This window comes from Ursus arctos, unplaced genomic scaffold, assembly GCF_023065955.2.
Source record: "Ursus arctos isolate Adak ecotype North America unplaced genomic scaffold, UrsArc2.0 scaffold_20, whole genome shotgun sequence".
NCBI classification, from domain to species: domain Eukaryota; kingdom Metazoa; phylum Chordata; class Mammalia; order Carnivora; family Ursidae; genus Ursus; species Ursus arctos.
This window is the reverse complement of record NW_026622875.1, coordinates 3,264,385-3,336,473: the sequence shown is the minus strand read 5'-3', so window position 1 is coordinate 3,336,473 and position 72,089 is coordinate 3,264,385. Positions and strand designations below refer to the sequence as shown.

The 72,089-nt window shown below is 34.7% G+C and overlaps 1 long non-coding RNA gene and 1 pseudogene across 1 annotated transcript; both read left to right on the top strand.

Moving 5' to 3' along the window:
* Positions 1-9,107: 9,107 nt before the first annotated feature.
* On the top strand, positions 9,108-9,720 carry LOC113253634 (60S ribosomal protein L11-like; annotated as a pseudogene).
* A 41,099-nt stretch (positions 9,721-50,819) lies between these two features.
* LOC130544421 (uncharacterized) lies at positions 50,820-57,337 on the top strand. Its single transcript, XR_008960693.1, has 3 exons — positions 50,820-51,109; positions 51,772-51,870; positions 57,201-57,337. It is a non-coding gene; the product is annotated as an uncharacterized LOC130544421 (long non-coding RNA).
* The last annotated feature ends 14,752 nt before the right edge of the window (positions 57,338-72,089 follow it).

The following is a 72,089-nucleotide window of genomic DNA, read 5'->3' as shown; positions in this document are numbered from 1 at the left end:
ACATATTAGGTTAATCCTCACAACAATCATAATGGAATACACTTATACTTTCCATTTTACAGATTAAGAAACTAAGGCACACTGAGGTCAATTAACATGTTCAAGGCCACACAGTTAGTAAGCACTGAAGGCAGGATGTGAACATAAATTGTCTGGCTCCATAGCCTGCACACCTATCCTGACTGCTTTACCATACTGCTCAAAGTCAGTACCAGAGAACTGTTCTAGAAATATTTCATATGTAGTTACCGGTCAATTTGACTATACAGCAAACCTCATGTTTTGAGTTTTCTTGAGCAATTGTGCTTCAGCCTTCTCAACATAGCCATAGATCCATTAACAAAAGTCTTATGGAGTAAGGGAGGTGTTCATTCAGGTATCATGAGGACACAAGAGTTGGGGTTATAATACCCATCTCAGAGTAGGACCTTTTATATTTTTCTCTAAATGGCCTTTTGTTCTATATTTCTTTCTTTAATTCTCATTCCTACCACACATACACATACACACACACACAAAGTCACTGCTGCATTTTCCTTTGTGTCATGTAGAGAAATATAAAAGTTTCTCTCCATATCTATTAATTCTGCCCCACCCTGCAGTATCTGGAGAGGCTGGATGACAGGTTAAAAAGAATGCTCCTTATATATAATATTAGAGCAGAGAATTAAAAATCGTTAAGATTTTTCCCCTTCATTTCACCCTTTAATACCAAACATCTCTACTTACCTGAACTACCCAATTGCCCAATCTTTGCATCTGTTTACTCCCCCACATGCTCATTTATTCAAACACACTATGAATTGCTTAGTAGTCATTCTTGATCATGCTTTCCATACTGTGTATGCAAACTTGGAAATAGAACGATGCTAGAACAATGATTTTCTTTGACTTTTTGTCTTCTATTCTTTCCACATTGTGGTAATGAGAAGGAAAGCTGACGTGATTTCTGATCCCAGTCAAGTTAACTTAAGCAAGTCTTCCTTATACTCAGATGATTGTCAAGTTCAAATTCAGAAGTCCTTTCAGGCTTGAAGCACTTACCACCATCTGACATACAACTCATTGTGTTTGTTTGTCTATTATCTTTTCCCCATGATGAAATGTAACCCCTGTAAATGTAGTTTTATTCACTACCACATCCCCAGCAATAATATAATGTTTGGGGGCACCTGGGTGGCTCAGTCGGTTAAGTATCTACTCTTGATTTTCGCTCAAAGTCATGATCTCAGGGTCATGATATCGAGCCCTGCTTGGCTCTGTGCTTAGCACAGAGTCTGCTTGAGATACTCTCTTCCTCTCCTCTGCCCCTCCCCTTGTTTGTGTGTGGTCTCTCTCTTTTTCTCTCTCAAATAAAATCAATAAAATCTTCAAAAAAATAAAAATAATGTCTGGCACATAATAAGAGATTAAGGAATATTTGCTGGATGACTGTTGAGTTGATTTATTGCCCCACCCTTAGGGTCCATTGTCTATCTTTGTACACCACCTTACCCTAGGCATATGATGATCATTTCACTTCTCATACTGAATGCTATATTCTTTTTTTAAGATTTATTTATTTTAGAGAGCTAGAGATACAGAGCATGAGAGAGGGGAAGGACAGAGGGAGAGGGAAGAGAATCTCAAGCAGAGTCCTTGCTGAGCATGGAGCCTGACACAGGGCCTGCTCCCATGACCCCAAGATCATGACCTGAGCCAAAATCAAGAGTCCAAGGCTCAACCACCTGAGCCACCCAGGCACCGCTGAAGGCTGTATTCTGTTTATTAGAATGGCTTCCCTGCTAGACTGAGTGTCTTGAGGATAAGCAGTGTACCTTTTTCTCTTTTATAGCCCCAGTGTAGGGATATGTAGTGTACAGGACTACTGACTATAAATTTTTGAATGTTAACATGGATAAATATTTTTCATGATTTTGATATGCAACTTTAAAGAATTATCGTAGTGGAAGTTAAAAGTACAAAAGTACATAACATGTTCCATCATATATTTAGACTTTGGAAACTCTAAAAATCACTTTTATTTTGATAATTTTGTGTCTTAATACCTACTTTACAAATGATGCATAAAAGATCATGGTAGATATCTACCACAACCAAAACCTCTTTTAAATTTGTATATGTATTTTATTTTATTTAAGATTTTATTTATTATTTATTTATTTATTTATTTATTTATAGCATGAGTTGGGGGAGGGGCAGAGGGAGAGAGACTCTCAAGCAGACTCCCTGCTGAGCATGGAGACCAACACAAGGCTCCATCTCATGACTCTGATACCAGGACCTGAGCCAAAATCAAGAGTTGCACACTTACCTGGCTGAGCCACCCAGGTGTTCCCGTATATGTATTTTAAAATTTAAAAACAAAGAAGAGAAAAAATTTGATGCTGTCATTTATGGGCAGTATGTATATATTTTTATGGATTTTTTGTTTCTTATAAAAACATATTTCTTGTCTCCAGGAAAATACCTTAAGCTAGTGGATTTAAAATTGAATTCTAGATGTAGTTGTCTTATAAATCTGTAAGAGAGTCCTCACACCTTTACACTAAATGGCATGTAAAAACAACATAAGAAATCTTTCAATTATGATTGACAAGCAAAATTTATATATAACCCCCTGCAGCTGAAGAGAAGCAAGTTCTTTAGTTAGTTTTCTGTATCACAAACTTATGTATTCTCAGCTTGTCTTATCATAAAAATGAAGGGATTTTAACATAATGCCTGAATATTTTTAGCCCCAAGTGATTTGCTTTACAACTTCTTTTTAATAGGAGCATATTCATTTCAAAGTAGTATTCACATTTTTAAAGTACGTTCCTTAATGAAAGAGGAGGCTTATATTATTTTAATTTTGCATTTTCTTTTTTTTAAGATTTTATTTATTTATTTGACACAGAGAGAGAGAGCACAAGCAGAAAGAGGAGCAAGAAAAGGGAGAGGGAAAAGCAGGCTCCCTACTGAGCAGAGAGCCCCGTGCAGGGCTAGGTCCCAGGACCCTAAGCTGAAGGCAGAAGCTTAACCTACTGAGCACCCAGGTGCCCCTGATTTTACATCTTCTAAAGAAAATCAGAGGTTTCTGCTCAGAAATTCAATTAAAATATATATATTTGTGTGTGTGTGTGTGTGTGTGTGTGTCTGATGAGAACCTTTAAAACTTACTCTCTTTAGCATCTTCCAACTATACGATACAGTATGGTTCACTATAGTCACCATGTTGTACATTACATTCCCAGAGCTTATTGATCTTATAACTAGAAGCTTGTATCCTTTGATCAAAAAATAAAATAAAAATAAAATAACTATGATGGATGTGTTAGCTAACCTTATTGTGGTAATCATTTTCCATACATATATACATATATAAAATCACTACATTGTACACCTTAAGCTTACATAATGTTATATGTCCATTATATTTCAATAAAGCAGGAAAAGAAATATATATATATATATATATATATACACACTTTTGAAAATTTAAATAAAAAGCTCAATGTTTACTTATTTTACAAATGACATTTTTCTCCTTGCTCTTCCTCAAACATACCAACACATTTCTTCCTCAGGTCGTTTACCCCTTCTCTTTTTCCCCTTTGTCTGAAATATTCCAAGCCATTTCCTTATCATTATTCAACAAATGTTAGATTTTTAACATCCTAGAAAAGAGTTCTTCCAAAAGCTCTATTGGTAAAAATTGTCGTTCCTAAAAGATCGTGAGGCAGAAATGTGTGAAAGCACAGATACCTCTCTCAGTTGAGACACTAAAACAATCAATTGAAACAACAGAAGGTGCATTGTCCAAATGCTTTAGTTAAGATGAGTGTGATGGTTTATTCACCACAAGCAACCAGAAACAACTCTAATTTATAGCAGAAAAATCAATTTTGCACCATGTCAACTTGCAATATGCCTTTCTAATTTGGTCTTGTTAAAAAGAAACAAAATACTATAATGTGAAAACAATAAAGCAAAGAGAAAATTAGAGATAATTCAATTGCATGCTTAAAAATAATTTAAAGGAATAATCAACTTTACTAAAATTGATAAATTTTTAGTACTGTTAAATACCTTATTTCTTTGAAAAGCATTTAAACAAAATAGAGTGCTGGAGGCTAGAAGCTAAAATGTTGGCAGGTTTGGTGAGGCATCTCTCCTTGGCTGGCAGATGCTTCCCTTCCTGCTTTGTCTTTCCCCTAAGGGCATATATCTATATCTGTGTCCTAACCCCTGCTTCTTATAAGGACACCAGTCAGATAAGAAAGAGGTCCACCATGAAAAACCTGATTTTTTAACTGTATTACTTCTTTAAATATCTTATTTCCAAACACATTTCCATTCTGAGGTACTGGGAGTTAGGACTTCGACACATAAATGCTGGTGGACAACACGTTCAGCCTACAACATGAACTTCAAATGCAGATATTATACCAGAAAAAGGACTGACCATCCTTTGGTAAATGTTTTTAGCACAGGACATAAATTCACCCAAATCCCTCTTTCTCCTTCTTCCATGGTAATATAATTCTTGAATTTTAGCTTGGTGTATGACCTTCAGCATAGCCTACATTTTCTACCTGAAAACCTGTATTTGATAGCCATAACTAGACATAGACATGTGGCTGTATTTTCACCATTAAGATTTAAATTTTTGCGCAAATCCTGGAAGCATCCTTAATTTCTTCTGTTGCTTTCCTTCCTATTGGCTATAGAACTGATTACATAACTAGTGTTAGCATCTATTTTAGATGATGGGGTGATGTGGAGACTAGAATTCATGCATACATGGAAGTACTGTGGATTCAGCTTGCCTTGAAATGACCATCTCCGGTCTTCTTTCTTAATTATTTACATCTTTTCCACCTTTGTGATATATATAATTGACATATATCATTGTGTAAGTTTAAGGTATACAATGTGATGACTTGACATATGTACATATTGTGAGATGATTACCATTATAAGGTTAGTTAATATATCCATCAGCTGACATAGTTATTTTTTTGTGTATATGTTAAGAACTTTTAACTTAGCAATTTTAAACTTAACAATTTTAAATATACTATACACTATTGTTAACTATAGTGACCATACAGTACATTACAACCTCATAATTTATTTATTTTATAACAAGTTTATATCCTTTGACCACATTCACCCATTTTCCCCCGCTTTACCCTGTACACCTTGCAATTACCAATCTACTCTCTGTTTCCCTAATTTCAGTTTTTTTTATATTCCATATGTAAGTGAAATCATACAGTATTTGTCTTTCTCTCTCTGACTTATTTCACTTATCATAATGCCTTAAGTTTCCACCCATGTTATCATGAATGGCAGAATTTCCTTCTTTTTATGGTCGAATATTCCATTCTTCACACACGTGTGTATTTCAGGCTAGCATTTTATCAGATAAAAACAGAAGGCAGGGTGCCTAGACATCCCTTCTTTTGTCTCATAAGGGTGACTCTCTCTTCCTTAATAAAAACCCAGGAGTCTATAACACTGAAATAATATGGGGAACGTTAGATCAGAAAGCTCCAGGCCTCTTCTAAGTCTTATTACAAAAAGACTTCTTCTAAGTCTTATTACAAAAAAAAAAAATCTTCTCAGGATAAAATCTGGGAAGGGGAATTATACCTGGCTCTTCCCCTAAGTGGGAGGATTTCTCTCCTTCAGCAAATCAATTAAAAGATAGGCATTCCCTTCCACTGGTCCAGGTAGGGGGAATTTCAGCATGTGGGCCTAAAAAAAAAATCCTCTTTTTTTTTTTTTAGGATTTTATTTATTTATCTGAGAGAGAGTATGCACAAGCAGGGGGAGCAGCAGAGGGAGAGGAAGAAACCGATTCTTCACTGAGCAAGGCACCCAATGTGGTGTTTGAACCCAGGACCCTGGGATCATGGCCTGAGCCAAAGGCAGACGTTTAACCGACTGAGCCCCAGGAGTTCCTAAGTAGATTTTTTTCAAGATAATAAGAGTAGGCAAGGTTGTGGAGAAATTGGACCCCATTACACTGTTGGTGGGAATATAAAATGACACAGAAGCTGTAGAAAACAGTATGAAGATTGTACAAAAAATTAAAAATAGAACTATCATCTGATCCAGCAATCTCACTCTGGGAGCTTGTGGCCAGGGTCTCTGCTTGGACACAGCTGCAAGCAGGAACTTGGTCCTCCAAGATCTGGGCACTGATCGCTATAAGCTCCACTACCTTCTCCATTGCTATCTGATCCCCAGTGGGCTAGTCCCAGATTTCCCTGGTGATCACCATGAGACAAGACCCAAGTGGGGCTCCCAAGAAGCATACCACAGTGCTGGGGGCATACATATCCACTTTAGGCTCTCTTTTCCCACTGGAAACACCATAGACCTGGTCAGGGTAATGGGGACTTTCAGTGCAGTACTGTGCCAACCTGGGGAGGGGTGATATGGTCCAAGTATATCTGTTCTGCTCCTCTTAATCTTCTAATGTGGTTCTTCTCAGTCTTTGTGGTGCAGGAGGATGTTTCATTCCCATCCCTGGGTTCTGGGATTTTCAAAATGGCATCTTGTCTATGAATAGTTGCTAGTTTGTCTGCTTGTGAGAGAGACTGAGGTTGGAAACTATCTTTGTTGCCATCTTGATTACATTACCTCTATCTCCAGTCTTTCTGAGAATAAGGGAAAACTGAAGTCCTATTAAGTTATTATATGGCTAATTATATGGCTTTTACTATTATCTCTAAACATATTCTTTTTTTTTTTTTAAGATTTTATTTATTTATTTGACAGAGATAGAGACAGCCAGCGAGAGAGGGAACACAAGCAGGGGGAGTGGGAGAGGAAGAAACAGGCTCATAGCCGAGGAGCCTGATGTGGGGCTCGATCCCGTAACGCCAGGATCACGCCCTGAGCCGAAGGCAGACGCTTTAACCGCTGTGCCACCCAGGCGCCCCCACTAAACATATTCTTAACTAATGTTTAATTCAATTCATTAAGTTAGAGTAAAATGTTTATGAATCTAAAAAAGTATTAAGTATGTGTAAGAGAAAATATGAGTGAATGTGGAAAACAAAATAATCACATATAGAAGATTAAAGTAATCAAAGCTGTTCCTAGAAAATGATTCAATGTAGAGCAAATTCCTGGCAAAATATATAATATATATTACATACATCATATACACATATGATATAAATAAATAATATTAGAGTTGAAGCAGGAGACATAGGAAAAATATTAGGTAAGAAATATAAAATACAAATAAACTGAACAATTACCCAGAAAAGTATCAGTCACCCCTGGACATTGGTAAGTCAGGCTATCCTTTCAGCCTCCACTGACATCACCTCAATGGGGAAGAGGAAGGTTCTTCATTACTATGAGTGAAAGTGAAGTCTAGACTCTTCACTCAGCCTTCCTTGTGTGTGGGGGTTTTTCTCAATGTTTTTGCTGGAGTAGGTGTTAATTGTAAACATTTTTCTGTATTTCTAGGCTGCTGCTTATATGATTCTTCAGTAGGAGAGAACAAACTTTTCTTGAAACTTTTTTTTTGGTGCCAGTTGGAACTTCTAGAGCAGTCAGAAATGCATAGGAGGCAAAAAGAAAACACAACAGACTCACCACTGTGCTGTTGCTCACATTTCAGTGTTTCTAGTCGATCTGCCTTCCTCTTCTTGCCCTTAACATCTCTTCTTATTTGTTTTGTATATAACATCTAGGGTTTTTAGCTTTACTTGGTTGGAAAGAGAAATAAATGCATCTACTCCATATTTTCCAGAACCAGAAGAGATATTAGATTTTTGATTTCCTGGCATGTTGTGATGTTACTGTCTAAAAAGTCATTTCTTGGTTGATTCTTCATTCAATGATTTATTAAAATAACTCATAGCAAGGGAAGCTGGGTGACAGTAAAGAAAAATAAGAAATAAAGTTCCCGATGTCTTTTTGGAGTAATTTTATTGGTCACCAACTTTACTTTAGGCTACAAGATTCTTAGCCAGCACAGCACAACTATTTATCTAATTCCTTGTTGCTTATAGTATTGTCAGGTGTCTTTATCAAAACGTTCCCTCCTCAGAGGCTTAATGGATGAGGTCTGATTTTGTTCTAAGCCTTTTTTAAAATGTCCAATGAGAAAGTTAGGGATCTGGCCATTGGGCCATTTACCAATCTAGTTTTAGCCTGCAGCTTAAATCCATTTAGTTGTGGCTTAAGGCTGATCATAAAAAGTGAAAAGAAAGGGAATGTCACATCTGCTTCAAAATCTACTCCTGAATGCTGTGTGGTGGTGTTAACTTATCCAAAAGTCTCCAGTGGATTTGTTTTTCCTTACCTGCAGGACTGAATTAGAGTTCAGTCTATTTCCATAGAAAGTGACTCTGGGTAAAGCCTTCAAAAGATGTTGTCCAACATCCAGATTTTTCAAATCTGCCTGGTGTTCTATACAATTTTTAGTCTTATAAATCACCCTCAGAATCTTCCCACTCTATCTTGGTACACCTTTTTTAAAAAAAGATCTGAGATTGCTATTAGGATATGAACCAATCATTATAGATTTGGAAGTGTTGAATTATATATTTGCAGAATTTTAAAAATTCTTGGATAATAGTTCTTAGCAGAGAATGAGGCCAGGGCTTAAAAATCAACCATGAGGGTCTTGACTGTTTCAAAGAGAGATTAATTTTAAGCTATTAAGCTGTAGATGTTTCTGGTCTGAGAAAATGAAAAGAAAATGGGTTATAAAGAGGGTTATGGAATGTTAGCCACTAATAAAGACCACCGTGTTCAAGTTGTGATTTGGGTAGTGTAGGGGGATATAAAACTTTGTACATTTATAATTTTATAATATATATTTCTTTGAAACCATCTGGAATCTGAGTTTCTTTAAGAACTTTCACATAAAAATGAAGATCATCGGATGTTTGGGATTCTACACTCCTTCTCCTTCCTTATAGGTAGTTCTCAAATGAATATTTTGTTCACATTAAAAGATTCCTGAAGGACCACTTAATTCTCAATTATCTTTGATGATATGATACCATTTTTAAAGATAAGTACAAGAATTGGAGCCATAATTTGAATACACTTAACAAGAAGTAATCTGGCTTTTCTTGTTCTCCATCATGGCACAATATCAAGGTGAAAAGGAGAGTACCATGTGGGAACTTCCCATCCACAAGCTCTGCCTCAGCCTCTTTGGGGTGAGGGAGAGTGGAAACAGACGGACTCTGGCAGCCAAGGCACTGGGACAGCTCATAGGCCAGACCCTTGTGTTCTCCAAAGCCAGGCACAGCATCAGATCCTTTGGCATCAACAGAAATGAAAACTTTGCCATCCACTGCACATTCCATGTCAAGGCAGAGGAAATCCTGGAGAAAGTTCTAAAGGTGACTATGTTTGAGTTAACAGAAACAACTTCTCCAATAGGAGAATCTTTTATTTAGAGATCAGGAACTCATTGATCTGCAGATCAAATATGACCCAAGCATTGGTATCTACAGCCTGGGATTTCTATGTGGTTCTGTGTAAGCCAGGTTTCATCCTCAGAGACAAAAAGCACAGGACAGACTGCTTTGTGGCCAAACTCAAAAACAGAATCAGCAAGGATTGCTGCATTGGTTTCTGTGGAAGCATGATGGGAATATGCTTCCTGGAAAAGAAATTCCTGTTTCTACCCCAAAGACCAATAAACATTTCAGTGAAATGGGGTTTTGTTTGTTTGTTTGCTTGTTTTAAAGCAGCAATCTGACACAAAGTGTATTCAACTTAGAAGATAGGCCTATGAAGGTCTAGAGTTTTTCATCTACTATGTTGTTGGTGTGCCTTATTTCTCAGGCCTCTAACTGAATATGGCTGGCTTCCTCTGTTGCAGACTCGACAAATTTTCAATTCCTGGCAAACAGAATTTTTATAGAGGAGGTCACTTCCAGACCAGACTTTCAGGGACAAAACAAGATGAGACTGGGGAAATTTCTCACAATAGAAAATTTGTCTGTAAAGAACAATGTTCTGTTGAAAGCCAAATTCATGTTTTTACATCCAGCTTGGGAGAGGGCCATATGGGTCTCAGGTACATCCTCTTCTCTATGACATTCCTCTTAACGACTCACGCCAAAATGTGGCAAGAACGGATAGTCATGTTTATTACTAATTAGGCTGATTTCTGCCCATAACAAAAGTTTTTATACTGACCAGGTAATCGAGGATTCCTAAAAGTTCTGCCTATTCCTAGGAAAATATTTGCAAGCTTGATGAAAGGAATTGGGAATCTGACACAATACGCTTATCTCACATAACCTCACTATCTTATCTTATCCCACTATCGCCACTTGGGGGTACTTCTGAAAGGAGACTAAAGGGCTCTCCAAGGAATACAGCTTCCAAGTTGGGAATTTTGAAGTATAAAAGTGAGGGTGTCTTGATGGGATCTCAATGTGACTTCCAGGATTGTTAACTGTTTGGTTCCTACAGAATCACAACACATCATTGATCACCCAACTGAGTAAGTTTATTCAATTTATTTTATTAAGAGAAGACACCAATCTTGACAATCTTAATAATTCTTAGAAAAAATTGGTTGGTCATGGAAGGTATTAACACATCTTTGAGTCTGTTCTCAAGTGGTTTGAGGTTTCAAGGTGAGAAACTGGTTGGAATCCGGTCAAGTCAGCAATATAATAGTGTAAAATTGATGGACACTATGAAGTGAGGATAATGAAGCAAATCTTGACAAGTAAATTATTATTTCCTAGGTGAGTTGTTTGCTTAGCTTAGCTTTCTATTCTTCTAATAGGAGGGAGTTTATCCAGTTACACAAATTGGTTTGCTGACAATAAAGTGATTTATTCATTTATAGTCTTTGCTTTCTGGGCAAGAATTTGCTGAAATAATTAGTTGTCGTGCTGACATAGATGATCTGTGTTCTTAATCCTGATAATCAAGTCGTATGGAGGTCAGTGATCTTAATCCACATCATTAAATACAGTCCATGAAAATAAATATCGACATTTGTTTATGTTAAATTATCTTTTATAAGAAAGATAAAGAAAAGATAAGGAAAAAAACCCAAAAGTAATTTGAAAGATAATCCTAGCCATGAAAAGTTATTTGCAACAAATAAAACAAACAAATAATTACTATCAGGTATATATAAATAACTTTCACAAATCAGCAAAAGGAATATATATATATATATAATGTATATATATATTAAAAGAAATCTTATTGGTTACTAATATATCAGAATTTATTCAACTGCTATATTACTGTGGGAAAGACAAACTAAAACAAGCACTAGTCAAAAACTATAAAATTTTCTTAAATTAAAATTTTTTAAAACTTTCATAAAGTGTGAAAACTGTGGATAAAAATATGGAGAAGCACTATCTCTCATACCCAGTAGAAGAATTATATGCTGTCCCAACGCTTTGGAGAGCCTAAGACCACTACATGATAAAACTGAACACTACTTTCAAGCAGATATACTGAAATCACTCTTGAGTTTATGCATAAGGATAAGCATTCAAGATTAATCAGTGAGGAATTCTTTCTAATAATGAAAATTTCATTAAACTACACGACCATTAATAAGGCAATGGAAAAATAAAATATGGAGTATTCCCAAATGTGAATATCACATGGCACTCATAAATCATGAACTTGATCCCTGCTGGATCTCTGGATGACTGCTGTGTGAGAAATTCTTTCCTCTTGCTGAGGCATGTAAAGTAAGCTTCCAGTTGGGGAATTTGAGTCATGCTTTTTATAGCAAGTTGTAGTGTGTGCAAGCTCTCCCTTCAGGGCTTCCCAGCTTCACTTTAAATTAGGTTTCCTTATTCATTTTTACAAGACCAATGGACTAGAATCAAGAGTCCAGAAATAAACCCAAGCATATATGATCAATTAATATTTGACAAGGGAGCCAAGAATACTCAATGGAGAAAAGATGGTTTCTTCAATAAATGGTGTTGGGATAATTAAATATTCACATGTAAAAGACTGAAACTAGACCCATAAATTACACCACTCACAAAAATTATTGAGAATTAAAGACTTAAATATAAGATCTGAAACCACAAAAATCCTAGAAGTAAAAGTGGAAGTGAAACACTTTGATGTGGTTCTTGATAATGATTTTTTGGATATGACACCCAAAGCACAAGCAACAAAATCAAAATAAGCAAGTGGTACTACATCAAACTAAGAAGCTTCTGCACAGTAGAAAAAACCATCAACACAGTTGAAAGGCAGCTTACAGAATAAGAAAAAATATATATTACAAACCTGTATCTGATAAGGGATTAATATCCAAAATACATAAAAACTCATACAACTCAATAGTAAAAAGTAATAATAATAATAATAATTAATAATAATAATAAACTAACAGCCCAATTGAAAAATGGGCAAAGGACCTGAATAGACATTTTGTCACAGAAGATATACAAAAGGCCAACAGGTACATGAGAAGATGCTCAACATCAGTAGTTATTAAGGAAATGCAAATTAAAACCACATTGAGATATAATTTTTAAGATTTTATTTATTTATTTGACAGAGAGAGAAAGAGAACAAGCAGGGTGAGCAGCAGGCAGAGGGAGAGGGAGAAGCAGACTCCCCACTGAGCAGGGAGCCTGATGTGGGGCTCGATCCCAGGACCCTGGGATCATGACCTAGCCGAAGGCAAATGCTTAATGGACTGAGCCATCCAGGCACCCCCAAACCACATTGAGATATTACCCCAAGCCTGTTAGAGTGCCCATCACCAAAAAGATAAGAGATAACAAATACTGGCATGGTTATGAAGAAAAGGGATCTCTTTTGCACTATTGGTGGGATTGTAAATTGGTACAGCCACTATGGAAAACTATATGAAGGATCCTCAAAGAATTAGACATAGAACTACCATAAGATCCAGCAATTCCACTTCTGAGAATTTATCCAAAAAATAAAATAAAAACACTAACTTGAAAAGGTACTTGCACCTCCATGTTCATAGCGGCATTATTTATCATACCCAAGACACAGTAACAAGCAAGTGTCCATTGATGGATGAATGGGTAAAAGACTTATGGTATATACATATATATGCAAGGGAATATTATTCAACAATAAAAAGGAAGGAAATACTGCCATTTTGTGACAACATTGATGGACCCTAAAGGCATTATACTAAATAAAATAAGTCAGACAGAGAAAGACAAAACTAAATGATTTCACCTAATATGAGGAATCTAACAACAAAACCAAGCCAACCAAACAAAAATAAATTCATAGCAAAAGAGAACAGATTTGTAGTTACCAGAGGCAGAGGGTACCAGGAGGGAGAACTGGCAGAAGGTAAGCAAAAGATAAAGACTTCCAGTTACAAGACAAATAAGTACCAAGGATGTAACGTACAACATGCTGTCCATGCCTAATGCTGCTGTACGATGTACGGGAAAGTCGCTAGTAGAGCAAACCCTAATAGTTCTCATCACAAGACTTTTTTCCCTTTCTCTTTTTTTGAATTTTTTTGTATGTATATGAGAAGATGGATGTTAACTGAACATACTATAGTAAACATTTCACAATATATAAAAATCAAACCATCCTACTGTATGCCTTAAACTAACAATGATGTATGTCAATTGTTTCTCCATAAAACTGGAAAAAATAAGTAAATATGGTGATTTAAGAATTTTTCTTTAAAATACCCATTAAGAAGAGAATCTATTCTGAACTTGCGTAAACAAAATGACATGGAAGCCCAAATGAAGATCTTTATAGGATATGTCATGTCAAAATGCTGTGCATGGGCTTACAAATGCATTGAGTCCAGAGTAAAGTAATTACTGAAGTAATTACTGAAGACACACTGTGGTCATTTTTGCACAAAACTACTTATATTAAATTATCACAGGTTAAAGAAACCATTTGGTTACTATTTTTAACTTGCACTTGCAGCTTTAATTTTTATCATAGAATTTATTTTATTTTTTAAACCAGGACCTTCAGAGAAGAGTGTTCAGTAATTAGCTCATGGTAGTTTCAGAGGCTGGATTGATTCCCAGGTCTTAGTCTTCTCTCCTGTGGGAAATTTTGATCATAAAATTCAACGGCTGACCTTGGTTCTGATTTTATAAGGAATATTATATTCAGCTCGACCTTCACAATCTAGATTGAAAGAAGATGAAAGGATTAGCTGAAGTTGAACACTATGCTTACAGTCCAAAAAGAAAGAAAAAAAGTTTAACTTTCAGAGTCATAAATTATACATGAAAAGATATATGCTAATAGTATAATCTTAAGTCACCAGAATTCCTACATTATCTGAAAGTGTAGGTGTTTGGTTAGCTGAATGATAATAATGGCTTTAAAAAGATAGTGACTAGCCTAGATAGAAAAAATAGTTTCTTAATTTTATAATTTCATATTATATAAAATATTTGCAAATGAATTAATTCTCTATATAAATGATAGCTGTAATTTCCAGCATTTAAAATCCCATTAAACCTTTTTTTGTTCAAATGTGCAAGTACTATAAACACTGTATTGTCTTTATAAGAAATTTTATAATTGCTGCAAAAGTATTTGTATGCATCTATGTATTTTTTAAAAAATCATTCTAAGAAAAGTTTAAAACTACTTCTATTTTTAAAATATCCTTGGTATCACTTGACCAGTTTCTAACTCATTAAAAAAAGTTACTTTATTTAGATTAAAAGATTGTCAAACTGTCTCTCATTCACAGTTATGAAACACTTAAAATTCAGATTTCTAAAATATGTCATAATTGGAATTTTATAAGAAGTATGAATCAGAAAACTAAAAGTGTGGTATAGTATACCAGGCAGTATTTGTGAACATCTTTCCAATTTACCAGGAAAAAGATACTTGTTACATTCTGAAGGAACAGACTTTTTGTCATCTTTGGGCTTCAAGTCCAAGGCTGCTGTTGTCTTTCCTGTCCCTTTCACCACTGACCAGTGGTTTCATATTTTATTGTATTCATTGTCAAAATCGCTTCCTTTGAGAAGGGATATAGTGATACTGTCTGGGTCTCACATCTCATCTCTGCTGTAGTTGTAGCTATGTCCAGAATCATGGCTCTGTGACGCCAACAGCTGATGCCGAAACATGAAAAATCTGTTTTACTTGATTAATTGTTACCAAATGCATTTTCTTTCCATTTAAAACACATTCTTCACTTTCAAAATGTGTTGGGGTTTGTGACTAGACACAGTTCGATCATGGGAATGGAGTAGCGTGACCAGAGGATGCCAGAGCTTCGAGAGTTACACATCCATTCTCTAACGTCTGGGTGTAGATGAAGCCAGAAGCATGGAAACCCAGTGTCTGGAGTCCAAGTAAACAATGTCAAGGTCAATTTTGCCATGCATGACACATTGATTTATTTGATGACATGCTCTCCAGCTTTTCAAGATGTTCGTCATTGTGACAGGATAATTTAGTGAAATACGCGGTGTTCTGTTTACTGGTTACTAGGTTTTTTTCCGTACTCATTCCGAGAAGATAAAGAGGCACGTGTTGATTTGCCTCAGGGCCTATGGAAGTTCACACCTGAATGAAGAAATTGAAGAAAATTTCAACCTTCAACCCCCGTTTAGATTTCTCTTATTGAAAGCATATGACTATTCATAAAATCAATAAATATTTAATAAGTGCTTGCTAAGCTCTCAACTTGATTTAGAGCAGTGAAAAGAACACCAGACAAATAAGTTACCAGATAAATGAAAAATAAAAATTTAGGTTGTAAGTTTAAAAAATTAAGAGAAAGCGTTCACATGTAATATACATCTCTGATTTCATATTAAAATGTTTGTGACAGTGAATGTAGTAATTATTAGTATGTATTGTTTCTACTGTGTGTCATGCCCGGGTTATATGGTTTCTACATATCATCTATACAATGTTCCTAACCAGGCTGTGATCATTTTAATTTTATAGCTGAGACTGAAGTGTAACTTTGAGAAGTTATTTGAAAATAAATATTGGAATCAAATTTCGATTCAAGATCTGTCTGAACAGATTAAAGAAACAGTTAAAACTAATCGTTGAACTAGATAAACATAAATATAATCCAATACAGCAAGGGGGAAAATCAATGTTCATTCAAAATACAGAACTCCCTCTAATGTTAATGAGCTTCCAGCATGTGTAAAGAAAACGCAGGATACTTTCAGAACGGTGAGATAAGGGAGATGAAAACGTTAAGTCACAGGTGCAGAAGTGGCTTTAGGTGACGTCAGTTTTTAGAGATTTTTCTCAAGACTGGGAATGTCCATGTGAGAACAGAGCTATAACTCACGTTTTTGCAATGTCCCAAGGACATAGAGAGAAGCAGGTTTTGTATAATTAAGGAGTCTAGAGCATAGATATTTTACAAAGTTTCTGTTTTACCTAAATACCCAAGTTTGACCCAAAAGAAGAGGAGCCACCTGACATTCAGGAGGCCTGGAACATTTGGAAAATGGGTCTACCAGAGACATCTGGTATAGACCCATGACACAGGGGTTTTCCATATATGTACATGACAGCATGAGACTCCCGAAAATATCACCTCCCGCTGATAGTTGCAGGGAACGTCCCCCTAACGGTGGACATTGACTTTTTCACCAGCTTATAGAATGATTTAAAATTTTATTTAAATATATTTTAAGGAAAATACCCAAAAGGTAGTGTTTCCTTGTTCTGCCAAAGTGGAAATATGTGTAGGAGGAAGGGATGACACTCTGATGGGATGTCTTTGGCTGCAAATTTGTAACGTAGCAGTAAGTACTCAAAACATAAAAGTATTCAGCAATAGTGACTGAATATCTAATCACTTTAAAACAAACTTTTTTAATGCACACTATATCCAAGAGAATCTCAGATTAATTTCCTAACGTTTTATCAGAGCTGCAGAAAATTTGATTATATTAAATACATAAAACTATGGAGGACACTGGACCTGGGAGTTTTAAACACAAGAATATTAATTCTACATAGAACGTGTGTGCTTTGGTTAATATTGACCACAACAATCCTCTTTAAGCTGCACCATATTAAAAGATTTTCTTCTGCTTTTTCCAGTTGCCTAAGGTGGTGAAGGGGAAAAAAAGCGCCTTTCTGAGTAAAGAAAGCCATGGCAACTTCAGAGGCACCAGAAAACAGTGCATAGAAGACTAGTCACAGAGGTTAGAGTTGGAGGCATTTATAACCCCTCAGAAGCCAATTGCTTGGTTGAATAGATCTTAGTACCTTAACAAATGGTTAAGACTCAAAGGTTTGATGCAATGAAACTGATTTTGATGGGGAGCTCTGACCCATAGTAAGGTGAACATCTCAGAGTCAGCAGTTTGAAGTTTAGGGAAGTTTATACACCTCTTTTTCTCCTTACTTTAGGGAAAATAGACACTTTCTGGTAACCCACATCCATCAAGAGAGCCCATTCTTAAGAAAGGGAGAAATGTAGTTGGCAGTAGTGTCAGGGAGACACATTTTGTTTAAGAAATGGAGACAGGCTTACTCTTGAGGGTCAAGCTCAGTCAGACATGTTTCTCTTTATGCCCCAGACAGCAAGAACTCAGGAGCCAGGAGGAAAATTCTGTAATACTTCCTGCTGATCCAGGGGAGCAGGCCAAACTCTGTATACCATCATGCTCTCTGCTCCTTAATTCTGAACTAGGCAAGATCCTTGTACTTTATGTAAAATTCTGGCTGAGAAAAAGAACCCCAAAAGTGACTGCCACTGAATCTCTACCAGCTGTTAAGATGGAATATCAGAACGGACTATATTTCACTTAGAAAAGTAAAATTAATATAATATTACTCCCTCCCATGGTAGGTGGCAAAATTCACATTAGTTGCACCACTTAAATTGATTTGTATACTGATTATGTGTTTGAGTTATTTCATAACCATTTAGTATATATATGGCAATGAGAGATTTGTGTTGATAATAACAATGTTAATTTATAAATGTTTATAAATGTCCTATAAAAATAACTTCCAAAATGAAGACAATGCATTTGAGAATAATAATGGGAATAAGAAAATATTAACAATGCAAATTATTTCTAACATCACTTATTATTTTCACACTAAGAATTTATGCTGAATGAATTTTTGATAAATTGAATACTTTCATACATAACTACTGGCTGCTTATTTGGCTACTGGCCAATATTTCAAGAGCCTTAAAAATATTTGGTTCAGTAGATTAATTTTGAATAATCATGGAGAAAATCGCTGGAAATTCATGAAAATTATTTCTAATGGCAAATTTAGGGAAAATAGCTAAATATCCATAATAGAATTATTAAGTGAATTTTTATTACCTCCTTGTTAGAATATTACAGAGCCAGTAAAGACATTTATGAATAATTTTTCATGGCATAAGAAATTTTTCATTATATATTAAATTAACAAGTATATAAATAATATATTTTATTTTTCTAATCATAAAAAACAACAAATTAAAAAAAATAAAATGTTTCAAATAATTTGCTTTAAATAATTTAAATATGAATTATTTTCATCACCTGCTACATGTTCTCTTCTTCTGCAATATTTTTTTAGTAAACATGTATTTCTTTTGTATTTGAAAGTGTATTTATTTAAAAATACGACAATTAGTCATTTCAGGGCACATTTGAAGCAATTTGTTTGGAGCAGGATTTTGCAAGTAATTCAAGAATGGAAGGGAGCTTGAAGACCTTCTGATTTAATACTAACAAACACAAAATTGGTAATTTTTGTCATAATATATACACACTCTATATCAGGATTTAGGGCTATTTCTTAATATTGTAAAATGTTACTTTAGCCAATGAAACAGACAGTATTGAATCCTTTATGTAGCTATACCTCTACTGAGTTTCTCTAGGAGCTAAACATGAGAGGGACAATAACAAACAAGAAATCAAATACCCATTTATTGGTAATTAGTTGAGGGTGACCTCCAAACAGAGGCTCAATATTGGTCAGAGTAAATTTTGGTCCCAAAACCCTCCCAGTGGTCCCTGCTGACCAAGAGTCCCTATCTAGCCACATGAATACATCAAAGCACTGTTATACACACAAGAGAAAGCTTTAAAAGGAGGCTTGCTTATTACTGTACATGAAAGTACAGCAGGGGGGAGAGGGAGCTACATTTAAGTGACTACATAGAATTTTAAAATAGCCTTAGTCAATGTCATCCTAAGAAAATAACATTCTGATAGGACAGAATATTCAGGAATTAGTCTTTTCTTCATGTGCAGGAAAACAAACAAACAAACAAACAAACAAAAAAATGGTAACAAACCCAGTAGTAGTAGTAGTATATTTTTAGGTAGTTAGTGTGTATTTGGAATTTTTCTAGGAATTCCCAGTAATGTATTTTGAATACATTACATAATACATAATAGGTGATGTCTTAACACTCCGCAAATGTGGATTTTGGTCCATAACTCACAATAATTCTTAGAAAATGTTCACATTGAACCAAATAGCAATACAGCAAGAGATTATAAGCGTATCAGTGTGACTCCATCATTATTTCAAAACACTATCAACAGTCATGTTTTAATAAAATATAGAAAGTTTTTAAAATACCATATATTTGATATTAAAAAGTCTCTTATTAGGGGGATCTCTTTACCTCATTGATCTTCTCACAGAGAAAAGAAGCATAAATTAGGCATAAATGAGTGACATGCTTAGAGATCCCAAAATTGTGAATGGAGGAGATGATACTTTTTGAACTTTTAATTCATGAATAGGTAATTCCAGTTAATTTTCGTAGTACATCTGGGCTTCAGAGGATGCTCTTTCATTTATTCATTCATCCACTATTGATGGAGTGAATACTGTTTGCCAACACTGTTTTAAGGGTGTGGATACAGTGTCCCAACAGGACAGACAGACTCTCTGCCCATATAAATATTATGTTTGAGGATACATTTACCCATTCTACCAAAAATATGTGCCATGAGATAAAAAGGTCAGGGGAAAATTCAGATAGGATCATCAGAGTTATCCTCTCTGAGAAGGTAACGTGTAAATTTTGGATAAGCAATAATGACAGAGAATTCTGCTTAGTTATTTTCATAGATTGTCCTATTTATCATGAGAACAAATTAGGCTTTATTTTTCCTGTTTACAGAGAAGTAAGTTCAGTTTACTCTCTCAGGTAACACAATTCAACGTAGCATAGGAAAAATACATACACGTAGGAGAAGAAATTGGAGCAGAAAGTTGAAATGGTGTTAAAACAAGCAGACAAATTAAGATATTTTGTTGGGAGAAATAGGATTTCGTAATGGAGTTTTCTGACTTTAACAATTGGGTGGCTGATAATACTATATTTTACATTGAAAAAGAGAAAGAAAAAGATTTGGAAGGAATGAAAGCTTTGGTTGACATGTTATTTTAAAATTCTTTCAAAACAATCCAGTGGAAATGTCTAAAAGAAGCTGGATAAAGATTGCTACAACTCAGAGGAAAGTAACAAAGTAAAAATATAATCTTGTGAAGCATCAGCGTAAGCGGTATTACTTAGGGAGGATGAGAGAAACACTGTACATGGGAACAGCATCCTCAGTGTTCTGAAACAGGTCAACCTTGATCTCTTATTAATAGTGATGGATTTTTAGCCACTGTGGGCTATCTTTCTCTGGGACTGCAGAATCCTGCATCACACTTCTCTTGCAGGATTTTTTCAGTGTCCTGTCATTCTTCTATCCATCATGTTATTTCCTTTATAGTTTGTTTGTTTGTTTGTTTGCTTGCTTGTTTTGTGGGGGAGGCAGGGGTTGCAATAAATTGAACAGAAATCCCAGGTACTAGAATATCTGCTAATTAGGCCCCACCATGATTTTTATATATATCTGGTTGCATTTGCAAAGAATTTGAACTTGATGGAAAGGTATATGTAACCAGAATTCATAATCTGTTCTTCTGTATTGATCACCATAGTGGTTAATTAGGAAGTGGATACTCCACATATCACCCCCTGCTCAGAGCCTGACAGTGATACTATCCTGGCAGAAACCGAAGAGTCAATGACAACCTGATAAATTTTCCCCTAGAAACTTTCCCCTAGAAAGTATCAGATCATGTCCCCTCCAAGACATCTAGGACTAGCTATGCAACCATTTCAAGGAAGAGTGTGCCTTTGGAATACTTAATCAGAATCACTTACCATTATAACCAGGATGCATAGTTGCACCCCCGAGCCAGAGGCATTTTCCTAGCTACTTCATCCCTACTTTTGTTCCCTAAAAATTCAGTTACAAGTTTAGAGTGAATCGTTGCATTTCCAAACCTACCTTTCAAGGATGTGTTATTACGTACCTCTGCTCTGCATTAGCACTATATTGAGGGAACTGTGGCATGCAGATATAGTCTCTAACTCCCTTTTGATAATTCCTCTGTGGAACCCAGGACTATGCTATAAATTGCATGTTGGGCAGAACGTTCTTAGTAGAACTAGAAAACCTGCTCATTAAAATGTAAAAATGACCCTGTATCATATATTCTAGAACGACTGATTATAGATGAAGAAAGCCCATATTTAATTTTTGTAATAACAAATTCACAGTAAAACGTAGCGCAACTTGTCATTGCATTGTGATAAAATCAAAATCCTAAGATGATTTCTCAAGTCTCTGGCTTTTTAAATGAATATTACCCTTCTTTGTGGACTTTATCATTCTCTAGAATTGCTCTTGCATGAAGAATGTTTTTCAGTCTCTTTAGCTGCTGCAAAAAGCCTATCCTAGAGTACAGGGTATCTATTTCAGCAGGATTCTCAATAAAAGAAGAATGACATCCACATGGATCCGGAGCTCAGCCTGTTCCATCAGGCTGATAATACCCTCCTAGCTTCTCAGTCTGAAATATGTCCTCCTGCTGGTCCCCATTATTATCACCTTCAGTGATGCCTTTTCAAGCTCGTTGTCATACAGCGTGCAGTATCTCAGGGCTGTCAGAAGCATGATTATCGTCTCTGTCAATGAGTACACAAGCATCTGACCCCAGAACCTCTCAAAGCTCACTCCCTGCTAGGGATTTTGAGAGGAAAACAAGAGTGCAAATATTTTTCACTCTCTTAAACTATATTCTTCTCTCTCTCTCTCTCTCAATATATTTAGAGATAAAAAGATACATATTAATGTATACATATATACCTAATATATGGAATGATGCAATTCAAATAAAAGATAAAATTTTTCTCTTATCATTAAGATGATTGGGAATAACATTCTGAAAAATATGCATATTTCCTTGACTTTTATTCTTTTTTATTATTTTATAGATGGCATACAATTTACAAAAAAGGAATAAAATAAAATAAAGTTTACCTTCAGAGGCAGACACAATCCATATCTTGTTTACTTTTTAAAGATTTTCAGTAAGCCATAGAAGGAGAGGAATCGCTGGTATTTTCTGAAATAGTAAAATATTACATCTTTAGAAGGTGTAAAATTATTATGTCTTTATAGCAACACTTGTGTAACAGAGAGGACAAATGGTGATTGTGTGTAATTAAATTTATAGACATAGGTGTAATAGAAAACTGAAAAAATAGACGACTTACTGACATTTCCAGTGATGACAAAAACATATTTTTTATGAGTCTTTTGAGTACCCAACTCAAAGAAACACCGTTTTGGACCATAGAATAGAATATGAACTGAAAATGATAATACAATTTTGAGGGGGGGAAAAGCATGTGAAATTTAAAACCTAGAGATTATAATTGATTATATGAGAACATTATTTTTATAATATTAAAACATGAAGTGCCTACATACAGTTATTGATTTCTAATAAGGTAATATTTAAATACCATTACCAGGTGAAGAAATATTAAATAAATATGATTAGTGTCTATGAGAAAATCTTTGAAAGAGTGGGAAACATTTGAAAATGGCAGGGGAATAAACACCTCTATTAGAAATCTCTATTTGTTAAAAATATTTTATTTTTTGTATTATTTTATATTTAACTTTTTGTATTATTTTGTATGTATATAGATATAAATGTATAGATATATATTATATATGTGTTGCAAAGCTTAGAATCATGACTATGTGGTAGACTATTTCTTATTTCTACTCTCTAGGAGACACATTTCCTCCTCTCTATTCAGGAAGTAGTGGACTTCCTATTCTTCATAATCAAGGTATAATTCAATAGTTTCAGTAAATAATGTAGTACATTGCTCTATAAAAAGAGTTATAATATAGAAATCTATTATTTTTAAAAATGTGTTGTATTCATTATATGAATTTAGTTTCATAACATGTACTAAAAATACAAATTTGTATAGTATTATATTAGCAGGGATACCAATATCAAGAATGAAAGTAACTCACTTATAAGGGCAAATTTTGATATTGACTAAGAACCATCTGTCTTTTATTACACTTAATGCACTTTCTTAATTTTTCTGAGAAAACAGGAGGCATGTAGACATGTTAAGTCTTTGATTATATGTAAAGACTTTATAGCAAAACTTTAAAATAAATCATGTATAGTTTTCTTTAAATTTTTTTTTTCAAGAGTGGCACCAAGGTGGCTCAGTCGGTTAAGCAGCAGCCTTTGGCTCAGGTCATGATCCGGGGTCTTGGCATCAAGCCCCACGTGGGGGCTCCCTGCTCTGTGGGGAGCCTGCTTGTCCCTCTCCCTCTGCCTGCCCCTGCTTCCCCTGCTTGTGCTCTCTCTCTCTCTCTGACAAATAAATAAATAAACAAATAAACAAATAAATAAATAAATAAATAAATCTTTTTAAAAAATTTTTTTCAAAAAATGAACTTTGTCTAGAGTAATTAAGCAAATGTCACAAGTGTGCCAGCTGGCAAATTCCCAGCATATAAGATACAACCATATATAACACACAAATTAAGGTTAAAAATGTATCCATGCTTTTAGATGAATTCTCAAATTTAGTTGTTTAGCAAAGACCTATTACAAAAGTTAAAAATGAAGTGATAGTGTAAGAAAAAATTGTACAGATAAATTCTGCAATAATGAGTTTTCCCCCACATACAATATGCATACATATATGCATATAAAATTTATATGATTTAATGTGATTACTGTTTGTCAACACAGACCCCAAACCTCACAGAGTACTGGTACATGCTACCTGTCTTCGTCTGTCAGTATGCCCTGGGGCTGTCTCTTTCCCCTAAGGCAACCATCCATACAGGCTTGTTTTTTTGCTGTTTGTGTTTTTGCTTTTTGCTGTGCATGTTTGGGGGTGATGTGCAGATAAAGATGTGCCAAACAAAGAAAAATGACTTGTTTTTCCTTTTTTAATAACTTTGTTGGAAACATTTTTCCACATTATATCCCCAAGCTTCTAAGAATATGAAATAAAAGAAGAAAAACTTTAAGACACACATATTTCATAAGTTTATGTCGGGCTGTATAAATTACATAAAGTAAAATTAAACACTCTGTAAAACTATCAGAAGGAAGATACAAGTAAGTAACTGACTTCGTAGTAACAAGTTTAAAAGTTGGTTACCTGAGAATAGAAAATGGTAGCCATAGGAAAATGACATATTAAGAGACATAACAAAAGTGTAGAATACCCCTGAAAAGAAGCCTAGGTAAATTTCCTAAACTGCACAAGCAGAATAAGGGTATACCCATTCCTTAACGGATGCTTCCTGGAAGAGATATATAACATTTCCACTTAAATCATGAATTTAATCATGTGAGAGACTCAGTTGCAAGAGGGGCTGGGAAAGTTGTCTTTATTTAGGTAGTCATAAATGTGCCTAGCTAAAACATAGAGGCTCTATTAGTAAGTAAAAAGGAGAGAATTGGTAATGGTGAAAATCTCCAAAACATTTTTCTAAGTTATGATTTTTTATAAAACCATTTTATAAATGATTGTAAGCATTTATTGTTGCAAGCATTCTTTGCATTTGCCTATTTCATCCAGTAGAAATTTATTTTTTAAATTGTGTGAATTTCTTTGACATGACTAATTACTTGTTAGTATTATTTATTGAATATATCATATATTCCTTCACTAAATGAAATGTCACTCGTACTATATGTAAAATTCCTATATATAGTGATCTATTAGAATCTTTTTATAGACACAGTATTTCTGTTTCTTAAATGCTATTTGCCTATTGTTTTCTATATAAATATAAAAGTTTTATTAAAATGGACTCATTTTATGTTTGAACTTTTATTATATAAATTTATATAGACTGAATTTAATTTTTTTGGTCTACAGTTCTATGAGTTTTAAAATATGCATAGATTTGGGGCGCCTGGGTGGCACAGCGGTTAAGCATCTGCCTTCGGCTCAGGGCGTGATCCCGGCGTTATGGGATCGAGCCCCACATCAGGCTCCTCCGCTGTGAGCCTGCTTCTTCCTCTCCCACTCCCCCTGCTTGTGTTCCCTCTCTCGCTGGCTGTCTCTATCTCTGTCGAATAAATAAATAAAATCTTTAAAAAAAAAATATGCATAGATTTATGTAACCATAACAACTAGGATTCACTACCCAAAAAACTCTATACAGAGGCACAACCTATCTCTATTCAAACACTTGGCAACCACTGATTTGTTTTCTAACATTTCAGTTTTATTTTTGAGCATATTATATAAACAGAATCTCCAAGCAGGTAACTTGATATATATATATATATATATATATATATATATATATATATATATATAGCCTTTGACATATATACATTATTATTATTACTATCATTATTATTATTATTATTATCAGCATCATTATAATTACTGAGTAGTTGTACTAGTCAGGGTTCTTCAGAGAAACAGAATAGGAAAATCGTATCAAATCATATTATAATCCCTCAACGGATTAAATCATGCCCACTCGTATTGGGGAAAGCAATATATGCTTTACTTAGTCTGCCAATTCAAATGCTAATCTCTCATCTGGAAACACTCTTACAGATGTACCCAGAAATAGTCTTTAGCCAAATATCTGAGTACCTCATAATACAGTCAAATTGACACATAAAATTAACCATCTCAGCAATATTCCTTTGGATAATATACTACAATTTGCTTATCCACTCACAGAATAATCCAACATTTGGGTTGTTTCAAGCTTGGAGTGATTAGGAATAGAGCTCTTATGAATATGTTCCTATAGATTTTTTAAATGAATATAAGTTTTCATTTCTCTAGGGTGTAACTTAGGAATTGGAAATCTAAGTCTTATGGTAAATGTATGTTTAATTTATTTGCTACCACCAAAATGTTTTCCAGACTGTAACATTTTGCATTCAGACAGCAATATTTGAGAATTCCAGATGCTTTGCATCTTTATAAAGACCTGTGTATTATCTGTATTTTTATTTTATCCATCATACTAGTTGTTGTTTTGGACAAAATTTGTCTTCTCTCAAAATTCATATGTTGAAGTCCTAATTCCCAATGTGATTATGTTTGGAGATGGGACCTTTAAGGAAGTAATAAGGTTAAATGAGGTCATAAGTGTAGGGCCCTTATCCATATAGAATTTGTGCCCTTGTAAGAAAAGGAAAAAACATCAGAAATGTCTTTCTCCATGAGCACACAGAAGAAAGGCCATGTAAGGGTGAGGTGAGAATGCAGCATCCACAGGCCAGGGAGAGAGTCCTCACTAGAACCCAAATCAGCCAGCGCCTTGATCTGGGACTTCGAGCCTCTACAATGGTAAGAATATAAATTTATGTTGTTTAAACTACCTACTCTGCAGTGTTTGGTTATGGCAGCCCAGCTGACTAATGCAGTTGTATCTAATGAGCTCTCATCATAATTTTAATTTGATTTCCCTAATGGCTAATGATGTGACCATTTACTCATGGACTTATTTGCTTTCTATACAACCTCTTTAGGATGTGACTGAACTGTCCCCAATGATGAGAAGCAGTGTATGATTTACTATGCTTTTTTCACCTGCTGCAGCAATACCTAAATCGCTTTGTTGATATGGGGCCATAGAAAAGCTGATGATTTTGATATGCTGAACCTCAATGACTCTAGAAAAAAGGAAGATCAAAGCACACATTGCATGAACATGAGATATATTAGCCAGATTAAGTCACAGAGATAGGGGCACTACTTTTTTAACCCCAGAGTAGTTTACACAATCTTGACACATATTCTGTTATTTATCTTGTCAAAAAGTCCTAGTAAATTATTTTCAGCTCATTTTCTGGTATATGCTACCATATTTCTTTGTTCTCCTTTGCGACAAAATATCTCCAAGTATTTCTCTGTACTTGCAGTTTATGGTTCACCCTCCTCTAATTCTGTGAATTAAAAAAAAAGAAGAAGAAGAAGGAGAAGGAAAAGGAGAAGGAGGAGGAGGAGGAGGAGGAGGAGAAGAAGAAGAAGAAGAAGAAGAAGAAGAAGAAGAAGAAGAAGAAGAAGAAGAAGAAGAAAGAAGAAGAAAAGAAGAAGACCCAACCCAACAATATGTTTCATATGTGAAAACCATTTTAAACATAAAAAAATTAGATCAAAAGGAAAGTGATAGGAAAAGATGTATTATGCTTACACTAATTGAAAGAGAGCTTAAGTAGCTCTATTATTTCAAACAGAGAACACTTCAGAATAGGAAAACTTATCATGTATAAAGGAGACATACAAATCACTGTGTTGTACACCTCAAACTACTGTGATGTTTTGTCATTAATTAAATAGATAAAAGAGACATAATGACAAAGGGTCAATTATGTAAGATATAACAATCCTAATTATGCATGACCCTAACAGTGTCAAAATAGTTGAGGCCAAACTGATAGACTTGCAAGGATAAACGAATCCACTATTATAGTAGGAGACTTTAACACTCTTCTTTGCAATAGTTCAAGCAAGAAGAAAATCAATAAGGATGTAGTTGACCTTAATAGAACTACCAATCAACTTGATCTAATTGACATTAATAGAATACTCCATCCTACAACAGTGAATACACATGCTTTTCAAGCTCACATCAAACATTCACCAAGATACACCACATTCTGGATCATAAAACATACCTTAACTAATATAAAGTTACAGAATTCAGACAAAAAATGAATTAAAGTTGAAAGAAAAAGGATCACATAAAGGGGGACTTATATAGGAGTCTGAAATAAACTTTTCTATACTTTGGTAAAGGATTTTAACCATGATTTACATCTTGTTTGAGGAGTTGCAAATACTGCCATTTTTATTCTAGGAAATCTGCCAGAAGCACAGTATTCCTAGTACTTCCTATAGCTAAACTTACATACTCTTGAAGCAGGAGGGAAAAACTGGGGTGGGAGATAAGTAAGGGGGAGGAAATATGGAGAACCATAAGCAATAGGAAAATTTAGCAGTCACATGAAGAAGTGGAAATTAAAAATTTCCCTCACGTGCTTGATAATTAATTCAATTGACCCTTGAACAATGCAGGAGCTTGATGCCAGCCTCTTGTGCAGTCAAAAATTCAAGTATAACTTTGGACTCCCTCAAAACTTAACTGCTAATAGCCCAGAATCCTTACTGGTAACAGAAAGAGTTGATTAACACATATTTTGCATTTAAATGTATTATACACTGTATTATTAAAATAAAGTAAGCTAAAGAAAAGAAAATGTTATTAAGAAAATAAGGAAGAGGGGTGCCTGAGTGGCTCAGTTGGTTAAGCATCTGTTTTCGGCTCAGGTCATGATCCCTGGATCTTGGAATCCAGCCCTGCATCGGGCTCCCTGCTGAGCAGGGGGACTGCTTCTCCCTCTCCTGGCCTCACCCCCTGTTTGTGCTTTTTCTCTCTCTGTCAAGTAAATAAAATCTTAAAAAAAAAAAAAAAAAGAAAAGAAGGAAGAGAAAATACATTTAGAGTACTATATTTGTCAAAAGAAACCTGTGTATAAGTGGACACTTGCAGTTCAAATTCATGTTGTTCAAGGGCCAGCTGTATATGTGGAGGGATAATTAAAGTGAAAATACTGATAAAAAATAACACATTTTTAGTTGGAAAAAAATAAATCAATAACAGAAAGATAGCTGGGAAATCCCCAAATATTTAGCTGGGAAATCCCCAAATATTTTGAGATTAAACAACACACTTCTGAAATTAAAACAAAAACAAAACACTTCTAAACACAATGATCGGTGAAGTAATGTCTAAAGAAATCTTAAAATATTTTGAAATAAAAATGGAAATACAACTGATCAAAATTTGTGGGATAAAGCAAAAGCAGTGCTTAGATGGAAATTTAGAACATTAAATGCCTATATTGGAACATAAGGAAGGTATAAAATAATTGAGTGAAGCTTACACCTTTACAAATTAGATAAAGAAGATAAATTTAAGTCTAAGGTAAGTCATCTTCTCTCCTGAAGAGTAACAATGAAAGTTAGAGCAGAAATCAAATAAATTGAAAATGGGAAACAATAAAGAAAATAATGAAACCCAAAAAGCTGGTTTTTGAAATAAAATCAATAAATGCTACCCAAGCAAATTAAGGAAAACAAAATACAATGTCAATAGCAGAAGTTAAAGAGGGTTTGTCATTACTGATCCCATGGCTATCAAAAGGATAATAAAGATATACCCTAAGGAAATCTATGACCTCAGATTAAATAACTTAGATGAAATGGACCAATATTTTGGAAGACTTAAACTATAAAAACTCACAAGGAGAACTGATTTACTGAATAAGCCTATATTTATATTAAACATTGAATCAATAACTGATAGCCTTCCAACAAAGAAAGGGCCAGGCCCAGACATTTTCACTAGTGAATTCTACCAAATTGATGTTCACACAAAAACCTGCATAAAAATGTTTATAACAACTTTATTCATAATTACCCCAAACTGGAGCAACAAAATATTCTTAAATAGGTGAATGGATGAAGAAACCAGTACATCCATACAATAGAATATTATTTAGTGATTTTAAAAAATGAGCTATCAAGCCACAGAAAGATGTGGAGGAGCTTAAGTGCATATTGCTAACAAAAAAATGCCAGTCTGAAAGTCTACATACTGTGCAATTCCAATTACATGGGACACCCGGAAAAGGAAAAATGATATAAACAGGAAAAAGATTGCTGGTTGCCAGAAGTTCAGAGGAGAGGAAGCAGAAAAAATAAATGCAGCAAAGGGGATTTTTACGTTGGTGAAACTACTTTGTGTGATATTATAGTAGAAAATATCTGAAGTTATGCATTTGTCCAAACCTATAGAACTTTATAAACCTATAGTGAACTTTATCTTATTTTAAAGATTTATTTACCTATTTATTTAAGAGAGAGAGAGAGAGCCCGAGCGGGAGAGGCAGAGAGAGGGAGGAGAATCTCAAGCAGAGTCTGCACTAAGAGTGGAGCCCCACTCGGGGTTAATCTTATGACCCTGAGATCACGACCTGAGCTGAAACCCAGAGTCTGATACTTAATCCACTGTGCCACACAGGCACCCCTATAGTGAACTTTAATATATGAAAATTTAAAAAACGTTTTTAGATGGTCAGGGGATCCTAAGAGAAAATTCAGACTGTGGCAAATAAACTAACTTTATTACAAATATATGAAACCACCTTATTTAAGAGGTGACAGAGAAATGAGTCTGTTAGACTAAAGGAAAAAGGAATTGCACATAAGACTGAGAACCTGTCATAGCTAAACAGAGCCAATGGAGACATGACAAATAAATGTAACATTGTGTGCTGAATGAGATCTGGACATATTGGGACAGAGTGCTGTCCTTGATGGATTTCCCTTCCATGAATGCAGGAGTTAGCAATAATATTGGTGTAGACCATGTGGTTGCTATTCTTGAGCTGGAATGATTGGAACCTGACCAGTCCTTTGTAGGTAAAGGAATAGTGGTAGCTCTCCTTTGCAAGAGGAAGACAGGACATCTAATTTCTGCTTCATGTATTTAAAATGAACTGTGCAGTCTCTAATTAAGCATTCACATGTAGCACATTTAAGAAACTTCAAGTTGACGAATCCCAGTTTTTAACCAGTAGGGGCGTGGAAATACGTTAAAGTACCATAGTTTCTTACATCTGTAAAGACAAACAAACACGTGATTCTGAGTACATTGGCCATGACATTAACTGGTTTTCATTCATCATTAGTAGTAATTCTACTTGATTGCATTGGCAAGTAAAATGGCCAAAACACCAGATGGAATATTTTTCATCTTAGTTTTTATTATAGAGAAATATTCCATTTACATTACCAATGAATCTGTTAATGTTAACAGAATTTACTTCTTTAGATCTAGTGTATGCCTGAAGTTGAAACGAGAGATTTTAGATTCATTGGCTATTTTACTTCTATTGAAATTTTCTTTCCTATTGCTGTTTAAGTTTAGAGACAATCTATTTTATAACATACGTTAATTCACACTTACCACCTCAATATTTCAATTGAAAACCTCAACTTCAGTAGCATGAGTGTATCCATTTTTTAAATATTAATATGCCAACAAGTTTATATATGCTCTTGTCTCCCTCATTCTGGCTCACTTACTAATTTCATTTTCTATAATGAAACTCAGCTACTTTTAATGCACGCAGCATGCTTTATTTTTCCATCATCAAAAAATTAAAGCCCAAGCAAGTAGCTTTTAAAAACATGGTTGCTTTTTTTAAAGTTCCAAGAAGAGCAAAAGAGAACATAGAAGTAATTGGAGAGAAGCCTGACATTAATTCTGTAAGCGGTTTAAGTAACTACATGATGCAAAGGTGCAAAAAAATAATTTCATTCTAAGGATGATGCTGGTTGTGTGGAATTTTAATAAGTGCTTCATTTTGGAAGATGTATTAATGAAACCTTCTTCCTTGGAAAGTTTCATTTTATTGGTGAAATTAAAATGAATCCATTTAACACAAAATAAATATTTGGCACACATTTTGGAGATAAGCTGAAATTGATTTCAAACTACAGTTGAGTATCTTTTACAAAAAGAATTTATTATGCAATTTCTTCCAGAAGCGTAAAACTTGAACATAAACTTATTAGCTATTTTAGCCTCACAATTTTTCCAGTGAGGATTCTGTTTTATACTTAATAAGATAGAAATTATTAATTACTATTACGGTAAATAAATGTAAAGAATCAGTCTACAACAATGATTTCGAAATAAGTACCATATTCTTCAAAACAATTATTTTGAGAGGATATACACTTAGTTTACCAGTTACAGCATTATAATTATACACTTTTTCCCCAAATTTACCTTTTGAACTACAAGATAAATTACACATTCAGAACCAAAAGTTAGTATTTTTTTTAAAAAGCTAGATGCTTCAAAAAACAAAAACAAACAAACAAAAACAAATACTTCTAAAGGGTAATGCTTTCCCATGGTAAAGATAACTAAATTCTCTTTAAAATTAATTTTTCAAAAAGAATTACTAAAACTTTTGGGCCAGTTTTAAAGGCCTCCTTGAATGAGCTGCCAAACTCTTAAAATAAGTACTTAATTAGCACATGTTTGATTTAAAAGTCTAGTCACTTTCATTTTTAATCATGCTTTCAGTTTTCTTTTGTTCTGACAGTGAATTTTGTTTCTTTCCAAAAGAAATGATCAATGGTAATAACATATTGTCAATAAAAGGAATGGAATGTGAAATGCTCTCACTATAGTCTATTAGACAAATATGCCATTTCTACAAGAACTGACAATACAGCCTCTGCTGATGTCATTGTTTATAGGAAAACTGCTCAAAAGATTCAATCTCACCCTGGGCAGTAGAAGCAATGATTTCTCAGTTATAAAGGTACAGCCAGCAGAAATATGGTTTGGTACTAATAAAACTTTCCTCACATCTTGAGATGTGCAAGTGAAAATGATTGAACATTCAGAATTGTCCCATCAATTAGGAAAGACATTTTCACTCGCAGAGAATTATATGCCTTTCTTTACAGCAAGTATTAAAGCTGAGCATGTTTTGTACTGGTGCAGCTAGACCTTCCTGAGGAGTTTTTAAATTAATAGTTGCTCCAAACCTTATAACCTATTCTTTCCTTTAAAAAACCCGGAGTCAGTAAACAAGATATTGAACATCACTACATGAAGTGAAATATTTAAGTTACACATAATCTATGAGGCACACAGCTTATTTATTTCAAATAAAGATGTTTGTACAAATAGCAATGCCTATTCTTGGTTACACTTTCTCACCAGGTCTGATAAAACACTTATCGCATTTATTGTTCACCCTACTTCACTAATCCGTTAACTGCCGGCTGCTGACAGATCTGGATTTGGGTCCTGGGTTCTTTTTACTGGTTTTGTATCTCACTGACTATAAAAATAATTTAAAATGTGTCTAATGTGCAAGGGAGACCAAAAGTTAAAACTTGTGTATCCTTAGCACAGTACTGGGGACACTGTAACCTCTCAATGAATATTTGTTGCTGTTGTTTTCTCAGGACCTTGGGATGAGCAGTTGTGTATTAATTTCCTTTTCAGCTGAATAGTACACCAAGAGGGGCATGTGCAGAGATGAAAGCTTAAAGAGGACCAAAACAAGGGCATAAATAGAAAATACAACTTTTATTATTAACTATCAATTGAACTTTAAAAAAATTCATGGACTGTGATAAGCTGTATTTAATCAGTATTATTATCATTGTTAAAATCATGACTCTGAGTTCAAATAAAATTATTTAAATTATGTAAGATTAAATCCATGACCCCAATGTACTAAAAGTACAAATTTGTGGTTTTAATTCTAGAAAAAAAAACCCTTGTGATTTCATTTTATCGACTTTATTTCCTTTTAAAATAAACTATGTATTTTGCCAACAGAAGTAAGCTAAATTTTCATGAGAAAACATCAAAAAGTGAAATTGCTCAACTAAAAGTAGAAGGATCTTTTTTCTCTGTAATGGAAAAGAAATGGATCACAGAAATAATGGAAGTGTAGTGTAATTATATAAAATATATATTATCTGCTCCGCAGATTCTTCCTGAGAAATCACAATCCTCAGTCTTCTGTGTTTAATCAGTAACCTACAAACTATGGTGGTAGGTGACCGGTGGGGGATAATGTGTTTGTTCCAATTTCTCTGCCCTATGCTTGCAGCACTGCTTGGATTAAGCTTACCACCAACTGCCCCTGTAGCCTCTCTCAGTTTTAGCTCTTATTTGACCTACACTGATTCTAGACCCTCAACCAGATGATTTCTTTTCTTTTCTTTTCTTTTCTTTTCTTTTCTTTTCTTTTCTTTCTTTCTTTTTTTTTTTTTTTTTTGGTATCTATGATCTGTTGTACTGTATACCAGCTATTACGTCAGGCTCACAATGGCAATTATCCAACTTGAGGCTAGGATTATATCACACTTTAGATTCATAGTTTCATTTTGAAATCACTGTCCTCCTACAACTGGATATCATTGACTAAGAAACTCAAGATACCCTACTTCTCCCAAACTGAAACTGACCCTCTTAGAGCCTTCCAACAAAGTTCCTCTGTCCTCAATTGATTCTGTCCTCTCTCCATTTTCATTCTAATGTCTTGCACTAATAAAACTTCCCATGTTACTTCTGTTACATAAAAGAATTTGTTGAGTCAATTACTAGCTTAGTAACTGATAGTTTGAAAATTACCATTAGCAGTTGTGTAACTGCTTCCAAGTCATACTTGGGTAAAGATTACTGTGACATTGTAATGGGGCTTAACAAAGCCTCCCCTGGTCCCCTTAGGACTGTTCTAAATAGCATCAGATCATAACAGTAAGGTCATTTCTGAAGTGTTAGAAAGCAAGTTAAATTCTGAGGAAGTTTATGTTGCTAAAAGCACACATTTCAAAGTCAGATTGCTCTGTGCTCAAGTAATAATTCTATTCCTTGTGTTATCCATTTAACTAAGTTTCAGTCCCCTGCATTTAATTGAAATGTTAAAATTTATTGTAATATTGGTATAATAATTAAATTAGGTGATTCTTACAATGTGCTTAGCATAGGGGCTGGAACATGTTAGCACTCAATAAACAGAAGTTGTCATTGCCATCTTATCATTCCTCAGTGGTTGAGGGATGGCTGGTGGAGGTATAATATCAGGACCATTATAGAATTCCTGGTGCTTCTGCATTAAATAATATGGCTTTCTATGAGAATTGGCTCAAATAGCTATATATCACTGAACAGAAAAGAAAAATCTTTGATGTCTAAGGTATAAAATAAAACAATGATTCAGTCACTTTTAAAACATATAACAGATGAGAGGTTTATGGTCTCCTTACATTGTAGTCAGAGTCAGCCACATTTTGACTACATTGCTCTGTTTGAGACCGGCCTTTGAAATAGTCAAAAGTTAAGCATAATTTAAATAGATTATAGCAGAATAGTAAGGCTTATAAATAGATAAACTAAAGCAAATAAAGCCATGGAACGAAATTCGAACTCAAAAAAAAAAAAAATGGAAAAAAGAAAGAAATGAGGCTGAGTCATATAACAAGATTTCAAGTCTATAAAGTGATATTATTCAATAGATAATAACCAGCGATTTTTCTGTCATTACTTAGAATGGAAGAAAAGAAAGTGGATTAAACTGCATCATGGAGAGTATAAGCTATATATAATGAAGGATTCGCTCACAGTTAAAAATGTTAAGTGTAAATGTGGGCCACCCAAGGAAGGAAGCCCTTTGCAAGGAAAGACATTTTCATCATCTAAGGTAGCTTAAATGTGGTCTTGCCTGAAGGTCAGAAAATGAACTTGACAGCCTCTCAGGGTAGCCCTGTGATTCTTTGAATAAATATTTGAGTAAATGTTATTATATTTTTATAGCGGAAAGATTTTGTGCTTTCAGGAAGGATTACCAGCCATATTTTAACATCATCCTCGCAAATTCACATTTATGGTACTCCCCTGAAGATATATTTGCATCATCTAGTAAGTGAGTTTCCTATAGAGACTCTAAACGCAAACTCTGTTCCATATTGCCTTTATCTGGCTTTGATGCTGAGCTCAGTGGGCATTAGAGTTTTTAAATGAATACGTTTTAAAAGCATTGAAAAATAAACTTCAAATGGCTTATATTGCTCATAAAGCCTCTAGCCTTTAGAGTAAAAATACTAGTGCATTCCCAGGAAATACTGTTTACTGTTCCTTAAACTCTAAAAATAAAATAGAATGTTAGAAAGTAAGATTTTTATTGTGAAAGGAGGGAATTTGCAAACATGGAATGCAGGAGAAAGGAAAAGCTCTGTGGTAATGGATTGGAATTGCAGGTATCAATGTGAAATTACGAATATATGTGTATACATACGTCAATATATATTTTTATATATTTATATATATTCACACGTATTTGGCTGTGTGTGTGTGAAATTCATTGCTCTACCAACTGAAATGGCCAAAAAGCAATGAGACACCAGTAGCAGTAAGCAAACAGTGGTCCTTATAAACGTTAATAATTCTAGTACTAGGATAGGAAAATACAAGATGTACCTGAAACACCTGGTATCCGAAAGCCAGGATATGCTCAAAAACTGATAGGACTTGAGATCTGCTAAGGTCACTCCAACCAAAGTGGGGCAGGAAAGTCTCAAAAGAAGAGGGAGGGAACCACAGAGAAACAAGCTAGTATTTTACCCATGCTTTTCTAGGAGGACTGTTGTTGCTCCAGGACACAGAGAGATTGAGAATAGGGACAAAGAACTGACGTAGAGACCCTTACTAAAAAGAAATGAAATCACCTGAATTTTGGCAGTCTTGTGGGTCTGCAGAGAAAAAAATTAGAAACTTGCTGGTTTGCAGCGAAAAGAATGGGGTGAGAAATAAGCCTGAACTTGTGCTAATGCCCTCTCAGGACATTTGCCAAATGCTGGAATGGTACATTGCAGTCAAGGAAGGAGCCAATCAGAAAGTCTTTGAAAAGCAGATTTTAATTTTTGGCAGTCTCACAGACCTAAGAAGACTAGAATTAGATTTTAAGATTTGCCTGGGGAAGGAGCCTAGGAGAACATCTCACCTTCTACCAGTTCACACCTAATTATAATGACAGCCCACGTCATAATAAAGGGAAGAGTCAGCTGTTAGAGGAAAATGAAAGTAACATCATCCCGAACCTATACATTTATTTTAGTAAAAATGCATAGCATTTAATTGTAAATAATCAGCCATGCAAAGGTCAATGTAATAAACAACCAAGACCACTACACACACGTGTGCAACCAGACAAATACACACTAGAAATAGACATATAGATGGTCCACATACTGAAGTTAACAGACAAAGATTTTAATATAAGTATGATTGGGGTTTTCAAGAGAATAAAAGGATAGAGGGAATACAAATGAAGATGTTGAGTTCTTCCACAGAATGTGAGTCTGAATAAAATTAGAATGGAAAGATATAATAACTGGAATTAAAATATCAATAAATGAGTCTATAGGAAGATTATATGGTACAGAAAAGAAGATCAGTGAAGTGAAAGAAAATAAATAGGAAATAAAACCCCAGCTCTCAGAGGAAAGCAAAATACTTTTAAAAAGATGAAAAAGCATCAGAGCTATGAGACACAGAAGATCTAGAGTATAATTGTGTTTTTGTGTAGAAGGGAGAGAAGGAATGCTGCAGGAGCCACATTTCTCCATCTACCAGTGCACAGGTCTGTTTTGTAAAGACTGTTCTTGGTAATTACATGTGAAACAGAAAACCGCTTTTTTCTTTACTTCTCTACGTATGAGTAATCCTTGAATCACTCATGTAGAACTTAACAATATTGACAACAAGGATTTCCACAAATAGCTTCAGGCTTTGGTAAAAACAGTATGAGCTGGAGTTTGTGGTAAAATGGAAAAAAGCCATATTGATCCAGGGCCAAATTTCTGTGTAACCTTGTCTAAGTCTATTTATCTCTCCGGGCATTTTTTTTTTTGTTTTTTTTGTTGTTTTTCATCAATAATATTACATATTCCATGTAGCTATTGAATTGGGAGAATTGAACGTACATGCAAAGAAATTAGCATATACTGCATGTTGAATAAATGTACATTTACTCCTCCAACCACCCTCAAAAGAAAACACAAAAAACCTGATGTTACCATATCAAAAGTTTTTTCCATTGGCAGATTCGAAATTACTTTTAGCATCAAACATGGTAGTAGTGACCCGGTGAATAATAAAAAATAATAAAAAGAAACTACACTGAAAATCAAACACAAACCCCTTTTATAGGATAATGTCAGCTAATAAAATCAGAAAGGAGAGAACCAGAACATCACTTAACATTTTCTCTGTAGTTATGGATTTAGACAAAAATCACCAACAAATACTGAAATCATTTGGTGAAAAGTATTTGGCGGGGGCGGGGGGTGGAATAAGATATTCAAACAGTGAAAGTGTCAGAATACAATACACAATACCAACTTGCCACAATACAGACCCTTGAAGGAAAAAAAGAAAAATGACAGTTGCAAGCAAAACTGCATGAAGAAGAAGGAAAGGAAATGTATGCAAATAAAGGCAGCCAGTTTATCACCTTAGTTGATCAAATTTAACAACATAAAAATAGAGCCCCTGATATTATGTGACTCCTGAGAAGGACACACCTATGTAAATTTACTGACTGCTGATCAAAAATTTTCCCCCGAATTTAGCCATGAGGGAAAGACTGTGTTAAAGTCAAATTGGAAGAAATTCTGAAAACAAAACAAAACAAAGCAAAACAAATCCCAAAACAAAACCTGGTGTGAACGTTTAATAATATCAGTAAAAAATGGGAGAATATTTCTTAATTAAAGAGACAAAAAAAACCATTATGACATTATAAAATTTATAACACTTTGCTTGAATGGTTCATAGTTCTTTAAAAAAAGGCACTTTAAAGACATTTTTTGGAGTAAGGAAAATTTGTATATGGATAATGTATTGCTTAATACCTGGTATGTTTTCAACATTAAATTTTTTAGTGTGAATAGACGCCATTATTAGAAAAATGTGTATATTGTGGGTTTATTTTAGATTATTTATTGCTAGAAGATATGTTCTAAGTTTTTAGATTTAAAGTGATGATATATAAGCTCTGATAAATATTTGAGAATTAGTTATAATTTTCAAGGAGGGAAAAAGAGAAAGAGAATGGTAAAGTAGACATAGTAAAATATTAACACTTGGTAAACCTATATCCATCATAAAAGTAAATATTCATTGTCCTGTTATTTTTAATTTTCTCTGACTTCTTAATTTTTTGAAAGGAAATGTTAAAACTGTAAGAAAAAATTTTAAAGAAATGAAAATCTTATGAATAACTAATGTCACTCTGTTGCTTTGATTAATTATCATTTATGCTATTTGTCATCTTTCAGAATTGTAATGTGTGAGATCTTGGCTGTGACATTAGAAAAATGTTTTCAAGCCTCAGCATTTTATAATTTCTGTGATTTGAGCAATTATAAAATCTTTCTGACTCTCATATTCCTTTTTAATAAAATGGAATAATAATAGTGCTTATAGATGTGTTTCGAGGATTAACTGCGTTCACGTGTGTAAAACACAGTTTGAGACCATTAGCAACTATCAAGAACTGGAACAGAGAATGATTAGATTCTCCATATTTTTCTTCTTTTGGGGCAAAGAACTAGACTACATTTCTTTGCCCTTGTAATTGCTTAAAATTTGCATTTTCCAAAACAATGGAACCAAAACTTGGCATCTGCATTGTATTTCCCCCTTAAAAAATATGAGCTCTTAAGAGGATTTACGTTGGAATTTCGTGTGTGTGTAAATTGATTGTGGATATATTTACACCCTGAGCCAATGAAAATAGAAGTTTTTTTTTTTTTTTAAGATTTTGTGTATTCATTTGAGACAGAGAGATATGGAGAGAGAGAGAAAGAGCATGAGTAGGGGGAGAGGCAGAGGGAAAGGGAGAGGCAGCCTCCCCTCTGAGCAGGGAGCCCGATGTGGGACTAGATCCCAGGATCCAGAGATCATGACCTGAGCTGAACAGACGTTTAAACATCTGAGCCACCCAGGCGCCCCAAAATAGACGTTTCAAGTATAAATTTTATCAACTAAATATAACACTCCTGACTTGGCTTTAGACGCAGTTACTTTTCAAATGTATTTGATTTGTTTGCAAGAGCTGCAATAACAAAGCCGTAACAGAATTTTTTTTTGTTCAATGTTTTGGAGGCTAGAAATCTGATATTGAGGAGTCATCAAAGTTGGTTTCTTATCAGTCCTCTATTTTTGTTTGTAGATGTCCATCTTCCAATGTTCTTATGTGGGCCTTCCTTCTGTGAGTGTCTGTATTCTAATCTCTTCCCCTCAGAAGCACGCCAGCTGTACTGAATTAGGGACCAACCCTAAAGACCTCATTTTAACTTAATTTCCTTTTTTAAAAGACCCTAGTCACATTCTGAGGTACTAAAGGCTAGGGAATCACCATATGCATTTGGAAGGGAGGACACAATTCAGCCCATAAAATTGCTAAATTTGTCATCTCAATTATGGAAATGTATAGTAGATTGTGGTTTTGGAATCAGAAAATGACAAGAGAGGTAAGAAATTACTTCCACAGCTTGAGAAAAAGATTTTATTAGTCAACTATGTCTTTTGATATTTCCCCTCCTATTAGGGTGTCAAAGTAAAGACATAAGTAAAGGATGGCTCGCTGAGTAGTCTGTGGTCTTAAAGAAATATCTAAAGGCTGAAAAGTTGATTAAACTTAAATATTTATGCATTCAATTCAGTCAGCCCTAGTAGTATGTACCTGGATGCACTTTGCTCTCATCCATGAATTAAAGCAGTGGCGCTAAACTGCACTAGTATTCATTATATTTTTACCACTGTGAATTTACGGTAAAGGAATAAAGGCTTCCCTTAATGTCCTAGATGATGCAGTGCAAATTATTGATTTGATTGAATTTCGATCTTAGAGTACATGTTTTTCAATTTTCTATGCAAGGAAATGAAAATTATTTGTAAAGTACTTCTGCTGCCTATCTAAGTGTAGTGGTTGTTGCTTAGAAGAGCACCTGTGTGATGGGGGGTGGATATTGTTTCCATTGCAAGCTGAATTAAGTTTTTGGTTTTTTTCTTTTGTGGAAACCATTTCATTAGAAAGAACTTCTTCTAGATACACTACAGTTATCGGACTTGCCTATTTTATAGACATTGCCTTGAAAAGTAAAGAAATGGACTTGTCTTTTCCAGAAAAACAAATGATGATATTTGTTGTGAATGATAAAATTTTCTTTTAACCAAATATTAGAATTTTGAAGAATACAAAAGGCTAACAGACACATGAAAAAATGCCTAACATCACTCATCATCAGGGAAATACAAATAAAAACTGCAATTAGATGCCACCTCATGATTGTCAGAACAGCTAAAATTAACAACTCGGGAAACAACAGTTGTTGGTGAGGATGCGGAGAAAGGGGAACTCTCTTGCATTGTTGGTGGGACTGCAAACTGGTACAGCCACTCTGGAAAACAGTATGAATGTTCCTCAAAACAGTTAAAAATAGAAGTACCTTATGACCCAGCAATTTCACTACTAGGTATTTACCTAAAGGATACAAAAATGCTCAATTGAAAGGGCACATGCACCCCAATGTTTATAACAGTGTTATCAAGAATAGCCAAATTATGGAAAGAGCCCAAATGTCCATTGACTGATGAATGGATAAAGAAGAAGTGGTATATATATACAATGGAATATTACTCGGCCATCAAAAAGAATGAACTGTTGCCATTTGCAATGATGTAGTTGGAGCTAGAGTGTATTATGCTAAGTGGAATAAGTCAGTAAGAGAAAAACAAATAGCATATGATTTCACACATATGTGGAATTTAAGAAAGAAAACAGATGAACATAAGGAAAGGGAAGGAAAAATGAAATAAGATAAAAAAGAGAGGGAAGCAAACCGTAAGAGACTCTTAAATGTAGAGAACAAATTGAGGGTTACTGGAGGGGAGATGGGTGGGAACATAGGCTAAATGGGTGATGGGCATTAAGGAGGGCACTTGTGATGAGTACTGGGTGTTATATGTAAGTGATGAATCACTAAATTCTATTCCTGAAACCAATATTACCCTCTATGTTAACTAACTTAAATTTAAATTAAGAAAAAAAAAAGAATTTCAAAAACGTTATCACTGAAAACTTCACAGCCTACCAATGAAGTTTTTATTGATAAAACTGGTGGTAATATTAACAAATGTATTATTTGGTATTACATAAAGACACATATCAGTATTTGATATTTCTTCATACCTCAATGAACGAGTATTTCCCTAATGACCTTAATGTTGTAACATCACAAATATATAGACATGCAGTCACAGAGGAAGATAGATCAATAGATTATAATATAAGAAAGTACAAAAGTTAATTGATATTGTTCCAGATTCCATATGCAAGTAATCTTTTTTTATTTAAATTCAATTAGCCAACATATAGTGCATCATTAGTTTCAGATGCAGAGTTCAGTAATTCATCGGTTGCGTATAACACCCAGTGCTCATCCATATGCAAGTAATCTGAAAGAAACAGTATACTGTCTGTCAAAGTTTGGTGTGGTATCAAACATAGACATCCCCATGTTTCTTGTGAGGCTGGATTTTCTTCATGTACTTCAACCAAAGCCACATACTACAGCTGCCTGAATGCAAAAAAGTATAAGAATTCAGTTATATTATAGTAGTCTACTCTTTAAGAGATTTGCAAAAATGTAGAACAATATGACTCTTCTCTAATTATTTTGGTCTGGGGATAACATATAATGAGCTTATTTTTATTTTGAAATAAATTAATAAATATTTTTAAGTTCCCCATTTTAATTTCTAACGTGTCAAACACAGATATAGTACACATAAGAAAGAAAAATCTCTCTGGGATTGTCAATATTTTTTAATAATATAAGAAAGATCCTAAGAACTATAAGTTTGAGTACTTCTGTCTGTCAGTACTTCTGATATACAGTGATAGGATGTGTTAATGTATTTGATAGACTATCTGTTGTGGAGTTCATGTGTGGAGCAAAATTTTAATATAGTAGGATAATGATCTTTCAGTCCCATCTCTGACTGGGAGTATAATCTGATTTAGGAAAAAAATTATAAGAAACCTAGCTAGAAATATAACATTTTGCTATCAGAAATAAAATTACCGGTGTTCCTTCCTCTTTATTCAGTGCACCTTAATCACTGCCTACATTTCTCAAACTCAAGTGTCACCATCGTCAAAGAAGCCATGGTCTCACCCTGGACTTTTACAACAGCTTTGTGATTATCAATCTGCTTTCACTCTTGCCTCTCCCGATCTCCAGGAGCCATAGTGAACCTCAGTAAGACAATTTTTTTTCACCACTGCCCTTCTCAAAGCTTTCCAAAAAAGGTTTTTTGGGCTTTTTTTTTTTTTAATATATATGTTTGCTTATTGCAGTGGAAGCAAACAGATCTCCCTTACAACATGGTTTACTTACTCCTGTCTCATCTGGGCCTTCCTAACATCTCTACCTTCTCCCCATCCTCAAACTTGCTCACTCTGTTCCAGCTACTCTGACTTCTTTTTATTTCATATAACAGCCAAGATAATTCCTCACTCAGAGTCTTGTTCTGAAGTTCTAGTCCCCCAAATATTCACGTGGTTAAGTTCACCTCATTTTAGCATATGTGAATCACTGTAATGGGGCTCCTATGTCAATACCTGTTACCATATATGTAGTGTATGTTGTATGTATGTGTTTATGTGTGTATACCCATACACACACACACACACACACACACAGACATATTGGGGCTCCTTTTCTGCAGCTCTACCACCTCAGCCTATTACTTCTGCCCATATAAAAGGAGAAGAGAGAGAGAGAGAGAAACCATTACATCTCTTTTGTTCAGACTTTTGGTACTGCCCATGCAGCCTGATACTTCTTGCTTATATTAATGATTCGTTAAAATATAAAATATCGAAAACATAAACCAAAATGCAAATATACTATTGCCATAACAACATTTAACTCAAGTCCTTAATTTGTAGTTAAAAGAAACAAGCAGGAAATTAATGTAACAATTGAAGTCATATAGTGGAAGAAAGCGGAGCTGCGCTAATCCCATTTCAAATAACTCTGAGAACTATAGGATATTAAATTGAAAGAATATTATTACTTGTCCTAAATTGCCATTTTCCTTACCGTTTATTTTCTATTCAAATATTTTGAATATAAAAATGAAACAAAAAAGAATATTGTGGCCTTAAAATGAAAATGCTAATAAGAGTAATTTTAATGGTGGTTAGTTTTCTGAAATAGAGTATTTCAAACTTTACCCCTTCAATTGTCAAAGAGAAAATGAGGAATGATTGCAATTGCACATTTGGTTTGAATGGGACTGAGAGGATTTGATGAAGCACAATATGAAACTGCTCCAGTCTTCAAGAAATTTTGTCAAGCAAGCAAAACATTTATCATTTGTAAAATCCTCTATTTTTTAAAAATGAAACTCTACTTTGTAGTTCAGAGAATACCCCTAATCTGCTCTCTCTTATACTCAAAGTCTTGGGCTTAGGAATCGCAGTCCAGCAGTCTCTCTCTCACCTATGAAACTGGTTAAGCATCTACTGGTCTTAAGGTAGTTCCTAAATTTTAGAAATTTAATTTGTCAACTTAGAAATGATAATATTGAGAAAGAAAAACTATAATTATAAACAATGGAATTGTGGTTATTACATAGATTCACTTATATTGTTTTATAATCCATTTACTTCTTTAAAATTTGCAAGAGAGTCATGTTTGTACTCTTTGTTATGAAGAACACATAAAATTATAAGTCATGATTATATTTAAAAAGCCAGCTGCCTCCTTATAAATATATTATGATATTTTACTGGTTATTATAAGCATTATGATATAATTTTATATTTAGTTTGATAATACGGATCACATAAGAGAAAATGTTCTAATGTCAAATGAAAACTAAAATAAAATGTTTACTATAGTAAAAATATCATTCCACTGACAATAAAATGGGATCCAATTTTATTTTTAGAAAACAAAATGACTACCATTTTAATTAAGAGATGATGAGCTGGTTATTAGTGCTGCCTAGGAAGTCTACAAATATGCTGGGGGTTATCACTGTAATAACCTTAATTATCATCTCTGGAATCTGTACAAATTATCTGTGCTTTAGCTCAGCTGATGACCAAATGGAAACATTCTCATACTGCTAAGTTGCAAATTCAATGCAAAAAAAAAAGGGAAAAAAAGCCGCAAATCAGACATTTTAAAGCAATTTAAATGACTTACTAAGTAACTTGAGATTGCTGATCATCATCTATGTACTATTTCCGTATTTTTAAAGTTATATTACAGATCTGCAGCATGGACAGATACGAAGTCTGGGGGCCACAGCAGCTAATAGCTGCTGCTGATACTCTGTGCAACTTAATTAGGAGGCAAAGGAATATATGAATGTAATACTCTGGGGGAGAAAATCTCTTCATTGGGAGACCAGCTCTAAACTGGGGTTACATGTAGTTTTCATTGATTTAAAGTAAATAAAAATCATTTTTGTGAAAGGTTTGAGAGTTTTGTTGTTGTTTGCTTTGGCTTGCACTTTTATCTTATTGATTTATTTTTATTGAGATATAATTGACATATAACATTATATTAGTTTCATGTGTACAACATAATAATTCAATATTTGTATACATTATGAAATAATTACCTACAATAATCTAGTTAACATCTGTTACTACATAAAGTTACAAAATTTTTTCTTGTGATGAGAACTATTAGGATTTACTGTCTGGCACTTCCAAGTATACACTACAGTATTATTGACTACAGTCGCCATGCTGTACATTGTATCCTAATGGCTTATTAATTTTATAGTTGGAAGTTGGTATTTCTTGCTCCCTTCACCTGTTTCACCCACTCCACAACCCTGCTCCTTTCTAGCAACTGCCCTTCTGTCCTCTACGTCTATGAGTTTTGTTTTGTTTCTTTGTTTGTTTTGTTTTTTAGATTCCACATACAAGTGAAATCATATGATATTTGTCTTTCTTTGTCTGACTTCTCATTTACCACGATACCCTCTAGGCCCCAGATTGAGTGAGTGTGCATATGAGCATAATTTCAGTTTCCTATAGACCCCTGAGTCCCCTGGATATAAGCCCTGTTGTTTTTCAAAACTGGATATTTTGGGGGCTCGTCTCTTTGCTGCAGGTACCAAGGGTTGAGGTGCCTGATATGGGACATGAGTCCTCAGTTCTTGGGGAGGAGCTTCGGCTTTATGACATCCCTGCCAACTGTGGATTGCCACACATAGGTGGGATTTTTCTGGAGACCAGGGGATTGGCAGACAACATCTCTGCCTTCCCTCCACCTCTTGATGTGGTCCTTTTATTCTTTGTTGTGGAAGAGATGCCCAGCTGGTTTTCGGGTCTTTTCCTGAGGGAGTAATTCCATATGCAACTGTATATTTGGCGTGTCTGTGGGAGGAGGTAAGTTCAGGATTTTCCTACACCGTCATTTTGGACCACACACTCCCCCCAGGAAGGTTTCAATTGGGTTTTCTGTGAATAAGAAAAATTTAAAAGTCAAATTATCAGCCTATCACTTTTGCTAAACCCTTTATTATTGTTCTACTTTTTTTTTTTTTTATTGACACCCTAGGATTTGCCAAGATTCTTTCCAGGTTTATTTCCAAAGTGCACGCAACTTTCAAAATAAATTTTTAAAAAGATTTTGTTGTTTATTAATATTTTAAAAAATGTGTTGTTTTTACTGACCTACATGAAAAATAATAGCAAATAACCCCAAATTAATTATATTAATATGCTCTTAAAAATACTCTAAACTCGTCATGTCTTTTTAAAATATCTCCTATAGTTTACATTTACACAATCTGAAAAATTGCAAATCATCGATTTTACATAGTATGCAAAAAATTAACAGTAATACATATATGTTGGTAATTTCACTGGTTACTAAGATTTCCCCTATCCCCTAGAAAATGGAATTCCAGACCATCTGTAGTGTTGCATCTTATTTTGAATCTTAATTCAGCAGACGTGTTTTAGACAAAGGAAAAATTCATGGTTAAGCTATACGTGAAGTGAGTAACACTCCTCAATCTTACCAATCATGGTAAGATTACCGATTGGTAAGATTGCCATGGGATAAGATAAGATTTAGACTTATAGAAACTGGTGGCGGAGGAAATGTCTGAAGAATAGTCTGAAGGAAAGCACAGTACAGGAAAGCATCCCTGGAGAAGACATTTTCAGAAGTAATGATTATTATACATCAGGAAGGTCAGTGAGAATTATTGCATTATATTCTTCTCAAGATAATATTTTTGATATGTTTTTGTTTTGTTTTTTAATTTTAAATCAATTTGTTATGTTTTCCCTTGGTGTTTTTTCTTGGTGTTTTTTGTTAATAGTTTTATTTTTGTGGAGAAGTAAGGTAGAAGATTAATTAGCACATCTTTTTTTTTTTAAGATTTTATTTATTTATTTGACAGAGAGAGAGACAGCCAGTGAGAGAGGGAACACAAGCAGGGGGAGTGGGAGAGGAAGAAGCAGGTTCATAGCGGAGGAGCCTGATGTGGGGCTCGATCCCATAATGCAGGGGATCACGCCCTGAGCCGAAGGCAGACGCTTAACCGCTGTGCCACCCAGGTGCCCCATAATTAGCACATTTTCTGAAGCAAGATTTCCTGAGTTTTTAATTACACATCTGGATACATTTCTTAAACTCTGTGCCTTATGCATAAAATTGTTATTGATAAAGTGTCCACTTGATAGAATTTTGAGGGAGATTCAGTGGATTGATACATTAAAAGAACTTAGAACACAACCTTGCATACTGTAAGTCTCATATAAGTGTTTAAGTATTAAAATAGCATTTAGTTAGGTCATGTAGTGTGAACTAACACATATCAGTACAAAATGATAAATTCTCTAGTGGAGGAAGTTAAGGGTCTGCAGATTTTTAACAGGAGTTAAAAATCCATCTTGGCAAGTGCTTCAGGAAGAACACCTCCAAATTCAAAAGAAATATATATTACCTGCAAAAATTTGTTTTGTGAAGTGTTTATAGTTTAGACTTTCTGATTTTGTGTAAGAAATTACAGTTTTTAAATATGCTAGTTTTCCAACAAAGCACATTTTTTAATAGTCTGATGTAAAAATAGAAAGGCAACAAAACAAAATAAATCTATAAGATACAATGATCACATTGCTTATGAAACAAAGTCATGAGACTTAGTTGAATTTCAGCTATTGCCCTTAAATTTAACTGGCTAGCACGTTTTTATAATGTATGAGCTTATTACTATAAATATTCTTAAAATAGATATTAGTTAATAACTTAATAAATAATATTTCTTACATTTTTCTAGGCAGGAAAATAATGCAATTTATATTTAAAAAACTCTGACTTCTATAACTTTTAAAAATACTATATATGATATGATAGGTGATAGTGGTTTAGATAATTGGAAAAAACTATCAATTGTGCAAGCTTCAGAAATATAATGAATATATCAGTGTTTGAAATTCAGGAGTCTCTAACTCTCTATACAGTCAGTTTTACCTATCATTTACAGTTCCATGTGTGGCTCAAATGAGATTATAGCTAGGGAGATACTCAAGAGATTGTTAAAAGATGTATGTTTAGGAAAGATTTTGAAAGTTAAGAGTTGTCACATTGTGTAAAACATTGTAAAGGTAAGGTGATTAAAAAACAAAAACTTGGCAGGTAAAAAACTACCCACGTTCAGCAAAATATTATTCCACAACTTAAGTCTGCTTTCAGTAGTAATGAACAAATATATATTATTTCAGTTTGTTCTTTCCTTTTCTGAAGCCTGAAAATCAGAAAAGGGAATTCTCAAGGCCAATAATGGTTGGATAAAATATTTAAATATTTCTTAAGAAAAGTCCATTGCATTAACATTCTTCATCTGTTAAAGATTTATATTAATAACTGGTTGATCCTCACAGACGATCATGACAAATTCAAGAAAAACCAATATTGAGAACTTTTGCTCACCATGACATAGTATAAATGATACAAACGGTGCTACAGCGGCATTTATACAGTTTCAAAATGAGTAATAAATAATGCACAGCCCAGGGAAGATATTGTCAGCCGTGATGTGCAGTGTATGTTTGTATTACTAGAAATGATGTTGTTTTAAATGCTATATGTTATAAGATGAATTATAAATTACCACAATACCACTATAGAAAAGCAATGTTTTAATAAAGAAACTATACATTTTAATTAAAGTATATTACATACTTAGACCTACATTGAGTTGCAGAAAAGAAACTGGTAAAGAGGGTATAGCTCTTACATTTCAGAAACCAATGTGCTAATGGAGGTGTGGGTTTGTTTTCTGAGGCTGTCAACAAATTACGACAAACTTGGTGGCTTAAAACAACAGAAATGTATTTTCTGAGTTCTGGAGGCTGCACGTCCGAAATTAAGGTGTTGGCAGGGTCACACTCACTCCGGGGAGAGTCCTTTCCTTGCTTCTTCTAGTTTTTGGTGGTTTCCCTGGCATTCTCAGGCTCGAGGCCACATCATTTCAGTGTCTGCTTCAGTTCTGGTTATGTTGGCCACGAACATCTTCGTCGGACTGAACATGGCTGGAAAAGAGATGGAGGATATTGAGAAAATGAGTTAAAAAAGAAGAAACTTTTTTTTATAGTAAGACTAGACGGAGCGATTTATTCATTCCCAGTTAGTGTTTTCTACAATTCCAGAATCAGAGACTTTCAAATAACACCACAATAAAGGCTAATTATGAGTTTTTGGGCTATGTGTTTCTGTGTATATGTATGTATCTAAGACCGGTATCAAGTGTTGACAAAATGATTTTTATTTAGTTATTATTTACTTCATTATTTTTTAATGGAAGTTTCACTGAGACAGAGCCAAAGGGTGTATGTGGAATATTTCATGGGGTACTTCATGTATTTCATCTCAAATTATGGCAGACTGATCTGTGAATATCTGCTTAACAGATGCAAATATAACATGCCTAACTTTGAAAAATAGTATAATAGCTACTGTGTGGTAATTCTTTTATTTATTTCTTCAAAAAAAAGTTTAGGGGTGCCTGAGTGGTTCAGTCGGGTAAGCGTCCAACTCTTGGTTTCAGCTTCAGTCATGATCTCCTGGTGATGGGATTGAGCCCCGCATCAGGCTCTGTGCTCGGTGCGGAGTCCTCTTTGAATCCTCTTTCCCTCTCCCTCTCCCTCTTTCTCTCTCAAATAAATAAATAAAATCTTTAAAAAAAACATTTTAGTGGCAGAAATTGAATAATTTGCTTTATTGTATGAAAATAGAGTAGAATTTTAAAAAGTTTGCAATCAAGAAAGAGACTCCAAAATCAATAAAAGTAGTTCTTCTTTTTATTACTAACTGAATAGTATTAGTCCTGAGAGCTTTTGTGAAGGATGTTCCTACAGTAAGCATAGGGGTATTTGTGTGTGCTGACAATGTACTGATCTTGCTTTTCAGTGCTTTACATTAACGTTCACAATTGATTTTCATAACATGCTTATGTAGTATATATTTTTAACATCCCTAATTTAAAGGTGAAAAAAGCACATAAAAAAAAAAAAAAAAACTTCCCCACAATCACACAGCTAAAAATTACAAAGCTGGTTTCAGTAATGGCAGAGTAACTTGTAGCAAATTAACCTTCCTGAAGAAAACATTACGAACTCTTAGAGAAATATTAAAAAATCCTGTTTAAAAGTATCAAAGAGTAACCAAAGGCAGGCAGACAAAAGAGAGAATTTGACTTTTGAACTAAAAGATTTAGATCGGGTGAGATCTTTATTTGTACAGCTTTTCCGTGAGGGCACTTCTCAGTTCCTGTAGGGCAGATCACGAACAGAAAGTTAAAGTCTAATTGGCCTGAGAAATATGGGACGCTAAAAAAGCAAAATGAAAGACACATTTAGCTATCAGAGAGCCAAACAGATATGCCAAAAAGTATTCATATAAATTCCCTTAAGTTCTTCGACCCCAGGACTTCAGACAAGATTCCAAGGAGGGTAAGGAGAAAAACCACAACCGGAGAGCCTAAAAACCCGAGCAGAGATGTCAGCTGCTACCCAATGCAGTCTAGAGTTGAGTCTTGATGATCTGCAGAAGTTTGTCTAATACACAGAACACACGCTGGTACGCTTGCTATTGTGCTTTGCTCTGAATCGTAAAGTCCTTCGTTTCTGATTGTGCTGGGCTGATGCGTTAGTTGTGGATACGGCAAAATCTTAGACTCTTCACAGTTCTTTACCTAAGTCAGAATTCCAGAATCTATAATCTGACAGAGAGACAGAGGGAGGGAGAACAGGAAAGGAAGGAGGGAGGAAGGAAGAGAAAAGAGGATGGAAAATCACAACGGATACCATTAATGTTGAAACTAAGAAAGACTGAGCATCACACATCCAAGCACCTTGACTCAGATTAAGACTTGATGTTTATTAATTGTAAGTCAGAGTCCTGTGTTCACTTTTAGGTGCTTTGGTTTTGGGAAAATATGAAAAAATGATGGGACCTAAATCATGTAAGATTATCATATGCAAAGCACTTGAAAGCCTGGGTGTGTGTACTTTGGAGAAGAGAATAATGAGAAGAGACATAAGAAAGGCCTGTAAATGTTCAAGGATCATCTTGCAAGTAGGAATGGTAATAGAAAATATTCTGTCCCCCTGGATAAGAGTAGGATAAAGAAGTTGAAACTAAAGACATACTTGAATTTACCATAGACCTTTTTGATAAATAGGGTTGCTCATTGATGGAATAAACTTTCCTGGAATATAACAAGTTCCTTTTTCTCACAGGATGGCCATTTATCAGTCTGATTCTACCTTGACGTCTGAGACTACTCTCATGCATGAATGGTTAACCATAATACCACCATGCCAGCATCTGTAAAACAGGTAAGTTTAAAAAAGTGATCTCTGAGTCACTTGCATCTCTAAATCATTCTACGAATTTCCAGAGACATAGAGAAACAAAGGTGATAATTAAAAATAGACTTGAGATGTCATTTTGCTGGGTCAGTAAAATTAGAATTTAGACACTAGGCTTATATATCAGAAATAGAAATGATGTCAAAAAGATACTATCCTCTTTCTTTTTTAATATGTTCATTATGCTGGTTTCACTCTTTAAATATAAGTAAAATAATTATTAATCCCAATAGTTCTCCGTTATTTATTACACTTTGATGAAATTTCGTGGTACAACAATTATCTGAACTAAACTATGTGTTGGATAGTAGCATGCAGGAGTTAGGACATGACCATAGATGAAGGGGGGGGTGAGAACCAGAAGTTTTGACTGCTAAGTTTGCTTTCCATTGAAAGAATGATGGCATTGAAATATTAATTGTGGCATGAGGCATTCCAGGGAATGGATTTCCTAGTGAAGAGTTGGAAAGAAAATTGACCTCTCGTCTTTTATTCCTTAATCTCATGAAAGAAAACAGAATTGATGTGAAACCAATTCCTTGGCTGGATTTTTGTCATAGCTCTGCTAATGTAGGATTCTATCAGGAAAATCCTCTCACTGCAGCCAAGGAAGTGTTTGTACATTATTAGACAGAGGAGTAAAACATGATTATTCTAACCCTCCTTTGTATAATAATCTTAAAATATGAACAGCTAAAATAATATTGCTTGTATTGCAAGAGACTCGACCATTGAAAAATGCTAATTCAGACAGTGTTGGAGAGTTTTTTGATTATTTGGTTTCATGACTTCTATTTTATTATTGTTATTTTAAATCTAACTTGCCATGTTAATTACATTCAGAGGAAGGCATTTGAATATTCTCAGCATGAGCTTATATTACTAAAAATAAATATCACTTTAAATTACAACAGTGTTTGACAGTCTATACCCATCAGCAGAATAAAGAACAGAAAAATGTCTCATAAAGCCTCAGGTTTGTTGCAAAGTTAAATGTACCCTGAATTTAAGAGCTTTAGAAATAGAAAATTAGATTTTTTAAACCAGTAAAGTTGTGACCTCTCTAATAGATAAAGTGAGCAGTAATGCATCCTTGTAAATAATTTCTTGCAAAATGAACTATTACATTCTATTTCAAACTCTTGGGCATAGCCATCTGCGGCATTAGCCCCAGGAGCTACAGGTACACACACACACACACACACACACACACACACACAAATGTAAATGATATTTCTTCATTAAAGACATTTCTAAAATCCATAAAAATAAAATAAGTTCAATAACTTTAAAAATAGGAAGGGAAAGCAAATATAAAGAAAGCCAAGCAATGGAAAAATTAAATTGAAAGTTTAATAAACTTGAGAAATGTCAACACATGTTGTCAGAGCTGCCTGCTCCACACAGCACTGGGGAGATTGTGCTATGAGATGTCAATGTGGCATCTCTCAAGCTAGAGAATCCCAGAAACAGCATAACTCTTAATAAATGGATTATTTCAACCATGGAAGAATCACAAAATAGATGTCATTCTGATATACAGTCTCTCAACAAATAAAATAGTTATTAAACGCCTACCATATGCCAAGAACTGTTCTCAATGTTGGGCATAAAATAAGGAACAGGCAGACAAATTCTCTGATTTTATGGATCCTACATTCTATTGAGTAGGTCAAAAATATAAGCAAAATAAATAAACAAGCATACTTACATAACAAAACTCCTAGATAAGTGCTATCAAGATGTTTTAAGCAGCATAAGGAGATACAGCATGATATGGGAATCAAGGAAGGCCTCTTTGAGAAAGTGATTTCTGAGCAGAGATACAAAAGAAGTGAATGAGCAATCATGTAGATACACGTGGGAGGAGTGTTCCAGGCAGTGAGAATGGTGGATACAAAAGTGGGAGTCCAATTCTGCAATTAATTTTGAAATAACTATGACAGGGTTTGATGATGTTTTGCATATGGACTGTGAAAGAAAGGAGTCCGGGATGGCTTCCAGTTTTTTAGATCTGAAAACATTGGTCAGGGCAATTACTAATCAATAAAAAAATAGAAGAAGCAAATTTGGGAGAGGAGACCATGATTTTGGTTTTGGACATATTAGGTGAGTTACCTATGAGACATTCAAGAGGAGATAGAAAACAGTGACTCTGAAATGCGACTGAAATGACATGGCTAAAAATATCAATTTGAGGGTCATCAGAATGGATACAGTATGTAAGATCATGTAGCTGGATGAGATCTGCTAAGAAGTGAATTAAAATAAGAAAGAGAAGCAATCAGAGAGCTCACTGATCCCCGGGGCATCCAATGTTTGGGTGGTCAGGAAAATAAGAACATTCCAGCAACGCTGACTCAAAAGAAATAGCCAGTGAAGTACGAAGAAAACTAGAGGAGTCTGGTTTCGCCAGAAGCGAAAGTAGAGAAATCCTTGCAAAAAGGAAAGTGATCGACTACGCCAAGTGATTCTGAAAGAGTGAAAAGAAAATATTTAATCTGACAACCAAAAATCATTTCTGACATTCATATCACAAATTGGTTTAGGAAAACTATAGGTGTGGAGGGCTGGAAGGAGAAGAAATAGTAGGAAAAAGCCTACACTCTCCCTAAGAAAGCCCATTCTCAGATCAGCTCAAAATAGCCAGTGAATCATTGAAGCATCCTCTACGCAAATGACTGTAGTTCTTCCTGAACTCTATCCTAGGCTAAATATTCTGATATACTCAGATTCCCAGGTTCATTCAATGGATTCAGACTCAAATCATATAGAATGTTAAACACTTTTCCAGACGCTTTGTAAGGCCATTTCAGAAATAATGACTGGATAGAATAGGGATAGAATCACATGAAAAGCTCTAAAATTGCAGGTTCCTAGACTCCACCAAGATAGATTTGGTCTCAATTTGCCTGCAAATAGGGGAAGGCATTGGTAATTTTAATGAATTTCTGAAGAATACCTTTAGAGATTCACTGTTGTGAATCATGAGTAGGAACAAAAAAGGGAGGGAGGGAGGGAGGGATAAGAACGAAATTTATTAAATACTGTGTGTCTAGCATTGTGCAAGATGCTTTATATCTTTACATAGGAGAAACCCCAGGACATATTTGAGAGTTTAAGCAACACTTCTCAAAACCTGAAGGCCTCCGAAGCCCATAAAACTTCAAAATATCTGACGCTATTATCGCTATCTTGCATTTTAACCTTGTTTCACATCTTCACTTTCATTATTTCTGTTTGTACTAAACTTCACAGCAGTCTTCCTCCTCTTTTTCTTTTGGCCTGAAGCACAGATAAATCCTCTAGTCCATATGCCAGATACACATGTGGTGAAGGCTTTATGAGGAATATTATACTAAATTAAAATAAACAAACAAAAAATACGACATTGTGTTTGTACCAAGCTGCTCTTGCTTTGCTGCTGGCAGATTTTTTTAAATGCCCAAGTTGTAATATAAAAACAGCCATTTGAAACCAACTATTCAATTAAACTCCTTTTCTTGAGGGCTATCAACACCCATTGTCTTTTAAAACTCAGCTGGTTATGAACAAAAGATGGTTAAAATTAGACTAAAATCTGCATTGCTCTTCTCTCTGATTCTCAAACCTTTGGCTGTAAGGCTGCGCGTATAATACCCTACTGAATTCACAGCACAGTGTTTAAGACTATTTGCAAAAATGATATTTTTATAATGAATAAATATTTTTCAGTTAAGTCAAGGGGGGAAGGGAAGTAAGGTAAAACTAGGAGGGATATTAGAATATTAAATACATGCTATTCATTCCAATACACTTACTTGCTTAAAGAGTGTAACATGTTTAGCACGAAGCTTTCAGCAGCCAATGAAACAGTAGAACATTATCACTTGGTTTATTTATAGTGCACTTAAGATAAAAACAAACCAGATGTTCCATAGAAGAATCATATACCTCGTCCTAAGATGAGAGAGGAATTTGTCCCAAGAATTCATGTAGTGAACACTTCTGTAATATAATAAACAATTTGAATTGAATTGTTATAGGAGGTTCAAAAATACACTTATAGGTTTCTTTCTGGTAAAGTAGGCTGATGGCACCAAGCCAAAGAAATTCAGTAAAATTGATTCTTAGGGAGACTAAAACAATAACAGAAAATAATCTTCTATTTTTTTCTTAATTGAATTCTAAATTTACTCCTCATATTATAGTTGTGTTGAATGTCAGAATAACCATGATTAAATGCCATCTGCGCCTCCGTTAAAACATGGAATTCCAAGGCCAGACTTATAAATACACGCTTTGTGAACCAATGAGAACAATTTCAGGGGCACTGTTAAAAATAACTCAAACTATTTGTAATTGTATTTGGTTTTCAGGATCATTTCATTATTCCAGCTAGCAAGAGAGAAAATATCCCTTACCTATTTTAGGTAGTTCTTGGAGAGGGCCCATGTAACAAAGGACGGATTAACAAGAGAAAGGCACACAAATTCACTTTATATTAGGTTTTATGTGACATGGGAGCCCTCATTAGGAAATGAAGAAGAGGTTGAACCAAAAAGTTTTGTTTTTTTTTTTAAAGATTTTATTTATTATTTATTTGACAGAGACAGCCAGCGAGAGAGGGAACACAAACAGGGGGAGTGGGAGAGGAAGAAGCAGGCTCATAGTGGAGGAGCCTGATGTGGGGCTCGATCCCATACCGCCGGGATCACACCCTGAGCCAAAGGCAGGTGCTTAACCACTGTGCCACCCAGGCGCCCCAATGAACCAAAAAGTTTTTATGCTAGGTTTGATAAAAAGTGGAAAGTCATGGAAAAAATGTAAGCCTGAAAAATCCAGTATGCCAAGGTGCCATATTTTGAGATAATCTGTCTTGAACCCCATCACACACATTAAATATTTTCGCTCACTTTACTAAGATTGGTTTTCCATGCACAGTATAGAGTCATTTCCTATTTGCAGCATTAGTGCAGTTTTTTTGCGGGGGGGGGGGCAAGTGTATGGAAACACCAAAATAATTAATTTAAAAATTAAATATTTAAATGTTTTCAAAGGTATTAAAATTGCACAAACTCCTACATGTTGATATATATATATCGCTTAATTATACATTGTATATGTATATATATAGCATAATGTTTTCTGTTGCGTGCTACATAGTAGAAAATTCATAGACATTAGAAAAAAGGTATAAAAATAATAAGGTAATTAAAATATATAATGTAAAATATACATTTCAAATAATTTTAGAATTTCGTAAATATTTGAAATTTTTACAACTTCATATATCTGTTATTCTGTATTTTCTTTAGGTTATCTTTACGGATTCCATGATACACCTGTGAGTTCTGATATATCAGGATATCAAAGATATCATTCACAAGTTGAAATTAAATTCTGTTTTATTATCTATTCAATGTTAATTGGCTATAAAATCTGCATTATAAGAAGTAAGTAACTGCACTAGATTTGCAACCTGAAAATAAAGTTATGAAATTTTTACTTAGCACAATTTTACAGTTGTTTGTATTATTTTGTCTTTTATTGTATCTTTGAAGGTGATAACATCCCAATTCAGGTGACCAATTATAGGATGTAGTTACTTTGAAGATGAAGAAACCAAAATAAACAATTTGCTAGTATCTTTCTCTACTATGTTATTTTCCTAAATGTTTAGATATGTAATAGTGGTGGGTTATGTTAGAAATACATATAAGCTCTTTACCATTTTTATTTTACCTGAGATAAGTTTTTAAATTAGAAATGTTTTCCAAGTGCTTAATTGTGATTTAATATAAACAGCTTCAAACAGTATACTTTTAGATGTATAGACTCTTTAAATACTCAACAATATTTAGATTCAGATTTTCCTCATATGCAAAGATACTTTTTAAATAATTAATAATAAGTCAATGAAATTACCAATTTCCTTTTTTTATTTGGCTAAGTATTGTACTCTAATTTAACTCAAAAATTGTTTCAGTGTATTTTTTTAAGAAAATATACTTTCTGCACAGAATAATAGGAATGTGTCTATTGATCCATGACAATGCATGTCCAATTATGGCTGTGCTCTCCAACTTAAACATAGGATCAATTAAGACCAGAATTCTATGAGACTTGCAAAGTGTTAATCAGAGTAACTCTGGCAGAACTCAAAATTAGGCCTGAGGTAGACAACAAACTAAATTACTATCTTTGTTTTAAATATTGGAGTTCCAAAGGTGAAACTTGAAAAACAAGAACAAAACAGAATAATGCTAATGAAAGACATACTCTGTTAAAAGGACAGGACAAAATCAACTAATTGTTCTTGTCTAGAAGAAAAATGAGTAAGAAAAGTAGAGAGACACAGTCATCACACAACTATGAGCATAGGCTTAAAAATAAGAACAGGCTATATAAGAACATTTATGCTCTTAATAAGAACATAAATAGTGAAGGTTTTAGACCAATACTATCTGTTTACTTACTGAAGGGAAAAATTCCAGAAACAAATAATACAGAATAAAAAATTTAAAACTGTTGATTTTATGCCTTAAATTAAGGATCCCAAACACTGTTAAAATATGTGTGTGCGTATATATATAAGATTTATATATATATATTTCATAAGATTTATATATATAAGATTTCTATAAGATTTATAAAATCTTCGTATTTGTTCTCATTAAAAAATTATAGACCTTAAACTGTCTTATGAAGTTTATGTATTCAAAATTAACAAAGATTTGGAAAGTACAATAATAATGTAGGTGAAACATAATAGATGTTTCCAGGATAAAATTAATGAAATTACTTGAAGTTTTTTTCCTTATTCATCTAAATCACCATGACTGGCTCATTGCCTTTAAGATTAAACTACATTGGTAAACCTAGTGAGGCAGCTCCCTTATAAATGAATCGAATGGGTAGCCATTTTCCCAGGATTTTCTAAACTTTTAAAATCTGAATTCTACATGATTTATTTAACAGTTTGTGATATTTGGTATACAATTTCACTTGAATTCTGGGTTAGCTATAATGTAGGTATTATAGACATTGTTATTTAACAGAATAAGAAAACAGAGCAGTGGCATGAAATACCCATGGTCATTAATAACAGAAGTGATTAATACATTACTGGAATGTCATATGGGCCCAAATAGTAGATGTAGAGAAATTTCTTGGGCCAGTAATTTTCAGAGTCTTCCTAGATGAACACATGTGATTTCCAGCAACAGAGTCTCCAAAGGTCTTGGCTTCTCAATATCTGAAACACTATAGCTGAGAAAATGTCTTGCTGCTGATTATATGCCAAGCTGTCAGTCACTCTATAGTACCCACCTTGTAGTAGAAATAACTTGACCTCCATTCTCAGGAAAATTGTCACTGAGATTAAATAAACTTCTCTGTAGCACACGAAGTCATCTATTGGCAGATAATCTACTTTTTTTTTTTCAACTTTCATTTTCCTCAATAATAATTGTCAAGTAGTCATTGGAAATAAATATAGTTTATAGTCTAAGATTCTAAGATAACCTGTGCCTAGCAATAAAGACCCTGTACATTTAACTGCTTCTTTCTTTTTTTTTTTGAAGATTTTTTTTTTTTTAAAGATTTTATTTATTTGACAGAGAGAGAGAAAGTGTACGAGCAGGGGAGCGGCAGGCAGAGGGATAGGCAGAGGGAGAAGCGGGACTCCATCCCAGCACCCTAGGATCCTGAGCTGAAGGCAGCCGCTTAACTGTGTGAGCCAGCCAGGCGCCCCAAGATTTATTTGTTTTTATTTTGGGAGAGAGACAGAGCAGGAGCAGGAGGGATAGAGGGAGAGGGAAAGAGAATCTCAGGCAGACTGCACTGAGCGCAGAGCTCAATGAGGGGCTGGTCCCATGACCCTGAGATCATCACCTGAGCCAAAACCAAGAGTCGGGTGCTTAACCAACTGCACCCATTCTACTGCTTTTCAAAAAATAAGATTTAATTAATGTTTCACATTTAACATAATTATGTACACTGTCCTATGGTATAAATTGCTCTCATTCAGAAAACAGCAGAAAATAGAACATTATAACTGCAAATTTATCTTACCATATCTTTGCTGGTTTATCTAACTAAAAAATTATTGTTGTGACTTGCATATCCTGAGAAATTATGCCTTGGACAAAATCTTTCTGCAAAGAAAATGTCAAACCAAAGATTTCGTATTTAGAAGATACATGTAATAAGGCTTTATCCCTGAGAGATCATATTAAGAGTTTCATAATTTTATTAAGATGCACAAAATACCTCACCTTAATAGGAAGAAGTGATAGACACTGAGGTGAGAAAAGGTAGAGGGTTTAGTGTCTTTTTCTTAATACTTATCTTTGAATTAGGTTATTTATATAATAGCATCAAAAAGTCACTTAAATAATGAGTGCACTTGTTGTGATGAGCACCGGGTGTTGTATGGAAATGTTTAATCATTACATTATACACCTGAAGCTAATATTACACTGTATGTTAACTAACTGGAATTTAAATAAAACTTAAAAATAAAGTCACTTAAGTAAAAAATTAATATGTATTAGTACTATAAATTATCATAAGAGTAGTAGTTCACAATGAGAGAACTAATGTGTTTTGCATAATATCAGTATCTAATGGAGCTAGAATTATTGCTTTTAAATCACACTACATTCTGAAAACTCAATGTTATCATTTAAAAGCAAAGTAAATCTAAATTTTAGAATAATGAGTGGCTGGGCAATATCTCCTGTGTCATCTAAATTAGGGTGAATATATTCTATTCAGAAAACAGAAGGAAATACTTATTATTATTATTATTGTTATTATTTTCATGAGGATTGTTTCCTGACTGCTACATTCTTCTTCCTTAAGTATCCTACTTTTGTGACTCCTGATTTTTTCAATAGCTGCAAATCAATCCACTTAATTGGAAATTGAAACTTCATGCATAGTGCAGAGTACGAAACCAGTGATTACGAACCTGTGTTTATAATAAGTGTAAATGAGTTTGTAATTTAAAAAAAATTTTTTAATTTTAAATTTGTTTATTTTTATAAAATTAATTTATTTTTTAATTTATTTTTTTGATTTGGGTGAATCATGTATCAGTGAAGTTCCTACCAAATAGCATAAATAGCAAGAGTTATGGTTATTGTTTTTTAAGTATGGAGTCACTTTTTGATTTGATTTGAGTCCCAGTTTCATAACTGGAATCATGGACTATCCATGTAAATAAGTACCAGACGTAAGTAGTGGTTCCGTGATTTCAAGATGGCAGCAGCAGAAGTTGTCCTTAGGAATTATTTCACTGAATTCCACCCTAGACAGGAAGATTTTGCTACCACTGCCAGTCATCTCTGATTCCAACTGCCTACTAAATTTTATAATAATGAGTAGTTCTAGAGTCTTTCTCTACTGGGCAATGTCTGCTCTGTCATCTACGGGATGAACTCTTCTGGACCTGCTTATCTGTATTTTATTTTAATCCTGATGTATCTTTTCTAGATTCCTTCTAAACACACTATGACAGACTTTCTACCATAAACCTGCTCAAATCTAGAAAGAGTATTATTTACAGGACCCCAAACTCCCTTTGCTATCATTGAAATGATGATACAAATGTCAAAATCAGCTATTTTCAAATTTAATAAAGTTTTATGTATATATGTTTATACATTAAAATTATTCTGTTGCTATTAATACATCATTTTTCAAAATGTATTTCTTAAAACTCTGAATGTATTATGCCTATTTCTACATCACAGGGAACATGCAAAATATAGAACAGAGTAAGGTATTTGTTTTAGAAACAAACTTATGAGACAAAAAGATGAGACATCCAAGCCTCAAATTAGTAATGAATAATTTTCCAGTACTGGGCTTTTTGTAGATTCAAGATATTGCTTGAAGTTGCTTGAAACTAATATATTTTAGCATATTTTCTATAATTTGGAAGGATTATGGTAGAGTAGCATAAAATGAGAAAATAATTTAATACACATATACAAGTATATATGTATCAAAACAGGAAAACATACCTATAACTTTTTACATCATTATTTCCATACTGTGTAACATGGTTGAAGCTAGTATTTATAACTTCCTTCTTCCATTACCCGTTTCATATTCCCTTTGTCTTTAGAAAGTAACTTGACTGGTCTTTGTTCCTTGTGTGGTGGGGTGACTCAAGTGTATTCTAAAGTATCTGGTCTATTGCAGTCTTTCTTGTATTGAGTGTATTGGGGAATTCTACTTGTATCTTGATTTTTATCACATGGCTTTGGTGTATTAAGCAGTGCTCCAAGGAGTTTCCTGTATTCTTTACACACTTCTCTTTAGTCCTGTCATATAGCAGCAATCAGGATCAATCAACATAACAAGCACAGAAGCTCTCTTATTCGCTTGATGATTTGCTGGCTTGACGATCTCCACGTAGACAGATGATAGACTCGACTTCTAGTTTAATGGAAATATATCCGTGTCCTCTGTTGGAAGTACTCCTTTCTAGAGAATTAAAGCCTCTAGCCTAAAATTGTGGTTGTGGAAAGTAAAAATAAAATAAAATAAAATAAAATAAAATAAAATAAAATAAAATAAAATAAAATAAAATAAAATATTAAAATAAAAAACAAAAATTCACTCTTCAATTTCTAGAGGTAATAGTAAGCAGAATTATTTCCATTTCAACCTTTATATTCCCAGACCTATGAATTGTGACTGCAAGAAATAGCATTTTCTATTGATCTTTAATTTAGCACTCACAACCTGGAAGATAGCACAGTAGTCCAGGAAGGTGTGGTGTTGCCATCCTGTCTGTGCTAAAATTCAATTTTCCAGAGGTCATCCCACTATCATATCAGGCCATTTTCTTCAGTAGGACGGTATGGTGGTTAATTTTACGTATCAACTTGACTGGGCCGTGGGGTACTCAGATATTTGGTTAAATATTATTCAGGGTCTGTCTGTGAATGCGTTTCTGGATGAGATTAACATTTGATTTAGTATGAGTAAAGCAGATTGCCCTCTGCAGTGTGGTTGGGCTTCTTCTAATCTGTTGAAGGCTTTAATTGAATAAACAGGCTGAGCAAGGGAGAATTCACTCTCTCTGCCTCACTGTCTTCTGGTGGGACATCAGTCTTCTCATGATTTCAGAAACAGATGAGGATGTGGACTCAGACTGAATCTTACACCACCTTGAATTCCCAAAGGATGAGCACTCTGCCATGTTTCATTTGTTTTGCTGTGAATTTCTTCAGAAGAAAGCGTAATGGTGAAAAGACATTCTGTACATCTGCAATGGTTGTTTCTGTAGAAGCATTGCGGTCAGGAAAGGAAAACCAATATAGAGACTAAGTATCTACTCCAGGGAGACGTACTTTGAACTCCACAAAGCTCTGCCACTCCCCTGATGGAAATTACCTAACCTGCTACCCAATGTCTGATTGATCTTTCTGGGGGATGGTGTCCTGTCCAGCAATCATGTTGATCTCTGCTGATGCAGCAGGGGTTGTAGCTAGAGATTTAGCCCGTAGAGAACCTCCACCCAAGCCACTATAGCCACTACCTTTATAAACCCTGGGAAAGGATGGGGTGGCTGGGGAAAGAAGCGGACTAAGAATCAAAAAATGGACATCTTTCCCTATCTTTTCTATCAAACTAAAGGTCATTGATGTTTATAAAATCTGTACTTGCTCTTTGCCTCACCCTATGGAGTTTCACAATATGTATGCACAGTTTAGTAGTCTGCAAAGATTGAAGGTGACTCCTGTGCAGATTTCTGAGCTTTTTATCTGCAAAGCTTCCTCCTCTACTGTTCTCTTATTCGCAAATTCCAGTACCTCAGCTTGCTTGAACTCTGGCCTCTGTCTCTGTAATGTGTTAGCATAGTCCTAAAAGTGCTCAGAGGCACAAAAGCAGGGAAATAGTAGGGCTCACTTTGTTTCTTTTCTGTAAAGAATAAAAGGTCACAGTTGTTAATATGTATATGTTATATACTCATGTGTTATGCATTGTGCCTGGAAGAAGAAATCCCAAACACCACAAATTTTACACGTTTTTTATTCCCATTGACACGTGCATAGGTCATATTTCTACAGTGGTCAAGGTGATTAATTTTCTGTAGTACAAAACTTTATACCACGATTGCACCTATTCACCTTTATAAAGGGATATAGGTAGTGCCAAGACCTGTAACTTATTTACACCCAATACAATTCATTAAAACCTTAAATGTTTAAATCCTTTCCCCTGGGGCATACTTCAAAAACAAAAGAAAACCCGGTTGAACAGTTCTGGATGCTGCAAAATAAACAATGCCTTAAAATAAAGCTGAAGAAGAGGTTGAGTTTGATCTTGGATAAACATTTATATGACATGCATTTAAATATACCTCCTCATCACCAATTTTCAAACCATCTTCTGAGTCTTTCCATTCACCAAAATCCTATCCATGCCTATGAAACAATGTGGATCTGTATCTTTTGCCATCTTTCTCCTGGAGGAATTAATGATCCGGTGAACTATTTAAAGTTCAGCTCCCTGGGATAATTTCCTTTCACCACTGTCATTTAATGCCAGCCATGATAAGGCCTGTAATAGAACTACATGTGAACAAGACATAAATGACTTTCTCAAGTCATTTGGTCACAGGGAAATGCATATGAAGCCATTGGCCATCGTTGAGACAAAAGAGGCAATCCAGCTGCAGTAGAGATCACAGCTGCAGGAATCACGTGCTTGTGCAGCTCATGCATGTGTTCAGGTCCTGCTGGAGGCCAGTTTTGTATCCATAGTCCCTCCCGTACCTGTGGTTTCATTCTCTGTGGTTTTCAGTTACCTGCAGTTAACTGCAGTCCAGAAGCAGATGATGCTCCCTTGGACCTATCATCAGAAGGTCAATGCCAGCCTAATGCTATGTCACAGTGCCTACATCGTTCACCTGTCTCATCTTATCAGGTAGGTATTTCACCATTTCACATCGTCAAACAGAAGGAGAGGAGTGTAGAGAAAAGAGATTTAGTCAGAGGCATAAATGAAAAATGGAGGCAAGATGATATAAAACAGCCATAGAGGTTGAATTTAATGAAAATTTTGGAGGAAGATACAAAGATTTTTGAGAGCAGCTGCTGGCAGGAAAGATGTTTGTTGCTGATAGATATGTATGAGAGCGGTTTATATTTATTTAAAGAGATGTTTCTATGCTGTTACTTTCTCCACTTTCTCAATCCCTAAGTCAAATGATTGTCCTTTTACATTTCAAGTGCTATGTTTCTATGTCATATTGCATAAATATTAGGTCTCAAAAATACATGAGGTCATCCAGTTTATTGCAGTTTCATGACTGTATTAAAATATCGTAACTCTGAGGTTAGTGGTGCAAACAAGTGGAGAAGAATCACCGTTCTGGAGAACTGCTACAGAGGGGCGTGTCCAGCATGCAGCTTCTGCATGGGTTCTCCTACTGAGTTGTTCGTCCCCTTCTTAAAATCTCAAGAGCCCCCTCTTTTTTGAGAGAATCTCTCTTTGGGTTAAAAGTTATGAATTTCACAATATTTGGGGAAATTAATATTACTACATAAATTTATCATTGTAACCTCGTCAAATTTACCTATCTTTTCTTGTTGTTTTTAAAAATTTTCCATTTAAATTTTTCCTTTAGTTGGTCAGTACTCTCCCTCAAGTGTTTATATTTGTACAGGAGTTTCATTAAATGTTCAGATGAAGTTAGAGTGAATTGATATTTTGTAAAATTCAATCTTTAAATCCATGACCATGGTAGTCCTTTCTAATTGTGCCAGCATTTTATGTCCTTTGAGACTATAATAAAGCTCCTATCATATAAATAGATCTTCCATATTACTTGATAAAGTTGCTTATCTATAAAAACTTTTGTATTTTTGGAAATTTTGAATTTTTTAAAAAGATTTTATTTATCTGAGAGGGGGAGAGAGAGAGAGCATGAGCAGGGGAAAGGAGACGCAGACCCCTGCTGAGTAAGGATCCCGACTTGGGGCTCAATCCCAGGACCTGGAGATCATGACCTGAATCTAAGGCAGACACCCAACAGACTGAGCCAACCAGGTGCCCCTGGAAAGAGATTTTTAAATATATTTCTGCCAGCACTGTACAGGATGAGTTGTGGGTGTCACAGACTGGAAGTCAGGAAACTAGTTAGGTATTTACTAAAGTGATTGAGGAGAGAAAGAGTCAGAGAATGAATGAAAGGATTATGCAGGGCACTGACTTGAAAGGTAAGTAGTAGTTGCTGTTAGATGAAATTGTGGGCGAAGAAGGTAGTGGTGTGCCAACTGTTGAGCATGTACTCAAGGATGGTGCACATTCAATGGCATGGTGGTGACACTAATCCTTCAGCACCTCTTATGATTCCGTGAACTATGCAAAATCGTTGCGTTTTCCAATTGTATGACTTAGTTTTCTTTTCTTAACTTACACCTAAGAGCTTGACATATATCCACAAAAACAAAGGAAAAAAAAAAGATTGGGATGGGATCCAGGACTAACTACATAGTAAAGAGACAAAATTTTGAATAAAATTGCATCATATATCCTTGACTTTTGAATATATTTGATCCTACATATGTCAAGCTCAGGAAATACAAATATAACTCATGACCTTATCTCTCAAACCTGCTCCTTAGCGGTGTTCTCATTCTGTATTCTTATAGCACTGCCTAGCTAAACTCTCCTTTTCCTCTCTAAGATTGTTAAAATAACATCTCATGTCACCTTTCTGCTTCAAGGTTTTGTATCTCAAATCTATCTCCTACATTACCTGCAGGCTAAATTACCTCAAGAAATAAATTTAATCAGGGGCACCTGGGTGGCGCAGTCGTTAAGCGTCTGCCTTCGGCTCAGGGCGTGATCCCAGAGTTCTGGGATCGAGCCCCACATCAGGCTCCTCCGCTGGGAGCCTGCTTCTTCCTCTCCCACTCCCCCTGCCTGTGTTCCCTCTCCTGCTGGCGGTCTCTGTCAAATAAATAAAATCTTTTAATAAAAAAAAAATTAATCATGTCTCTTCTGAAATCTCTTCAGTAGCTCACTGTCTTGTCTGTAGGATAAGGATCAATCTCTTCTGCCGGACATGAAAGGTCTATCATGTATATGATAGGCCATACCCACATTGTCTCAAGTCACCCCATGCTTTGTCCCTTAGCTTTTAGGTCTCTAGTCTGGTTATGGTTTGCTCTACGTACTTCACTATATTACAAATTTGAACCTTTATTAATGCTGTCCTCTCATTTCAAATAAACTTCCTTACTCATTCATTTGGATAGCTTTAACATTAGGGACATTTTTCTCAGGTAGATGATCTCTACATGGGACTAAGTGCCTATGGTAATCTTCCCATACCACCCCATACAACCTTCTATCATTAATTCCACATTTTATTATGTATGTTTTCCACATGTAAAATACTGATTTCTTTGTTCTCCCAGAATTTGAACGTTTCTGAGGGTGAGAACTGAATCTCATTCATGTTTGGTCCCTAGTGTCCATTTACATTAACATTATGGGGCACACAATAATGCTTAAGAAATGATGATTCTGGGGGGACCTGGGTGTCTCCGCTGGTTAAGTGTCTGATTCTTGATTTCGGCTCAGGTCATGATCTCACAATAGTGAGATTAATCCCCATATTGGGCTCCACGCTCAATGTGGAGTCCGCTTGAGATTCTCTCTCTCCCTCTCCCCCTGCCCCTTCCCTACCACCCCCACTCACGTGCACAGGAGCTCTAAATAAATAAATAATAAATAAATAAATAAATAAATAAATAAAATCTTATAAAAAAAAGAAAAAATTCTGTCATTTCAGGCAATGTAGCAGACTGCTTGAAATATGAAAATGAAATTGGATAATGTTTTTTAAAGTATGTTATAAACTCCAAAATATCATCTATGCTTTAGTTATTGTTACAGTCATCTTTAGAGTACTTTTAGCTGAAAAGGAGTTAATATTAAGACATGCTTATTTTTAGGGATTGTCTCTATTACACAATGCAGGAATAAACGTAGTGATTTTACTTATAAAATAATGTGTAGTACAGTTTGATAAAATTTGGTGACTTAACATATGCAACAAAATAATGTTGCATTTAAAATGTGATTTTTTTTCTTATCTTTTCTTTTTTTTTAAGTTTTAGAAAGAAATATCATTGCAGGATGAGTTATTGCTTGTTTTTTTCAATACCCTGTGACATTTCCATTCTGTATAACAATATTGGAGAGTTTTATTAGAGTTCCACATGAAATAACTGTGATGCCTAAAATATTGAATTCATCAGATTTATAGCAGTTTTTGGAAATATATAAGTTGTGTGTGTAAATGCAAGACACCAAAATATAACCATATCTCTCAGCTCATATTATATTGCCCCTGTTTTAGGTATGAAGTATTGTCAACTCATCTTCTGACCCATTTTATTAACTGAGGGAAATCAGTTATAACATTGCCTATGGCATTTTGATACTCTTGACTGTAAGTTTATGTTTGAATCTCTCAGACACAAATACCAATAATTATATTCTAATATAGGGAATTAAAAGATACAAATTACTTCTTAGATAATTTTAAGAAAACTGTGGTACTATATATCCTTTCATTTCATAATAAATAAAAGCATGACTACCTCAAAATGTGTTTAGTATGACTGCATTGTATAGTCTTTATTGCATCGTAGGAAATTTCATTTCAGAAAAATAAATATGAATTTTCTCCATTATTGCAGAAATATATTCACTTAACTTATATTAGTATATAGTAAACAAGTAACTTTAAAACCTTCAATTTTCATTTAAAAATATTTATCTGTGGTAGTATGTGTGTGTATACATACATAACAATTGTTATGTTAGAAATGTTAGAAATGTTAGAAATGGAAATTTTAAATTTTCCAAGGAGTAAGTACATACATATTTACATGTACACATGCATAGCTATTCAAGAGCATGAGTGAAAATACTTCTCTCCATGTATGTATATGTGCTTGACATATATTGAGTGTATAATAACAGATGGCATTTTAAATAGGTACAAAGCACCGTAGGCCTAACTCCTCTCTAGAATTGCTTGTATTCTGATTTTCTCTGACCTTGAATACTACAAGTCTTCCTATTGCTTTACTTAGTTTCCACCCCTTTTTCTTCTTTCAATTTTCTTTAGAACCAAGGTCAGACCTTCTATATCAGCTCCCTACAGAGTAAGAAATGGCTTATGAGAAAGTACAGAAGCTATTTGGGGTTAGAGATACAGCTTAAAGGGAAACATCTAAAGACAAAAAGTTGGAAAGGCCCAAAGGTTTCATGCGCAACCCTTAAAGGGAAAAAAAAAGTTCACGCAGATACTAAAACTATATATGAATTGCTTTCAACTTTGATGGAAAGTTCTTTCAGAGTCTGGTAGGAGAATTACAAGTAATTGCAATTTTAAGAGAGTTCTTGCTTATTGTTGCATCAGAACTGTTACATTTTTTACATCATGTAATACTTTGCCTATAATATCCCTTATTGCTTTAGCTGTTCAAGCATCCAAAATCTGTTTAATAGCCCATATAAAGTCAATGATAATTCAATTTGTGAACTTTTATGATTTTTATATGTGAATGAATAAGGGAATGAGAAGCAAATCAGTGTTCTTGCTCCTGACACCTAAATCTAAAATGAAACATGTTTAAAAATACACACACACACATTTATACAATACAGTTTTATAGTTGCATAGTTTGCAAGGATAAAATTAATGATATGAGAAAAGTAGAAATCGAACAGGATGTCATATAATATGGAAAAATATATAACCAAATATATCAGTTTCTTGAGCTGTTATAACAAAGTACCACAAAATGGGTGGCTTAAAACAATAGAAATTTATTCTCTCACAGTTCTGGAGGACAGAAGTTTGAAATCAAGGTGTCAGCAAGGCTTTTCAAAAATGGCTTTCATTATGTTGAAGTCATTTCCTTCTATTTCTTGTTTGTTGACTTTTTTACTGAAAGAGTTTTGAGTTTTGTCAAATGCTTTTTTTCTGCATAGAGATTACCATGTGCTTTTTTGGGGCGGTGGGGGGCTCCTCAGTCTGTTAACGTGATATATCACATTGGTTTTCATATATTGAAACCTCCTTGCATTCTAGAAATAAATCCCACTTGGTCATGGTGTATAGTCCATTTAATGTACTGTTGAATTGGTTTGCTAATATTTTGTTGAGGATTTTTGCATCAATATTCATCAGTGATATTGGTCTATAATTTTTTTTTTCTTATAGTATCTTTGTCTGGTTTTGATATTAGGATAATGCTGACCTCATAAATGAATTTGGAAGTATTCCCACCTTTTCAAACTTTCAGACAAGTCTGAGAAGGATTGGTGTTAATTCTTAAAATATTTGGTAGAATTCTCCAGTGAAGCCACCTGGTCTTGGGTATTTTCTTTGTTGGGAGGTTTTGATTTCTGATGTAATCTCCTGTATAATTATATGTCTGTTCAGAATTTTTCTTTTTTTCTTCATGAATCAGCCTTGGTAGGCTGGGCTGCACGTTTCTATGAATTTATCCATTTCTTCTAGGTTATCCAATTTGTTGGCATAGTGTCTTAGAATCCTTTTTATTTCTGTAGCAACAGTTGTAATATCTCTTCTTTCACTTCAGATTTTTCTATTTAAGTCTTCTTTTTGCTTTATTATATAGTTAAGGCTTTGTCAAGTTTGTTGATCCTTTCCAAAAACTCTTAGTTTGTTGATTTTTTTTCTTCTAATCTTTATTTTCCTCCTTCTGCTAACTTTGCACACAGTTGTTTTTTTTTTTTCTTTTTCTCCACGTCCTGTAGGTGTGAAGTAAGGTTGCTGTTTTGAGATCTTTCTTTTTGTAATTCAGCTGTTCACCATTATAAACTTCTCTCTTACTCTTGCTTCCACTGCATCCTAAGTTTTGGTTGTTGTAGTTTTGTTTTCATTTGTCTCAAAATCTTTTCTAATTTCCTTTGCAATTTTTTTAGACCCTTTGATTACTCAAGAGCATATTGTTTAATTTCCACATGTATGTGAATTTTACAGTTTTTCTTTTGTTATTGACTCTCCTTTCAAGGTTTCTCTGAAACAGTTATTTTAAGTCTTTTGAAGTTTAATAGATCTCCTTATTTGGGGTCAGTTTCTGGAGATCTATTTTTTTTTTCTTTTTATTTGTTCACACTTTGCTCTTTTTTCACATGACTTATTTTTTCTGGGATTGGTCATTTGAAAAAAAAAAAAAAAATCCACCCTTCCCCAGCCTTTACAGACTGGTTTCCTATAGGGGAAGATCTTTACCAATCAGCTTAGATAGAGGTTTCAGGGGCTTCCTACGCCGTTCGGGGGGTGGGGGTACGTGCTTTCTGTAGGCTTAAGCTCATAGTTTTCCACTTAGAGGATCAAGGTTGCTCTTTCAGGAGCGCGTACTCTCTTCCTCCCTCTGGTGTCTGTCTGCAGTACTGCAGCATCCGGGCCTGCTACCAACCCCCACTCGCGCTGGCTGCGGCCTCTGAGGTAAACCGCCCGCTTCCGCCCGCGCTCTAGGTCTGGAGAGTCCGCCTCAGAAAACCTGGAAAGTTCGGCCTGGTTCCACTCTTTCTTCCGCTCCTGCGGGACAAGCCCCAAGTTGCGTGTTTTCTCCACCTGCGCTGAGCTGTGCCACCTCAAGGTAAGGGTCCTTTTCGGTAAAACGCAACAGCTTTTTTCCCCCTTCATCTGTTTCAGCAGGGGTTTTCTTGGTTCTGCGCCTGCCCGCGGTGCTGTGACCTCTTCACCAGCTTCTGGGGTCTCCTAAAGGCTTTTGGGATCTTGTGCTGTTGTTGGGTCTGTTTCTCGGTGGAGCTTCCTGACTCCGCCTTCTTGCTCTCCTGGAGGCTTGCTTGCTTTTGCGGTCTCTCTCGGCGGTTTGCGGATTCCTGCCTGCTCCCCGTGTTGTCCTGGTGTCCCGAGGTCCGTGTTGTGTGTCGTCTTCACGAGGACGTTGGTCAGACTGGTTCGGGGTGTACTCACATGGCTTGGCTTTGCCTTCATGGCGTCGTTCAAGGCTTCATCTGCAGGTGCAGTCCCATTTGGAGACATGCGTGGTTAGAACTTACACGTGGGAACTCGGGGGAACACAATTCAGCCCAGAACAAGGGCTGAGAACAATTGGGAACAATGCGTTTTTGATGAATGTAGAAATAAGAGGACT